Genomic DNA, 72,089 nt, shown 5'->3' with positions numbered 1-72,089 from the left:
TAACACCTTCGGAGATACCTGTAGAGCATCTTTATAGTCACCCAGTTACGTTGCGACGTTTGATACACACAAAGTATTCCTCCGGTGTCAGTGAGTTATATGATCTCATGGTCATAGGAATAAATACTTGACACGCAGAAAACAGTAGCAACAAAATGACACGATCAGCATGCTACGTCTATTAGTTTGGGTCTAGTCCATCACGTGATTCTCCTAATGACGTGGTCCAGTTATCAAGCAACAACACCTTGTTCATAATCAGAAGACACTGACTATCTTTGATCAACTGGCTAGCCAACTAGAGGCTTGCTAGGGATGGTGTTTTGTCTATGTATCCACACATGTAAATGAGTCTTCATTCAATACAATTATAGCATGGATAAAAAATGATTATCTTGATATAGGAATTATAATAATAACTATATTTATTATTGCCTCTAGGGCATAATTCCAACAGTGTCCCACTTGCACTAGAGTCAATAATCTAGTCCTCACATCATGATGTGAATTACATTGTAATAAATCTAACACCCATACAGTTCTGGTGTCGATCATGCTTTGGCCGTGGAAGAGGTTTAGTCAGCGGGTGTGCTACATTCAGATCCGTGTGCACTTTGCATATATTTACGTCCTCTTCCTCGACGTAGTCGCGGATGAGGTTGAAGCGTCGTTTGATGTGTCTGGTCTTCTTGTGAAACCGTGGTTCCTTTGCTAAGGCAATGGCACCCGTGTTGTCACAGAACAAGGTTATTGGATTCAGTGCGCTTGGCACCACTCCAAGATTCGTCATGAACTGCTTCATCCATACACCCTCCTTAGCCGCCTCCGAGGCAGCCATGTACTCCGCTTCACATGTAGAATCTGCTACGATGCTTTGCTTGGAACTGCACCAGCTTACTGCACCCCCATTAAGAATAAATACGTATCCGGTTTGCGACTTAGAGTCGTCCGGATCTGTGTCAAAGCTTGCATCGACGTAACCTTTTACGGCGAGCTCTTCGTCACCTCCATATACGAGAAACATCTCCTTAGTCCTTTTCAGGTACTTTAGGATATTCTTGACCGCTGTCCAGTGATCCACTCCTGGATTACTCTGGAACCTACCTGCCATACTTATGGCCAGGCTAACATCCGGTCTAGTGCTCAGCATCGCATACATGATAGAACCTATGGCTGAAGTGTTGGGGAACGTCGCATGGGAAACAAAAAATTTCCTACGCGCACGAAGACCTATCATGGTGATGTCCATCTACGAGAGGGGATGAGTGATCTACGTACCCTTGTAGATCGTACAGCAGAAGCGTTAGTGAACGCGGTTGATGTAGTGGAACATCCTCACGTCCCTCGATCCGCCCCGCGAACAATCCCGCGATCAGTCCCACGATCTAGTACCGAACGGACAGCACCTCCGCGTTCAGCACACGTACAGCTCGACGATGATCTCGGCCTTCTTGATCCAGCAAGAGAGACGGAGAGGTAGAAGAGTTCTCCGGCAGCGTGACGACGCTCCGGAGGTTGGTGATGACCTTGTCTCAGCAGGGCTCCGCCCGAGCTCTGCAGAAACGCGATCTAGAGGAAAAACCGTGGAGGTATGTGGTCGGGCTGCCGTGGAAAAGTCGTCTCAAATCAGCCCTAAAAACTCCGTATATATAGGTGGGAGGGAGGGGAGGAGGCAGCCTCAAAACCTAAAGGTTTGGCCGAAATTGGAGGTGGAGGAGTCCTACTCCAATCCTACTTGGAGTAGGATTCCACCTTCCCACTTGGAAACTCTTTCCACCTTGTGTTTTTTTTCCTTCTCAAACCTTATGGGCCTTAGTGGGAACTTATTCCAGCCCACTAGGGGCTGGTTTATCTCTTCCCATAGCCCATGAGACCCCTTGGGGCGTGACACCCCTCCCGATGGTCCCCGGCACCCCTCCCGGCACTCCCGGTACACTACCGATGAGCCCGAAACTTTTCCGGTAATGCACGAAAACCTTCCGGTAACCAAATGAGGTCATCCTATATATCAATCTTCGTTTCCGGACCATTCCGGAAACCCTCGTGATGTCCGTGATCTCATCCGGGACTCCGAACAACATTCGGTAACCAACCATATAACTCAAATACGCGTAAAACAACGTCGAACCTTAAGTGTGCAGACCCTGCGGGTTCGAGAACTATGTAGACATGACCCGGGAGACTCCTTGGTCAATATCCAATAGCGGGACCTGGATGCCCATATTGGATCCTACATATTCTACGAAGATCTTATCGTTTGAACCTCAGTGCCAAGGATTCATATAATCCCGTATGTCATTCCCTTCGTCCTTCGGTATGTTACTTGCCCGAGATTCGATCGTTAGTATCCGCGTACCTATTTCAATCTCGTTTACCGGCAAGTCTCTTTAATCGTTCCGTAATACAAGATCCCGCAACTTACATTAAGTTACATTGCTTGCAAGGCTTGTGTGTAATGTTGTATTACCGAGTGGGCCCCGAGATACCTCTCCGTCACACGGAGTGACAAATCCCAGTCTCGATCCATACTAACTCAACGAACACCTTCGGAGATACCTGTAGAGCATCTTTATAGTCACCCAATTACGTTGCGACGTTTCATACACACAAAGCATTCCTCCGGTGTCCGTGAGTTATATGATCTCATGGTCATAGGAATAAATACTTGACACGCAGAAAACAGTAGCAACAAAATGACACGATCAACATGCTACGTCTATTAGTTTGGGTCTAGTCCATCACATGATTCTCCTAATGATGTGATCCCGTTATCAAGTGACAACACTTGCCTATGGCCAAGAAACCTTGACCATCTTTGATCAACGAGCTAGTCAACTAGAGGCTTACTAGGGACAGTGTTTTGTCTATGTATCCACACAAGTATTGTGTTTCCAATCAATACAATTATAGCATGGATAATAAAAGATTATCATGAACTAAGAAATATAATAATAACTAATTTATTATTGCCTCTAGGGCATATTTCCAACAGTCTCCCACTTGCACTAGAGTCAATAATCTAGTTCACATCACCATGTGATTCCAACGAATCCAACACCCATATAGTTATGGGGTCTGATCACGTCTTGCTCGTGAGAGAGGTTTTAGTCAACGGTTCTGAAACTTTCAGATCCGTGCGTTCTTTACAAATATTTATGTCATCTTATAGATGCTGCTACTACGTGCTATTCGTAAATGCTCCAAATATCTACTCTACTATACGAATCCGTTTCACTACTCATAGTTATTCGGATTAGTGTCAAAGCTTGCATTGACGTAACCCTTTACGACAAACTCTTTAACCACCTCCATAATCGAGAAAAATTCCTTAGTCCATTAGTTACTAAGGATAAATTTCGACCGCTGCTAGTGATTCGATCATGGATCACTCTCTATACCTCTCAACATACTTTGAGTCAAGGCACACATCAGGTGCGGTACACAGCATGGCATACTTTAGATTCTACGGCTAAGGCATAGAAGACGACCTTCGTCTATTCTCTTTATTCTGCTGTGGTCGGGTTTTGAGTCTTACTCAAATTCACACCTCACAACGCAACCAAGAACTCCTTTGCTGATCTGTTTTGAACTCTTTAAAAAACTTGTCAAGGCATGCATCTTGTTGAAACTTCTATTAAGCGCTTTCAATCTATCTCCATAGATCTTTGATGCTCAACGTTCAAGTAGCGTAATCCAGGTACTCCTTTGAAAACTTCTTTCAAACAACCTTGTATGCTTTACAGAAATTCTACATTACTTCTGATCCACAATATGTCAACCACATATACCTATCAGAAATTCTATAGTGCTCCCACTCACTTCTTTGGAAATACAAGTTTCTCATAAACCTTGTACAAACCCAAAATCTTTGATCATCTCATCAAAGTGTATATTCCAACTCCGAGATGCTTGCACCAGTCCATTGAAGGATCACTGGAGCTTGCATACTTGCTAGTATCTTTAGGATCGACAAAACCTTCTGGTTGTATCACATACAATGTTTGCTCAAGGAAACCGTCGAGAAAACAATGTTTTGACATCCTACGTGCAATATTTCATAAATAATGCATCAACAACTAACATAATTCTAACAGACCTTTAGCATCGCTACGAGTGAGAAAGTCTCATCATAGTCAACTTTTTGATGTTGTCGAAAACATCTTTGCGACAAGTCGAGCTTTTCTTAATAGTGACTTATCACCATCATCGTCTGTCTTCTTTTAAAGATCCATTTTACTCAATAGTCCTATGACCATCAAGTAGTTCTACCAAAGTCTACACTTTGTTTTCACACATGGATCCTCTCTCGGATTTCATGGCTTCCAGCCATTTGTCGGAATCTGGGCCCACCATCGCTTTCTCCATAACTCGTAGGTTCACTGTTGCTCAACAACATGACCTCCAAGACAGGGTTACCGTACTACTCTGCAGCAGTACGCGACCTTGTTGACCTACGAGGTTTGTAGTAACTTGATTCGAAGCTCAATGATCATCATCATCAGCTTCCACTTCAATTGGTGTAGGCGCCACATGAACAACTTCCTGCGCCCTGCTACACACTGGTTGAAGTGATGGTTCAATAACCTCATCAAGTTCTACTACCCTCCCACTCAATTCTTTCGAGAGAAACCTTTCCTTGAGAAAGGATCCGTTTCTAGAAACAAACACTTTGCTTTCGGATCTGAGATAGGAGATGTACCCAACTGTTTTGGATATCCTATGAAGATGCATTTATCCGCTTTGGGTTCGAGCTTATCAGACTGAAACTTTTTCACATAAGTGTCGAAACCCCAAACTTTCAAGAAACGACAGTTTAGATTTCTCCAAACCTCAGTCTATACTGTGTCATCTCAACGGAAATACGCGGTGCCCTATTTAAAGTGAGTGCGGTTGTCTCTAACGCATAACCCATAAACGATAGTGGTAATTCGATAAGAGACATCATAGTATGCACCATACCAAATAGTGCGTGGCTATGACGTTCAGACACATCATCACACTATGATGTTCCAGGTGGCATGAACTGCGAAACAATTTCCACATTGTCTTAACTGTGTACCAAAACTCGTAACTCAGATATTCATTTCCATGATCATATCGTAGACAGTTTATCCTCTTGTTACGACGAACTTCACTCTAAAACGGAATTGAACTTTTCAACATTTTAGACTTGTGATTCATTAAGTAAATACTCCTGTATCTACTCAAATCGTCAGTGAAGTAAGAACATAATGATATCCACTCCGTGCCTTGGCACCCATTGGACTGCATACATCAAAATGTATCACTTCCAACAAGTTACTATCTTATTTCATCTCAATGAAAACAAGGCCTTGCTCATGTGGTATGATTCGCATGTCACTAGTGATTCGAAATCAGGTGAGTACAAAGATCCATCAGCATGGAGCCTCTTCATGCAATTTATACTAACATGACTCAAGCGGCAGTGCCACAAGTAAGTGGTACTATCATCATCAACTCGTATCTTTTGGCACCAATATCATGAACATGTGTAACACTACGATCGAGATTCAATAAACCATTGAAGGTGATTATTCAAGAAAATAGAGTAACCATTATTCTCTTTAAATGAATAATCGTATTGCAATAAACACAATCCAATCATGTTCATGCTTAACGCAAGCACCAAATAACAATTATTTAGGTTTAACACCAATCCCGATGGTAGAGGGAGCGTGCGACGTTTGATCATATCAATCTTGGAAACACTTCCAACACGTATCGTCACCTCGCCTTTAGCTAGTCTCCATTTATGCCGTAGCTTTCATTTCGCGTCACTGATCACTTAGCAACCGAACCGGTATCCAATACCCTCGTGCTACTAGGAGTACTAGTAAAGTACACATCAACATCATGTATATCAAATACACTTCTTTCGACTTTTGCCAGCCTTCTTATCTACCAAGTATCTTGAGTTGCTCCGCCTCAGTGATTGTTCCCCTCATTACAGAAGCACTTAGTCTCGGGTTTGGGTTTAATCTTGGGTCTCTTCATTAGTGCAGCAACTGTTTTGCCGTTTCACGAAGTATCCCTTCTAGCCCTTGCCTTTCTTGAAACTTAGTGGTTTTACAAACCATCAACTATTGATGCTCCTTCTTGATTTCTACTTTCGCAGTGTCAAACATCGCGAATCGCTCAAGGATCATTGTATGTATCCTTGATATGTTATAGTTCATCACGAAGCTCTCACAGCTTGGTGGCAGTGACTTTGGAGAACTATCACTATCTCATCTGGAAGATTAACTCCCACTTGATTCAAGCGATTGTCGTACTCAGACAATCTGAGCACATGCTCAACGATTGAGCCTTTTCTCCTGTGCTTTGTGGACAAAGAATCTTGTCGGAGGTCTCGTACCTCTTAACAAGGGCGCAAGCATGAAATCACAATTTCATCTCTTTAGAACATCACTTATGTTCCGTGACGTTTTACAACGTTTTCGGCGCCTTGCTTCTAAGCCATTAAGTATTTTTGTACTGAACTATCGTGTAGTCATCAGAAACGTGTATGTCGGATGTTCACAGCATCCACAGACGACGCTCGAGGTGCAGCCCACCGAGTGGTGCATTAAGGACATAAGCCTTCTGTGCAGCAACGAGGACAATCCTCGGTTTTACAGACTCAGTCTGCAAAGTTTGCTACTATCAACTTTCAACTAAATTTTCTCTAGGAACATATAAAATAGTAGAGCTATAGCGCAAGCTACATCGTAATTCGCAAAGACCATTAGACTATGTTCATGACAATTAGTTCAATTAATCATATTACTTAAGAACTCCCACTCAAAAAGTACATCTCTCTAGTCATTTGAGTGGTACATGATCCAAATCCACTATCTCAAGTCCGATCATCACGTGAGTCGAGAATAGTTTCAGTGGTAAGCATCTCTATGCTAATCATATCAACTATACGATTCATGCTCGACCTTTCGGTCTCATGTGTTCCGAGGCCATGTCTGCACATGCTAGGCTCGTCAAGCTTAACTCGAGTGTTCCGCGTGCGCAACTGTTTTGCACCCGTTGTATGTGAACGTTGAGTCTATCACACCCGATCATCACGTGGTGTCTCGAAACGACGAACTGTAGCAACAGTGCACAGTCGGGGAGAACACAATTTCGTCTTGAAATTTTAGTGAGAGATCACCTCATAATGCTACCGTCGTTCTAAGAAAAATAAGGTGCATAAAAGGATTAACATCACATGCAATTTATAAGTGACATGATATGGCCATCATCACGTGCTTCTTGATCTCCATCACCAAAGCACCGGCACGATCTTCTTGTCACCGGCGTCACACCATGATCTCCATCAACGTGTCGCCATCGGGGTTGTCGTGCTACTCATGCTATTACTACTAAAGCTACGTCCTAGAAAAATAGTAAACGCATCTGCAAGCACAAACGTTAGTTATAAAGACAACCCTATGGCTCCTGCCGGTTGCCGTACCATCGACGTGCAAGTCGATATTATCTATTACAACATGATCATCTCATACATCCAATATATCACATCACATCGTTGGCCATATCACATCACAAGCATACCCTGCAAAAACAAGTTAGACGTCCTCTAATTTTGTTGTTGCATGTTTTACGTGGTGACCATGGGTATCTAGTAGGATCGCATCTTACTTACGCAAACACCACAACGGAGATATATGAGTTGCTATTTAACCTCATCCAAGGACCTCCTCGGTCAAATCCGATTCAACTGAAGTTGGAGAAACCGACACTTGCCAGTCATCTTTGAGCAACGGGGTTACTCGTAGCGATGAAACCAGTCTCTCGTAAGCGTACGAGTAATGTCGGTCCAAGCCGCTTCAATCCAACAATACCGCGGAATCAAGAAAAGACTAAGGAGGGCAGCAAAGCGCACATCACCGCCCACAAAAACTTTTGTGTTCTACTTGAGAAGACATCTACGCATGAACCTAGCTCATGATGCCACTGTTGGGGAACGTCGCATGGGAAACAAAAAATTTCCTACGCGCACGAAGACCTATCATGGTGATGTCCATCTACGAGAGGGGATGAGTGATCTACGTACCCTTGTAGATCGTACAGCAGAAGCGTTAGTGAACGCGGTTGATGTAGTGGAACATCCTCACGTCCCTCGATCCGCCCCGCGAACAATCCCGCGATCAGTCCCACAATCTAGTACCGAACGGACGGCACCTCCGCGTTCAGCACACGTACAGCTCGACGATGATCTCGGCCTTCTTGATCCAGCAAGAGATACGGAGAGGTAGAAGAGTTCTTCGGCAGCATGACGGCGCTCCGGAGGTTGGTGATGACCTTGTCTCAGCAGGGCTCCGCCCGAGCTCCGCAGAAACGCGATCTAGAGGAAAAACCGTGGAGGTATGTAGTCGGGCTGCCGTGGAAAAGTCGTCTCAAATCAGCCCTAAAACCTCCGTATATATAGGTGGGAGGGAGGGGAGGAGGCAGCCTCAAAACCTAAAGGTTTGGCCGAAATTGGAGGTGGAGGAGTCCTACTCCAATCCTACTTGGAGTAAGATTCCACCTTCCCACTTGGAAACTCTTTCCACCTTGTGTTTTTTTTCCTTCTCAAACCTTATGGGCCTTAGTGGGAACTTATTCCAGCCCACTAGGGGCTGGTTTATCTCTTCCCATAGCCCATGAGACCCCTTGGGGCGTGACACCCCTCCCGATGGTCCCCGGCACCACTCCCGGCACTCCCGGTACACTACCGATGAGCCCGAAACTTTTCCGGTAATGCACGAAAACCTTCCGGTAACCAAATGAGGTCATCCTATATATCAATCTTCGTTTCCGGACCATTCCGGAAACCCTCGTGACGTCCGTGATCTCATCCGGGACTCCGAACAACATTCGGTAACCAACCATATAACTCAAATACGCATAAAACAACGTCGAACCTTAAGTGTGCAGACCCTGCGGGTTCGAGAACTATGTAGACATGACCCGGGAGACTCCTTGGTCAATATCCAATAGCGGGACCTGGATGCCCATATTGGATCCTACATATTCTACGAAGATCTTATCGTTTGAACCTCAGTGCCAAGGATTCATATAATCCCGTATGTCATTCCCTTTGTCCTTCGGTATGTTACTTGCCCGAGATTCGATCGTTAGTATCCGCGTACCTATTTCAATCTCGTTTACCGGCAAGTCTCTTTACTCGTTCCGTAATACAAGATCCCGCAACTTACATTAAGTTACATTGCTTGCAAGGCTTGTGTGTGATGTTGTATTACCGAGTGGGCCCCGAGATACCTCTCCGTCACACGGAGTGACAAATCCCAGTCTCGATCCATACTAACTCAACGAACACCTTCGGAGATACCTGTAGAGCATCTTTATAGTCACCCAATTACGTTGCGACGTTTGATACACACAAAGCATTCCTCCAGTGTCCGTGAGTTATATGATCTCATGGTCATAGGAATAAATACTTGACACGCAGAAAACAGTAGCAACAAAATGACACGATCAACATGCTACGTCTATTAGTTTGGGTCTAGTCCATCACATGATTCTCCTAATGATGTGATCCTGTTATCAAGTGACAACACTTGCCTATGGCCAGGAAACCTTGACCATCTTTGATCAACGAGCTAGTCAACTAGAGGTTTACTAGGGACAGTGTTTTGTCTATGTATCCACACAAGTATTGTGTTTCCAATCAATACAATTATAGCATGGATAATAAAAGAATATCATGAACTAAGAAATATAATAATAACTAATTTATTATTGCCTCTAGGGCATATTTCCAACATGAAGCATAGGGGACGGAGCGCATATGCTCTCTATCTTCATCAGTTGCTGGGCACTGAGTCTTACTCAATCTCGTACCTTGTAAAACTGGCAAGAACCCTTTCTTGGACTGTTCCATTTTGAACCTCTTCAAAACTTTATCAAGGTATGTGCGTTGTGAAAGTCCTATCAGGCGTTTTGATCTATCCCTATAGATCTTAATGCCTAGAATGTAAGAAGCTTCTCCTAGGTCCTTCATAGAGAAACTTTTATTCAAGTAACCTTTTATGCTCTCTAAGAACTCCACGTTGTTTCCAATCAGCAATATGTCATCCACATATAATATTAGAAACGCCACAGAGCTCCCACTCACTTTCTTGTAAATACAAGATTCTCCAACCACTTGTATAAACCCAAATGCTTTGATCACCTCATCAAAGCGTTTGTTCCAACTCCGAGATGCTTGCACCAGTCCATAAATGGATCGCTGGATCTTGCACACCTTGTTAGCATTCTTAGGATCGACAAAACCTTCGGGTTGTATCATATACAACTCTTCCTTAAGGAAACCGTTAAGGAACGCCGTTTTGACATCCATCTGCCAGATTTCATAATCGAAAAATGCAGCTATTGCTAACATGATTCTGACGGACTTAAGCATCGCTACGGGAGAGAATGTCTCATCGTAGTCAATTCCTTGAATTTGTGAAAAACCCTTTGCCACAAGTCGAGCTTTATAAACGGTCACATTGCCGTCAGCGTCCGTCTTCTTCTTAAAGATCCATTTGTTCTGAATAGCCTTGCGGCCCTCAGGTAGTACCTCCAAAGTCCACACTTTGTTCTCATACATGGATCCTATCTCGGATTTCATGGCTTCTAGCCATTTGTTGGAATCTGGGCCCACCATTGCTTCTTCATAATTTGCAGGTTCATTGTTGTCTAACAACATGATTGATAAGACGGGATTACCGTACCACTCTGGAGCAGCACGTGATCTCGTCGACCTGCGTGGTTCAAAAGAAACTTGAACTGGAGTTTCATGATCATCATCATTAACTTCCTCCTCAACCGGCGTCGCAACGACAGAGGTTTCCCCTTGTCCTGCGCCACCATCCAGAGGGATGAGAGGTTCGACAACCTCGTCAAGTTCTATCTTCCTCCCACTCAATTCTCTCGAGAGAAACTCCTTCTCGAGAAAAGCTCTGTTTTTAGCAACAAACACTTTGCCCTCGGATTTGAGATAGAAGGTGTACCCAACTGTCTCTTTTGGGTAACCTATGAAGACGCACTTTTTCGCTTTGGGTTCCAGCTTTTCAGGCTGAACTTTTTTGACATAAGCATCACATCCCCAAACTTTAAGAAACGACAACTTTGGCCTTTTGCCATACCACGGCTCGTATGGTGTCGTCTCAACGGATTTTGATGGTGCCCTATTTAAAGTGAATGCAGTTGTTTCTAATGCATAACCCCAAAACGATAACGGCAAATCAGTAAGAGACATCATAGATCGCACCATCTCTAATAAAGTACGATTACGACGTTCGGACACACCATTACGCTGTGGTGTTCCAGGCGGGGTTAACTGTGAAACAATTCCACATTGTCTTAAGTGATCACCAAACTCGAAACTCAGATATTCACCCCCACGATCAGACCGTAGGAACTTGATCTTCTTGTTACGATGATTTTCCACTTCACTCTGAAATTGCTTGAACTTTTCAAATGTTTCAGACTTGTGCTTCATCAAGTAGACATAACCATATCTACTCAAATCGTCAGTGAAGGTGAGAAAATAACGATATCCGCCGCGTGCCTCCACGCTCATCGGACCACACACATCGGTATGTATGATTTCCAATAAGTCACTTGCACGCTCCATTGTTCCCGAGAACGGAGTCTTAGTCATCTTGCCCATGAGGCATGGTTCGCACGTGTCAAGTGAATCAAAGTCAAGTGACTCTAAAAGTCCATCAGCATGGAGTTTCTTCATGCGCTTTACACCAATATGACCTAAGCGGCAGTGCCACAAAAATATGGCGCTATCATTGTTTACTCTAACCTTTTTGGTCTCAATGTTATGTATATGCGTATCGCTATCAAGATTCAATATGAACAATCCTCTCACATTCGGTGCATGACCATAAAAGATGTTACTCATAGAAATAGAACAACCATTATTCTCTGACTTAAAAGAGTAACCGTCTCGCAATAAACAAGATCCAGATATAATGTTCATGCTCAACGCAGGCACTAAATAACAATGATTTAAGTTCATCACTAATCCCGACGGTAGCTGAAGTGACACTGTGCCGACGGCGATTGCATCAACCTTGGAACCATTTCCTACGCGCATCGTCACTTCATCTTTCGCCAGCCTTCGTCTATTCCGCAGTTCCTGTTTCGAGTTGCAAATATGAGCAACAGAACCGGTATCGAATACCCAGGCACTACTACGAGAGCCGGTTAAGTACACATCAATAACATGTATATCAATATACCTGATTTTTCTTTGGCCGCCTTCTTATCTGCCAGATACTTGGGGCAATTGCGCTTCCAGTGACCCATACCCTTGCAATAGTAACACTTCGTTTCAGGCTTAGGTCCAGCTTTGGGTTTCTTCGGCGGATTGGCAACAGGCTTGCCGCTCTTCTTCGAATTGCCCTTCTTGCCTTTGTCGTTTCTCTTGAAACTAGTGGTCTTATTCACCATCAACACTTGATGCTCTTTACGGAGTTCAGACTCTGCGACTTTCAGCATCGCAAACAACTCGCCGGGAGACTTGTTCATCCCTTGCATGTTGTAGTTCAACACAAAGCCTTTATAGCTTGGCGGCAGTGATTGAAGGATTCTGTCAGTGATAGCCTCTTGCGGGAGTTCAATCCCCAGCTCAGCTAGACGGTTTGAGTACCCAGACATTTTGAGCACATGTTCACTGACAGACAAGTTTTCCTCCATCTTGCAAGCATATAATTTATCGGAGGTCTCATACCTCTCGATCCGGGCGTTCTTCTGAAAGATAAACTTCAACTCCTGGAACATCTCAAATGCTCCATGACGCTCAAAGCGACGTTGAAGTCCCGGTTCTAAGCCATACAAGACTGCACATTGAACTATTGAGTAGTCCTCCTTACGTGCTAACCAAGCGTTCTTAACATCCTGATCAGCCGTAGCGGGTGGTTCATATCCTAGCGCAGCATTAAGGACATAATCCTTCTTCCCAGCTTGTAAGATTAGCTTAAGATTACGAGCCCAGTCTACAAAGTTGCTTCCATCATCTTTCAACTTAGCTTTCTCTAGGAACGTATTAAAATTCAGGATGACTGTCGCGTGAGCCATGATCTACAACACAAATATACTCAAAGTGGACTTAGACTATGTTCAAGATAATTAGAGTTCAACTTAATCAAATTATCTGCTAAACTCCCACTCAAAAAGTACATCTCTCTAGTCATTTGAGTGGTTCATGATCCACCTGCACTATCTCAAGTCCGATCATCACGTGAGTTGAGTATAGTTTCAGTGGTAAGCATCCCTATGCAAATCACATCATCTATATGATTCATGATCGACCTTTCGGTCTCATGTGTTCCGAGGCCATGTCTGCACATGCTAGGCTCGTCAAGCTTAACCCGAGTGTTCCGCGTGCGCAACTTTTTGCACCCGTTGTATGTGAACGTTGAGTCTATCACACCCGATCATCATGTGGTGTCTCGAAACGACGAACTGTAGCAACGGTGCACAGTCGGGGAGAACACAATTTTGTCTTGAAATTTTAGTGAGAGATCACCTCATAATGCTACTATCGTTCTAAGCAAAATAAGGTGCATAAAAGGATTAACATCACATGCAATTCATAAGTGACATGATATGGCCATCATCACGTGCTTCTTGATCTCCATCACCAAAGCACCGGCATGATCTTCTTGTCACCGGCGCCACACCATGATCATCCATCAACGTGTTTCCAACGGGGTTGTCGTGCTACTCATGCTATTACTACTAAAGCAACATCCTAGCAAAATAGTAAACGCATCTGCAAGCACAAACTTTAGTATAAAGACAACCTTATGGCTCCTGCCGGTTGCCGTACCATCGACGTGCAAGTCGATATTTTCTATTACAACATGATCATCTCATACATCCAATATATCACATCACATCGTTGGCCATATCACATCACAAGCATACCGTGCAAAAACAAGTTAGACGTCCTCTAATTTTGTTGTTGCATGTTTTACGTGGTGACCAAGGGTATCTAGTAGGATCGCATCTTACTTACGCAAACACCACAACGGAGATATATGAGTTGCTATTTAACCTCATCCAAGGACCTCCTCGGTCAAATCCGATTCAACTAAAGTTGGAGAAACCGACACTTGCCAGTCATCTTTGAGCAACGGGGTTACTCGTAACGATGAAACCAGTCTCTCGTAAGCATACGACTAATGTCGGTCCAAGCCGCTTCAATCCAACAATACCGCGGAATCAAGAAAAGACTAAGGAGGGCAGCAAAACGCACATCACCGCCCACAAAAACTTTTGTGTTCTACTCGAGAAGACATCTACGCATGAACCTAGCTCATGATGCCACTGTTGGGGAACGTCGCATGGGAAACAAAAATTTTCCTACGCGCACGAAAACCTATCATGGTGATGTCCATCTACGAGAGGGGATGATTGATCTACGTACCCTCGTAGACCGCACAGCAGAAGCGTTAGAGAACGCGGTTGATGTAGTGGAACGTCCTCACGTCCCTCGATCTGCCCCGCGAACAATCCCGCGATCAGTCCCACGATCTAGTACCGAACGGACGGCACCTCCACGTTCAGCACACGTACAGCTCGACGATGATCTCGGCCTTCTTGATCCAGCAAGAGAGACGGAGAGGTAAAAGAGTTCTCCGGCAGCGTGACGGCGCTTCGGAGGTTGGTGATGACCTTGTCTCAGCAGGGCTCCGCCCGAGCTCCGCAGAAACACGATCTAGAGGAAAAACCATGGAGGTATGTGGTCGGGCTGCCGTGGAAAAGTCGTCTCAAATCAGCCCTAAAACCTCTGTATATATAGGTGGGAGGGAGGGGACCTTGCCTTGGGGCTCAAGGAGCCCCAAGGGGGTCGGCCGAGTCCAAGGGGGGAGGACTCCCCCCCCCCAAACCGAGTTGGACTTGGTTTGGTGGGAGGGAGTCCCCCTTCCTTCCCACCTCCTCCCTTTTTTTTCTTTTCTCTTTGATTTTTATCTCTATGGCGCATAGGGCACTTGTGGGCTGTCCCACCAGCCCACTAAGGGCTGGTGTGCCTCCCTCAAGGCCTATGGGCTTCCCCGGGGTGGGTTGCCCCCCCCCCCCCCCCCGGTGAACTCCCGGAACCCATTCGTCATTCCCGGTACATTCCCGGTAACTCCTAAAACCTTCCGGTAATCAAATGAGGTCATCCTATATATCAATCTTCGTTTCCGGACTATTCCGAAAACCCTCGTGACGTCCGTGATCTCATCCGGGACTCCGAACAACATTCGGTAACCAACCATATAACTCAAATACGCATAAAACAACGTGAAACCTTAAGTGTGCAGACCCTGCGGGTTCGAGAACTATGTAAACATGACCCGAGAGACTCCTCGGTCAATATCCAATAGCGGGACCTGGATGCCCATATGGGATCCTACATATTCTACGAAGATCTTTATCGTTTGAACCTCAGTGCCAAGGATTCATATAATCCCGTATGTCATTCCCTTTGTCCTTCGGTATGTTACTTGCCCGAGATTCAATCGTTAGTATCCGCATACCTATTTCAATCTCGTTTACCAGCAAGTCTCTTTACTCGTTCCGTAATACAAGATCCCGCAACTTACACTAAGTTCCATTGCTTGCAAGGCTTGTGTGTGATGTTGTATTACCGAGTGGGCCCCGAGATACCTCTCCGTCACACGGAGTGACAAATCCTAGTCTTGATCCATACTAACTCAACTAACACCTTCGGAGATACCTGTAGAGCATCTTTGTAGTCACCCAGTTATGTTGCGACGTTTGATACACACAAAGTATTCCTCCGGTGTCAGTGAGTTATATGATCTCATGGTCATAGGAATAAATACTTGACACGCAGAAAACAGTAGCAACAAAATGACACGATCAACATGCTACGTCTGTTAGTTTGGGTCTAGTCCATCACGTGATTCTCCTAATGACGTGATCCAGTTATCAAGCAACAACACGTTGTTCATAATCAGAAGACACTAACTATCTTTGATCAACTGGCTAGCCAACTAGAGGCTTGCTAGGGATGGTGTTTTGTCTATGTATCCACACATGTAAATGAGTCTTCATTCAATACAATTATAGCATGGATAATAAACGATTATCTTGATACAGGAATTATAATAATAACTATATTTATTATTGCCTCTAGGGCATAATTCCTACACCAACGGCGCCAGAAATAGGTGTGTTGACGGCACCAGGAATCCTTCTGCTAAGGCTACGCCTTAAGGGACTTCCTAGGCAAATATGCAAGGGATTTCCCCCGTGGCCTTGGAGCCTTGCGTTGGTGTTCCCACGAAGCGGAAAGGGTGATGTAGCGCAGCGGTGGTAAGTATTTCCCTCAGTTTTGAGAACCAAGGTATCGATCCAGTGAAGGAGTATCACAAGAGCCTGCACAAACACAAAAAGCTTGCTCCCAACGCTATGAAGGGGTTGTCAATCCCTTATAGATTGTTTGCCAAGTGAGAACTGAAAGCAACAAAGTAACAAAGCAAAGTAAAAGCGAGAGTGGAAACGATAGATGTGAATAGACCCGGGGGCCGTACTGTTTACTAGTGGCTTCTCTCATGAAAGCAAGTAGACGGTGGGTGAACAAATTATTATCGAGCAATTGATAGAACCGCGCAAAGTCGTGACATCATCTATGGCAATGATTATATCTATAGGCATCACATCCAAAACAAGTAGACCGATACTTTCTGCATCTACTACTATTACTCCACACGTCGACCGCTATCCAGCATGCATCTAGTGTATTAAGTCCAAAAGAACAGAGTAACGCTTTAAGCAAGATGACATGATGTAGATGGACAATATCATATCTACGACAGAGCCCGCCTTGTTACCATTGATGGCAACTACACGATGTGTGCCTTGCTGCCCCTACTGTCACTGGGAAAGGTCACCACACGGTAAGAACCCAAAACCAAGCACTTCTCCCATTGCAAGAATCATAGATCTAGTTGGCCAAACAAAACCCAAGACTCGGAGAGACTTACAAGGATATCAAATCATGCATATAAGAAATCAGCAAAGACTCAAATATATATCATAGATAATCTGATCACAAATCCACAATTCATCGGATCTCGACAAACACACCGCCAAAGAAGATTACGTCGGATAGATCTCCATGAAGATCATGGAGAACTTTGTATTGAAGATCCAAGAGAGAGAAGAAGCCATCTAGCTACTAACTACAGACCCGTAGGCCTGAAGTGAACTACTCACGAGTCATTGGAGGGGCGATGATGATGATGAAGAAGCCCTCCAACTCCAAAGTCCCCTCCGGCAGGGCACCGGGAAGGGTCTCCAGACGAGATCTCGCGAAAATGGAAGCTTGCGGCGGCGGAAAAGTATTTTCGTGGATCCCTTGATTTTTTGCTGTATTTTAGGGAATATATAGGCGAACGATCTAGGTCAGGGGGGCGCCAGGGAGTCCACAAACCTGCCCACCGTCGCCTCCCCCTGGTGGAGGAGTGGGGGCTTGAGGGCTCCCTGTATCCCTCCTGGCTTGGCCCACAAGCCCCTTGATCTTCTTCCGTTTGGGAAAAAATCATTTCGGGGATTTTATTCCATTTCGACTCCGTTCCAAAATCAGATCTGAAAAGAGCCAAAAACACAGAAAAAACAGGAACTGACACTTGGCACTGAATTAATAAGTTAGTCCCAAAAAGATATAAAAGGTACATAAAACATCCAAAGATGACAAGATAACAACATGAAACCATCAAAAATTATAGATAGATTTGAGACGTATCAAGCATCCCCAAGCTTAACTCCTGCTCGTCCTCGAGTAGGGAAGTGATAAAGAATGAATTTTTGATGTTTTCATGCTACCTAGCAAAGATGTCCTTTGTAACTCCTCTGATGTGACGTGAATACTCAGATCCATTAGATTCAAAACAATAGTTTGCTATTGACGTGGAAACAATAATAATTCAAGCAAACTAGCAAGGTAATCATGAACTTTCAAAATAACAAGGCCAAAAGAAAGTTATCCCTACAAAGGCATATAGTCTGGCTATGCTCTATCATTATTGCACAGCGAATTTAAATCCTGCACAACCCCGGTATTGGCCAAGTAATTATTTCACACCTTTAATTTCTCAAACCTTTTCAACTCTCACGCAATACATGAGCGTGAGCCATGGTTATAGCACTATAGATGGTGTGGAGTGTGGTGGAGGTTGCAAGACAAAAATAAGGACAAGATGATCACATTAACTAGGCATATCAATGAGCTGTGGAGATGCTCATCAATAGATATCAATGTGAATGAGTAGGGATTGCCATACAAATGATGCACTAGAGCTAAGAGTATGTGAAAGCTCTTAAAGAAAACTAGTGGGTGTGCATCCAACTTGCTTGCTCACGAAGACCTAAGGCAATTTTGAGGAAGCCTATCATTGGAATATACAAGCCAAGTTATATAATGAAAATTTCCCACTAGCTATATGGTGGTGACAAAACGAGAGACTCTCAATCATGAAGATCATGGTGCTTAGTATGCACGAGTGTGGAAAAGTGGTAACATTGTCCCTTCTCTCTTTTTCTCTCATTTTTTTTAATTATTTTTTTTGGTGGGCTCTTTGGCCTCTCTTTTTTATTTTTTATTTTTATTTTAGTGGGCTTCTTTGGCCTCTTTTATTTCCTCACATGGGACAATGCTCCATCAATGATGATCATCACACTTACAAATCAAAACTTAGAGCAACGATGACTCTATATGGAATGCCTTCGGTAGTGTACCGTGGCAATGATCTAGCATGGCATAGACATTAATGGAAACATCATAATGGCTATCTTACGATCATGCAATAGCAATGTAGACGTGATGGCACATGTCATGGTGGTAGTTGCATGGCAATATATCTCGGAATGACTTTGAAAAAGCCATAGTAGGTAGGTATGGTGGCTGTTTTGAGGGAGGCTAATGGTGGGTTTTGTGCACCGGCGAAAGTTGCACGGCACTAAGAAGATAGTGATGGTGGAAGGTGAAAGTGCATCTAAACCACGGACTCAACATTAGTCATGAAGAACTCATATACTTGTTGCAAAAGTTTTATTAGTAATCGAAACAAAGCATTCAACGCATACTCCTAGGGGAAGAGTTGGTAGGTATAAACCATCGCGCGATCCCGACCGCCACGCAAAGGATGACAGTCAATAGACTAATCATGCTCAGATTTCATCACATAGCGGTTCACCATACGTGCATGCTACGGGAATCACTAACTTCAACACAAGTATTTCTAGATCCACAACACCTTACTAGCATGACTTCAATATTACCATAACCACAACTCAAAACTAATTGAGATGAATCAAACTTCTCTAACTGTTCAATGCACATGAAGGTGGAAGTTTTCGTATCCCTTTGGATAACTACCCCTTTTTGAGACTACTTTCAAAGAATAGATCAACTAACAATCCATGCACCGCTGTGCTCTAAAAGATATAAGTGAAGCACATAGAGCAAAAGTATCTAGCTCAAAAGATATAAGTGAAGCACATGTGAGCTGAATTGTCTACCAAAAGATATAAGTGAAGCTCGACAAAATCATGGTGTGTGCATGTCTCTCTCTCTAGGTGTGCAGAAAGGATGATTGTGACACAACAAAAATAAAAGACTCCTACGATACAAGACGCTCCAAGCAAAAACACATAACATGTGGTGAATAAAAATATAGCCCCAAGTAACGTTACCGATGGATTGAAGACGAGAGAGGGGATGCCTTCCCGGGGCATCCCCAAGCTTAGGCTTTTACGGCATCCTTGAATCTCTTGGGGTGCCTTGGGCATCCCCAAGCTTGAGCTCTTGCCACTCTTTATCTCTTTGTCCATAAGAAATTCACCCAAAACTTGAAAACTTCACAACACGAAACTTAAACAGAAACTCATGATAACATTAGTATGAGAAAGCAAACCACCACTTCCTTAGGTACTGTATCAAACTTAAATTCTACGTATGCTGATGTTGGGTTACTGTATTTTCAATCTTCCATGGCTAATACCCCCCGATACTATCCATAGTTTCATCAAAATAAGCAACCAACTCAACAAAAACAGAATCTGTTAACAGCAGACCAGTCTGTAGAAATCTGTATATTTCGTATACTTCTGGTACTTCAAAAATTCTGAAAAATTACGACAGTCTGAAGAATTTGCGTAGCAATCAACAGCAAAAACAATCAACTCAAAATCTCTTACAGAAAAAAAATGAAAATGCTTTTCGTGAGCACAAAGTTTCTGCCTTTTCCAGCATGACCAAACGATCATCCCCAAGACTAATCATAACGGTTTTGCTTGGCACAAACGCAAAAAGAAACACAAAAACACAATCATAACAGAGTTATGAAAGTGTGGAAAACACAAAACAGAAAGAAAAAGCATAGATTCGTTGGGTTGCCTCCCAACAAGCGCTATTGTTTAACGCCCTTAGCTAGGCATTGATAGTTCAATGATGCTCACACAAAAGACAAGAATTGAAGCACAACGAGAGCATCATGAAGCATGTGAAAATCACATCTAAGTCTAACATACTTCCTATGCATAGGCATTTTATAGGAAAACAGATTGTCAAGACAACCAATAGCTGCCATCTGCAAGGAAGAAGAAAGAGACAATAGCAATCTCCACATAATGAGAGGTAATTTGGTAACATGAAAGTTTCTATCAAAATATTTTCCTCTCTCATAGCAATTACATGTGGGATCATATTCAAATGCAACTATATAGCTATCCCATAGGATATTCTTTTCATGATCCACATGCATGCAAAGTTGACGCTCTTCAAAAATAGTGGATTTATCATCAACTAAAGTCATGACTTCTCCAAACCCACTTTCAGTGTTATTGCAAATATCATATTCATCATGAGGTTTGAACAAATTTTCAAGATCATAAGAAATATCATCACCCCAATCATGATTATTGCAACAAGTAGTGGACAAAGAAAAACTAGCATCCCCAAGCTTAGGGTTTTGCATATTTTAAGCATGATTGTCACTAATAGAATTTATAGTGAAATCATTGCAATCATGCTTTTCATCCAAGGAGCCCTCGTGAATCACTTCATAAATTTATTCGTCACAATTTTCAGATTCACGCATCTCAAGCAAAAATCCATAAAGATAGTCAAGTGCACTCAACTCACTAGCAATTCGTTCCACATAAGTGGGTCTCTTAAAGAGATTAGCTAGTGGATGAGGATCCATATCAATAGATTTTCATGGATGAGGATCCATATCAATATATTTTCAGCAAGCGAAGATGCAAGCATAATGAAGGCTCATAGCACACAAGCGAACAGAAAGCAAGCAAGAGAAAAGGGCGAACGAAAAGGCAAATGTGAAGTAGGGGAGAGGAAAACGAGAGGCAACTGGCAAAAAAGTAAATGCAAGAGATGAGTTTGTGAGACCTACTTGGATAGATCTCTCCTTCCCCGGCAACGGCGCCAGAAATACTTCTGCTACTGCAACAAAAGACCTTCCAACGACGCTAGAAATAGGTGTGTTGATGGCACCAGGAATGCTTCTGCTACGTCTACGCCTTACGAGACTTCCTAGGAAAATATGCAAAGGATTTCCCCCGTGGCCTTGGAGCCTTGCGTTGGTCTTCCCTCGAAGCGGAAAGGGTGATGTAGCGCAGCGGTGGTAAGTATTTCCCTCAGTTTTGAGAACCAAGGTATCGATCCAGTGAAGGAGTATCACAAGAGCCTGCACAAACACAAAAAGCTTGCTCCCAATGCTATGAAGGGGTTGTCAATCCCTTATAGATTGTTTGCCAAGTGAGAACTGAAAGCAACAAAGTAACAAAGCAAAGTAAAAGCGAGAGTGGAAACGATAGATGTGAATAGACCCGGGGGCCGTACTGTTTACTAGTGGCTTCTCTCATGAAAGCAAGTAGACGGTGGGTGAACAAATTACTGTCGAGCAATTGATAGAACCGCGCAAAGTCGTGACATCATCTATGGCAATGATTATATCTATAGGCATCACATCCAAAACAAGTAGACCGATACTTTCTGCATCTCCTACTATTATTCCACACGTCGACCGCTATCCAGCATGCATCTAGTGTATTAAGTCCAAAAGAACAGAGTAACGCCTTAAGCAAGATGACATGATGTAGATGGACAATCTCATATCTACGATAGAGCCCACCTTGTTACCATTGATGGCAACTACACGATGTGTGCCTTGCTGCCCCTACTGTCACTTGGAAAGGTCACCACACGGTAAGAACCCAAAACCAAGCACTTCTCACATTGCAAGAATCATAGATCTAGTTGGCCAAATAAAACCCAAGACTCGGAGAGACTTACAAGGATATCAAATCATGCATATAAGAAATCAGCAAAGACTCAAATATATATATATCACAGATAATCTGATCACAAATCCACAATTTATCGGATCTCGACAAACACAACGCCAAAGAAGATTACGTCGGATAGATCTCCATGAAGATCATGGAGAACTTTGTATTGAAGATCCAAGAGAGAGAAGAATCCATCTAGCTACTAACTACGGACCCGTAGGTCTGAAGTGAACTACACACGAGCCATTGGAGGGGCGATGATGATGATGAAGAAGCCCTCCAACTCCAAAGTTCCCTCCGGAAGGGCACCGGGAAGGGTCTCCAGATGAGATCTCGCAGAAACGGAAGCTTGCGGCGGCGGAAAAGTATTTTCGTGGATCCCTTGATTTTTTGCTCTATTTTAGGGAATATGTAGGCGAAAGATCTAGGTCACGGGGCACCACGGAGGCCACAAGCCTGCCCACCGCCGCCTCCCCCCTGGTGGCGGAGTGGGAGCTTGGGGGCTCCTTGTAGCCCTCCTGGCTTGGCCCACAAGCCCCCTGATCTTCTTCCATTCAGGAAAAAATCATTTCGGGGATTTTATTCCGTTTGGATTCCATTCCAAAATCAGATCTAAAAAGAGCCAAAAAAACAGAAAAAACAGGAACTGGCACTTGGCACTGAATTAATAAGTTAGTCCCAAAAAAGATATAAAAGGTACATAAAACATCCAAAGATGACAAGATAACAGCATGAAACCATCAAAAATTGTAGATACATTTCAGACGTATCACTCCCGTTCATCAATCTAATGTAGGCATGTATTTCGTATGTAGTCATACGTGCTTAGGGAAAAGAACTTGCATGACATCTATTGTCCATCCCTCCCGTGGCAGCGGGGTCCTAATGGAAACTACGGGATATTAAGGTTCTCCTTTTAATAAAGAACTAGACCAACGCATTAACACGCGGTGAATACATGAACTCCTCATACTATGGTCATCTCCGGGAGTGGTTCCGGCTATTGTCACTCCGGGGTTGCCGGGTCATAACACATAGTAGGTGACTACAACTTGCAAGATAGGATCTAAAACACACATATATTGGCGACAACATAATAGGTTCAGATCTGAAATCATGGCACTCGGGCCCTAGTGACAAGCATTAAGCATAGCCAAGTAGTAGCAACATCAATCTAGAACATAGTGGATACTAGGGATCAATCCCCGTCAAAACTAACTCGATTACATGATAGATCTCATTGAACTCATCACCGTCCAGCAAGCCTACGATGAGATTACTAACGAACGATGAAGAGCATCATGGAATTGTCGATGGAGAAAGGTCGATGATGACGATGGCAACGATTTCCCCTCTCCGGAGCCCGAAACGGACTCCAGATCTGCCCTCAAGATGAAGAACAGGATGTGGCGGCGCCTCCGTATTGCAAAACGCGATGAAACCTTCTCTCTGATTTTTTTCCAGGTGAAACGGAAGATATAGAGCTGAGATTGGGGGTGGTGGTGCCACGTGGGCCCCACAAGCCTGCACGGCGCGGCCATAGGGGGTGGCCGCAGCCTGTGGGCTTGTGGCCCACTGGCACGCCCCCTCACGTGGAACTTTGTGCAGGTATTTTTCTTTTATTCCAGAAAAAATCTCCGTAAATTTTCAGGACATTCCGAGAACTTTTATTTATGCATAAAAACAACACCATGGCAATTCTGCTGAAAACAGCGTCAGTCCGGGTTAGTTTCGTTCAAATCATGCAAATTAGAGTCCAAAACAAGGGCAAAACAGTTCGGAAAAGTAGATACGACGGAGACGTATCAACTCCCCCAAGCTTAAAGCCTTGCTTGTCCTCAAGCAACTCGGTTGACAAACTGAGAGAGACAAAAGAAAAACTTTGACGAACTATGTTTGATCTTGTTGTTGCAACCATGTCTAACTCACAACCAGCATTTCAGCAACATCACAAGCAAACCACATAAGCAAATGACATCTAGGTCTCACGGTAAACTCATATCAATGGCATAATCAACTAGCGAGCAAATAATAATAAGCCTCAAATGTCAACACTTCAATCAAAACAACATGAAGTAGTACGAATAGATGGTATCTCGCTAGCTCTTTCTGAGACCGCAAAACATAAATGCAGAGCACCTTAAAAGACCAAGGGTTGACTAAACATTGTAATTCATGGCAATGAAGATCCAGTCATAGTCATACTCAACACAGTTAAAAGCAAAGCATAAAAATGACAGAGGTGCTCTCTAATTGGTGCTTTTGTAAGAGGAGGATGACTCAACAGGAACATAAATAGACAGGCCCTTCGTAGAGGGAAGCATTGATTTGCAGAGGTGCCAGAGCTCAAGCTTTGAAAACAGAGATAATAATTTTGGGTGGCATGCTTTCATTGTCAATGCAATGACTAAGAGTTCTCAACATCTTCCACGCTACACATGCTATAGGCGGTTCCCAAACAGAAAAGTAAAGTTTTGACTCCCCCGCCACCAATCAATCACACTCCACGGCTAGCCGAAATCTCGGGTACCGTCCATACCAACATCAATCCTGGGGGAGTTTTGTTTGCAATTATCTTTTCGATTTGAGTATGGAACTGGGAATTCCAATAACCGGCCCCTTTCTCGTGAATGATAGTGAATAAACACATATCGAGGATAACACGCCTAGCATGGAAGATACCAATAGCCCTTGTCACCACATGAGTGGTTCGGGCATGCAAAACAGATTATTTCTTGAAGATTTAGAGAGTGGCACATGCAAATTTACTTGGAACGGCAGGTAGATACCGCACATAGGTAGGTATGGTGGACTCATATGGCACAACTTTGGGTTTATGGGAGTGGATGCACAAGCAGTATTCCCGCTTAGTACAAGTGAAGGCTAGCAAAAGACTGGGAAGCGACCAACTAGAGAGCGATAACAGTCATCAAAATGCATTGAGAGTAACTAACATTGAGTGCAAGCATGAGTAGGACATAAATCACCATGAACATGAACATCATAGAGGGTATGTTGATTTTGTTTCAACTACATGCGTGAACATGCGCCAAGTCAAGCTACTTGAAACATTCAAAGGAGGATACCATCCTATCATACTACATCATACTCATCTCAACATTCATGTTGGCAACCAAGCCTGACCATTATAAGCTCCTAGCTAAATAAGCATGGCATAAGCAACTATGATCTCTAAGTTGTCATTGCAAACATGTTTCTCTCACAACAAAGCTGAATCGGGCATGATGAGCTAGTCATATTTACAAAAACAAAATAGATCGAGTTCATACCAGCTTTTCCAGGCTTAATCACTTCATCATATATCGTCATTATTGCCTTTCACTTGCACGACCGAACGATGCGAACAATAATAAGAGTGCTCGTGCATTGGACTAAATCTGGAATCTGCAGGCAAACACAAAGGAGAAGACAAAGTAATATGGCTCTTTGAAAGCTAAACAGGTATGCATGCAAAAGCCACTAAACATTGTAACCAATATCTTCTACCTTGACCCAAAGAAAAAGAAAACTATCTACACGGGAAAACTCCCAACAAGCAAAAGAAGAAAAGAAAATCTTTTTGTTTTTTCTCAAACTAGACAGACACACGAAAAGAAAATGAGAAAAAAGAAAATAAACTAGCATGGATAATACAGTGGCAAAGTGTGAACACCGGTTAACAAAGTGAAAGCATAAGCAAGAATGTAAAGTCGGTGAGAACACGTACTCCCCCAAGCTTAGGCTTTTGGCCTAACTTGGTCTACTCCCAAGGAGGGAAATATCCAGCTCCTGGATACTCCGGAGTGGACTGAGGATGCCACTGCTGTGTGAGCTCCTCTGGCTCCCACTGATAAACCGGCGTCTGGTACTCGACTGGCGGCTCGGGCACGGGCACATGAGGTTGGGCCAAGCCCCAATATGCGTAGATGTCCAAGGGCATAATAGTGTATCTGCCTGCATGAAGATTGAACAATGAAGGAGCAGGCAAAGTAATAGTCTCACGAGTACCCTGACTAAATACCAGGTTATAAATCATCCTTCCACCTATATCTCTATCCAGAAAGTCATGGCGAACCATGCTATCGTAATCTAGATATCTCTTGGGAAGAAGAATCTCTTCTTCCTCCTCCAGTCTAATAGGTATCTCAAAGTGTCTGGCAAGACGGGTACCATAGATACCTCCATAGACAACACCCTTAGAACGGTTCAAGTTCAACCGTTGAGCTACTATAGCGCCCAAGCTATAAGTTTTATCGTTATAAAGGGCTTCGCGCAAGACCGCAAGATCTGGGGAACTAAGTGACCCAGCGTTCCCACGGCCAATCAAACATTTTCCCACAAATAATGAGAAGTACCGAAGCACGGGAAAATGAATGCTAGAAGCTCTAGCGCAAGACACTCCTCTCCTCTCCTACAGCAATTGTACCAATGAAAGCTTCCAAGTCCCGTGGACGAGGTTCATGAATATCCCCAACGTAAGGCAATTTGCAAACATTGCAAAAATCCTGGAGTGACATGCGCTGGGGGATATCATAAAGTTTGAACTCAACCATAGGAGGATTCTTCCTCGGATAGAAGTTAAAGCTTTGTATGAAGATATTAGTGAGAAGGAGGTATTGTGAACACTTATCTTCAATGAAGGCGGTAAGGCCTGCGTTCTCCACCAAGTGATAAAAGTCCTCATAAATTCTAGCGGCGCGTAAGAACACGTCACTTGGCCACTCGCATGCTCGAACTTCTGCGACTCGAGGGACAAATACTTGGGCTTCTTCTCACTCACATCATCCTTGGGGTCATGGCTTGACGAGCCTCTTAAGAACCTCCTCATCTTTTCCCTTTTCTATCTCTGAAAATTTCTAAAAAAATTAGTGATTCTAAGGGAAGGTGAATAAGGCTCAACGAAACTTATAGCAACTACTCCAACAAGTGCCTAGAGACCATATTACGCATCAAAACTACTTGGGACCAGCTAGAATCAGCATACAAAGCTCAAGAACATGGTCACCAAGGCAGCAAAAATACGCGGAATATAAGGCACTAGAGCAAAAACTAATTGGACCAATGGAGGAGTCACTTACCAAGGAGTAATTTCCCCAAAACAGTTGAGAGAACGGTGATTTGAGCAAAGAGATCGAAAATCCCAGCAAGAGGATCAAGAACACGGGTTTGAGCTGCGAAACGATTTTTTATGGAGGTAGGATAAGCGGATGAGAGCAAGAATGAGTGGAGGGGGTGCCTGTGGGCCCCACAAGCCTGGGTGGCGCGGCCAGGGGGGTGCCCGCTCCCCTAGGGCTTGTGGCCCACTGGTGTGGCCCCTAGACAGACCCTTTGTCCCAGTATTTTTCAAATATTCCAGAAAAAATCATACTTGATTTTCACAGCGTTCAGAGAACTTTGATTTTCGGGGTATTTTTCTACCGGACGCTAAAACAGAAAACAGGGAAAACTAAACTAAACCTATCATTTTTCTTCTGAGCAACCTAAAGTGAAAGCTTGGAACAAAGGTTTGTGACTCCTCGATTCATCCATCTCATGGTCATCGAAAGAAATCCATCAATGGGGTTGATCAAATCCCCTTGACAAAACTTTCTCGAATCGCAAAAGAAGACAGAGAATTTTCGAATAGTCACTAGGTCACCTCAATGGGGATGTGTATCTCCCCAACAAGAAAATCATACTTCATCTTGACTCGAGGAATAGGGCATTCAAAGCTCCCAATAAGAATCGATGAAGTCTTTTCGATAGCATTGATGCAATGTACTCGATATTGTTTCTTCGGAAAGTGCACCATATGCTCATTACCATTGACATTGAAAGTGACATTGCCTTTGTTGCAATCTATAACAGCCCCTAAAGTGTTTAAAAAGGGTCTTCCAAGGATGACAGCCATGGCATCGTCCTCGGAAATATCCAAGATAACAAAGTCTGTTAAGATAGTGGTGTTAGCAACCACAACACGCACATCTCACAAATGACGATAGGGAAAGCAGTTGATTTGTCGGCCGTTTGCAGAGAGATTTCAGTGGGTGTCAACTTATCTAGTTCAAGTCTACGATAAAGAGAGAGAGGCATAACACTAACACCGGCTCCAAGGTCGCATAACGCAGTTCTAACGTAGTTGCCTTTAATGGAGCAAGGCATAGTGGGCACACGGGGATCACCTAGTTTCTTAGGAGTTCCACCTTTGAAAGTGTAATTGGCAAGCATGGCGGAGATCTCAAGATCAGGTATCCTCCTCTTATTAGTCACAATATCTTTCATGTACTTAGCATACGGAGACATCTTGAGCATATCAGTCAAACGCATCTGCAGAAAGACAGGTCTGATCATTTCAACGAATCGCTCAAAATCCTCATCATCCTTTTTCTTGGATGGTTTGGGAGGAAAGGGCATAGGTTTCTGAAACCCATGGCTCCCTTTCTTTACCGTGCTTCCTAGCAGCAAAGTCATTCTTATCGTATCTTCTATTCTTAGGCTGTGGGTTATCAAGATCAACACTAGGTTCAATCTCCACATCCTTTTCATTGCTAGGTTGAGCATCATCATGAACATCACTATTGATATTAGCATTAGGCTCATGTTCATCACCAGATTGTGTTTCAGCATCAGAGACAGAGGCATCTTTTGGACTCTCAGGTGTAGCAGCAACAGGGTTGCCAGCGTGCAGGTTCCTATCATCTTTCTTCTTCTTTCCAGGATGACTAGGTGCATCAGTGCTAACTCCTTGAGAATCTTGTTCAATTCTCTTCGGATGACCCTTAGGATACAGAGGTTCCTAGGTCATTCTACCCCCTCTAGTGGCGACTCTGACGGAATTGTTATTCAACTCATTGAGCAAGTCATTTTGAGCTTTAAGTACTTGTTCTACCTGAGTAGTAACCATAGAGGCATGTTTACTCAGAAGCTTAAGATCATTGACATTTCTGTCCACACAAGCACTTAAATGACTAAGCATACGAGCATTCTTTTCCAATTGTGTGCTAACATAATCATTGAAACTTTGTTGTTTGGCAACGAAGTTATCAAATTCATCCATGCATAAGCTAGCAGCTTTATCAAAAGGAATATCACTCTCATCAAACCTACGCAGAGAATTTACTTCTACTGCCTGTATCAGGTTATCGAGACCATGGATCTCTTCGATAGGTGGTAGATTTTTGACATCTTCAGATTTAATGCCTTTCTCTCGCATAGATTTCTTGGCTTCTTGCATATCTTCAGGACTGAGGAATAGAATACCTATTTTCTTCGGAGTTGGCTTAGGAGGTGGTTCGGGAATAGTCCAAGCATTCTCATTGCACAAGATGTTGTTCAACAGAATCTCAGCTTGTTCTACAGTTTGTTCCCTAAAAACACTACTAGCACAACTATCTAGGTGGTCTTTGGAAGCATCGGTAAGTCCATTATAGAAGATATCAAGTATTTCATTCTTCTCAAGAGGGTGATCAGGCAAAGCATTCGGTAGCTGGATAAGTCTCCCCCAAGCTTGTGGGAGACTCTCTTCTTCAGCTTTTGCAAAGTTGTATATTTCCTGCAAGGCAGCTTGCTTCTTATGGGCAGGGAAATATTTTTCAGAGAAGTAGTAGACCATATCCTGGGGGCTACGCACACAACCAGGAGCAAGAGAAGTGAACCAGGTCTTAGCATCATCCTTTAGCGAGAAAGGAAACAGCTTGAGCATGTAGTAGTGGCGGATCTTTTCCTCACTAGTGAATAGGGTGGCTATATCGTGCAGTTTGGTAAGATGGGCTACAACCGTTTCAGACTCGTAACCGTGAAAGGGATCAGATTCGACCAGAGTGATTAACTCAGGGTCGACAAAGAATTCATAATCTTTATCGGTCACAAAGATAGGCGAAGTGGCAAACTTCGGGTCGTATTTCATCCCAGCGTTCAGAGATTTTTCTTTCCACTTGCGCAGAAGTTTCTCAAGATTATAGCTATCCTTACACGCAAGAAAATCCTCAGCTATCTCTCCCTCCATAACATAGCGCGTATCAGGCATAACACGCAATTCAGGCATAGTAGCAGGTTCTACTTCAATAGTATCAGCAGTTTCAGAAGTATCATCACATCTAGCAACAACTCTAGCAATATGTGCATCAAGGGCACCAAGTGGCAAAGCAGTATCAGGCATAGCATCATCAGGCATAGTATCAAGCATAGCATCATCAGGCATAGTATCTAGCATAGCATCATCATGCATAGTATCAAGCATAGCATCATAAGCATCATGGGCAGCAGAAGTAGCATCATCAAGCACAGGCAACATATCAAGATTTCTAGCAGGAGACGAAGTCTCAAACTTACTCAAAACTGAAGGTGAATCAAGTGCAGAGCTAGATGGCAGTTCCTTACCTCTCCTCGTAGTGGAAGGCAGGATTTTAGTTCTTGGATCTTTCGGATTCCTCATAGTGATCAGCAGAAGTCAATCCCAAGTGACTCAGAGAATATAGTTGTGCCTCCCCGGCAACGGCGCTAGAAAAAGCCTTGATGTCTCACAAGCGTATGGGATCGCAGCAGTTTTCGAGGGTAGAGTATTCAACCCAAATTTATAGATTCGCTCACAAGGGGAAGCTAAAGAATATTCTCAAGTATTAGCAGCTGAGTTGTCAATTCAACCACACCTGAAAGATTAGTGTCTGCAAGCAAAGTATCAGTAGAAAGGTAGTATGATAGCAACGGCACCAGAAAAAGCTTTGATAATTCCTAGCAATGGCGCCAGAAAAGGCCCTGTTGATGGGATGTTAGCGCTAACAAAGTCTTGCAACAAGTAACAGCGGAGTAGCAAGGAACAGTAGTAGTAGCAGCAGTAAAGTAACAAGTAACAGCAGTAGCAACAGTAGTAGTGACAGCAGCAGCAAAGTGGCCCAATCCCTCTTTTAGCAAGGGACAAGCCTAGGCAAAGTAACGTAGCGAGGACCAGTAATAAAAGATCATAAAAGACTCGTAGCAGTGGATCGGTGATGGATGAGTGTGACGGATGTGATTCTCATGTAACAGCTATAACACGGAGAGATATGTGGCTAGCTCGCGTTCATCAATCTAATGTAGGCATGTATTCTGTATGTAGTCATACGTGCTTAGGGAAAAGAACTTGCATGACATCTATTGTCCATCCCTCCCGTGGCAGCGGGGTCCTAATGGAAACTACGGGATATTAAGGTTCTCCTTTTAATAAAGAACCGGACCAACGCATTAACACGCGGTGAATACATGAACTCCTCATACTATGGTCATCTCCGGGAGTGGTTCCGGCTATTGTCACTCCGGGGTTGTCGGGTCATAACACATAGTAGGTGACTACAACTTGCAAGATTGGATCTAAAACACACATATATTGGCGACAACATAATAGGTTCAGATCTGAAATCATGGCACTCGGGCCCTAGTGACAAGCATTAAGCATAGCCAAGTAGTAGCAACATCAATCTAGAACATAGTGGATACTAGGGATCAATCCCCTTCAAAACTAACTCGATTACATGATAGATCTCATCCAACTCATCACCGTCCAGCAAGCCTACAATGAGATTACTCACAAACGATGAAGAGCATCATGGAATTGTCGATGGAGAAAGGTTGATGATGACGATGGCGATGATTTCCACTCTCAGGAGCCCGAAACGGACTCCGGATCTGCCCTCTAGATGAAGAACAGGATGTGGCGGCGCCTCCGTATCGCAAAACGCGATGAAACCTTCTCTCTGATTTTTTTTCAGGCGAAACGGAAGATATAGAGTTGATATTGGGGGCGGTGGTGCCACGTGGGCCCCACAAGCCTGCACGGCGCGGCCATAGGGGGTGGTCGCGACCTGTGAGCTTGTGGCCCACTAGCACGCCCCCTCACATGGAACTTTGCGCAGGTATTTTTCTTTTATTCTAGAAAAAATCTCCGTAAATTTTCAGGACATTCCGAGAACTTTTATTTCTGCACAAAAACAACACCATGGCAATTCTGCTGAAAACAGCGCCAGTCCGGGTTAGTTCCATTCAAATCATGCAAATTAGAGTCCAAAACAAGGACAAAAGAGTTCGGAAAAGTAGATACGATGGAGACGTATCAGCGGTTCATCTCTATTATGAAATTAAGTATATCAAAAAACCATTGCAGAACATATGACCAAATTAATACAAGTTCATCATCATATTAAAACCAAAACACAGTAGTGATCAAATGTTATTATTGCAAAAATTAATTCATAAAGTTCTCTCATAAAACAACATACAACTATGTAAAACATTTAAATACAACAACAAATGCGATCAAAATCGCAACTAAGGTAATAATTGATCCAACAACATAATATACCAAGGCTCTTTATCAATGGCATATTTTCTAATATTCCTAATCTTCAAGCGCATTTCATCCATCTTCAAGCGCATTTCATCCATCTTCAACCGCATCGCACCGATCTTCCTCTTGCGATCATCGATGACATCGGCGACATGCAACTCCAGTTCCATATTCTTGTCCTTGATTATTTTCAATTTTTCCTTCAAGTATTTGTTTTCTTTTTCAACCAAATTTAGCCTCTCGACAAGAATTTCTATGTGGGTTGAATTTTCCGGTTCACATACCTCCTAGATTAAAAAATATATGTCACGTTGGTCATCATAATTGTCATAAACGCTAAATAAAACAAATAGTTATAAAAGATAATATATATATACCATATCCGAATCATAGACAGGACGAGGGCCGACGGAGGCGGATACCAAAACCATCACACTGTATAATAATTTTTTTAATGAAAGTAAGTAATTTATACAAGTATGTATCTAAATCATACAAGTAAGATTTTTTGTTCTTTTAAAAAAAGATAAGAACGAGATCGGCGCGGGGCGATCGATAACGGTGAGGACGGGCACGAGACGGCATCCTACAGATGTGCAGACTCTAAGAAGTTAATTTGACCATTTGAAATGAGCTAAACTAGCAGTGACAGATGAAAGGATGAAGTAGCTAACCTTTTAAAACACTTGTGCAGTTGGTGCACGACCAAACCTAGACAAATATTGAGGAAAATGGAGCTTCGAGGTCGAGCTTGGAGAGGAGAAAGCTTAAGTAGTGTGGCTCGGGCATTTCATCGAACACGTCATGTGCATGAACTAGAGTGGCAAGAGCATGACATGGTCACACTTCAACAGTCAAAAAACAGAGGAGAGGGTGGGCAGGGGCGAGGATTTATATAGGCAGCACTTTAGTCCCGGTTTTTGTCTAAAACCGGGACTCCTAGCCTACCCTTTAGTCTCGGTTCTTGCCACAAACCGAAACTAATGCTCCGCGCACGCCACGTGGCAGTCGCTGGATCTTTAGTCCCGGGTTTTGCCCCGAACTGAGACTAATGAGGTGAACCGAACGGGGACCAATGCCCTGGCAAACTTTTTTGCTTGAACTGGGACTAATGGTCTTTCGGCCCTTGGCCGAAAGACCCTTTTTCTACTAGTGCTCTGGAGGACAACAATGCTTCACAAAGCTCAAATCAATGATGCTCTTCTTTTTCTAGTATGCTAAGGAGTACATTGTTGTTTCAACTGTGTCACCGCTCGTGTAAAGAAAAATAGTGTCACTCGTAATTTGCTTGGTTGTCTAGAGGTAAGGGGTGATCACTGCTCGTGTACAAAAAAATAGTGTCACTCATAGTTTGCTTGGTTGTCTAGAGTTAAGGGGTGAGCCCAATTCTTGGTGCTGCTGACATACGTACTTACACGGGTTACGTCAGTGAGCGTAAGTGAGCTGAGTTCGATTAATTAACTGTCTGCATGAAAAGGCAACCATGCAATCCAAAGCTTTTCAAAGAAGATTTCATTTGAAAGGGAACTCCTCGAAATCTTCAGAATTTGACTAACCGTTGGCCAGGAGTGGTGACGGCGTCTGGAATGACGCCGCCGTCAGCCCCCATGGTAGATGAAACTCGTCGTGGTCCGTAGACCCGTCGTCTGATCTGGTCGCGCCTGCTCCAAGCTCGAGGTGAGACATGGGTCACATCGGTGGTTGGGTGATCCTTCTTCACGTGGAGTGCCACCATTGGAAGGTTGCGCGTGTTGCAGCGCTGTGACCGCCGCACTGAGATCTGCCATCCTCTTCTCCAAATCGGGTCGCCAAGAGATCAGGTCATGGAGCTTGAGGTGACAGTCGTGAGTGCCGCGCTGTTGGACTCCATCATGGAGGTCCACTTGTCAAGGTAGGCTTGAACCCCAGGAACCATGGCTTCCAAGGTCTGTCGAGCTTGGCGCAAGCTCCTCGTCTCCACGAACAACGCCAGCCTCGGATTGATCAGGAAGGATGGTGGAGTGGCATCTAATACAAGTGTTAGATACATGATATGTAGGTTCAATCGATTCCCTCTTACGCTAGCAGCAGGGTTACATGTGAGGATACATATTTTACAATGGAATGGAAAAGGGAAAACTAGGGTTCTAAGCAGTTGTCGGGTCGTTGATCCTCTGGATGTCGAGACCGTGGGTGGAGTTTTCTTACAGCATCTCCAACAACCGCGCTTCGCGCCGCATCCAAAAAAATTATTTGTCGCGCGCGCTTCGGCTGGTTTGGCGCGTCGCACAGCGCTGGCTCCAGCAGCAGCGTGCGCCGCTCCAGCAGCGCGCAAAAATGCAAACATGTGAATTTGACATATAAATGCGAACATACCCACAGGTTGATGCATAGTTCATGCCCACAAGTTCATCCAACCAAGTTCAAAATGCAAACAAGTTCAAGACATATAAATGAAAGACACAACAATCATCATCTTCCTCGTCTTCGTCCTCATCTTCCGAAGACGATTCTTCCGTCTCCGTAGATGAATCTTCCTCCCTAACCTCATCACGCACCGCATCACGTGAAGCTCCGACGGTGTTGGCAAGATCTTCAACGGCGGCCGGAGGTGCACCCATGCCTCCCATGAGAGAAGCAAAACTCATGCCTCCCATGGCGGCCATAGCGTCGGAGGGTGCTCCAAAGCCACCCATGCCTCCATGACGGCCATGTGATAGCCTGGCTTATTAGGGATGATAGACTACTCATATCAATAAGGAATTCCTTCTTTTCCGGGAGCCCATTCGGACAGAACTCCCAGGTTAAGCGTGCTTGGCTTGGAGTAGTTCTAGGATGGGTGACCGAGCCAGAGGTGCACCCAAGGCCGCCGCCACCCATGGCGCCAAGGCCACCGCCACTCACGTTCTGAGCATCAAAGTATTCTTTCATTCGCCCCCAATAAGCATCTCTACTTTGATCACCTCCAATGGATGGATCACTCGACACTTGCAACCAAGTATTGCATAGTAATTTGTCATCGTTGGTGGTGTAATTGCCCGCTCTTCCTTTCGGCGCCGCGACAATGCCCTCACCCTCCTCGTCCACCTCAAACTCATGGTCGTCCAAATGGATGTCACTGGTTTGAGACCAATGCGAATTGTTGGACCCAACACCCATAGTTGACATGTATGCATCATCGTTGAGACTACAAAGTTTTTGAACAATGCGAATATAAGCTATCTATATGATGATGCATTGAAAAAATAACAAGAAAATAAAAGTTGGATTTTTTTTCACCTTGGGGGCATTTTGTCGAACACGTGATGCGCGTCGGCCGCCAGCTCAACGAGTGAGCTCGCCGGCGCTTCGGTAGACGCCGCGCCGATCCGCCGCCCTGCAAGCTTCTTCTTCGACTTCGAGCTCCCGGAACCGTCCGCCGCCTTCTTCTTCGCGGATGTTTTTCCTTTCTTCGACCCCGCCGCATTGGGGAGCTTCGACGGTGCGGCGGCGGCATGGGACGGCGCCGGCGCGACGCCACCCGTCGGCGTGGTCATCCGCGGCGGCAAGAAGAGGCTGCGCGCGAGGCCGACGGTCGGCGGAGCTCCGGCGGTGGCGGCGCCAACGCTCGCCGCGCTAGGGTTTTCGGCGGCGGCGGGGGGCTCGCGGTTGTACAAGGGGGTAAGCGGGGTACCGGTCTGCGCCTCCATGGTGGCAGGGGCGCTGGCGCCGGCGCGCGCGGTGCGAAGGAGGAAGAAAGAGAGAGAGTTCGCGCACGCGCTCGAGTCTGCCGCGCGCGGAAGTGAGCGCTCCAAATTACCAGCACGGGATAAGGCTATGGACAGCGCGCCCAACTTGTTTTAGCGCGCGCGCGGTTTTTGCGCACCCGCTGGAGCATCCCGTCGCGTCGCACGCGCGCTAAAAAGGCATTTTTTTTGGGCGCGACGCTTGTTTTGCGCTGCTGTTGGAGATGCTCTTAAGTAGTGAAGTAGACTTGGACTTCACTGAACTCAGTCGGGCCTGGTCACTCTCGAGTTGGACTTGCGCAGCCCCTTGGGGTCTGGTGTGGCCCGGCCAGGTGTTGCTGTCTTGTGGGCCCGACATGTCAGGACTGTGACATTATTCTTGGTATGTAGTATAGGTATGGATAATATCGGCTAAGAGCATCTCCAACAGGCGCCCAAAAACTACTTCGCGCGTTAAAAGTTTTATTTTTTGGGTGCTGGACAGCTCCAATGGACGCTGCAAAATAGTGCGCGCGCTAAAAACTTTTGGGCACGCGTTTAAAAACGCTATCGCGCGCAACATATTTAGTGTGCCAGCTTGCGCGCGCGGCAAACTCTGAGCTGCTGCATGTGGGGCCGCTGGATCGGGTTGGATTGGGCGCCACGCTAGCGCACGTCTGTTGGAGATGCTTCGGTCCACGCGTTTTAAAAATGCTACAATGAAGCGCTAAAAAAATTATTAAGCGCGGATTTTTTACGCTCCGTTGGAGATGCTCTAAGCGTCGTGTTTCCAAGCCACATGAGATCTATTTGAAGACTCTAAAATTAGTTTCTTGTCCAGACTTCATACTTCTTGAATGGGAAGGTTATAAAGATCAAAAGTAAGTTCTGGGCCTCTGTTCCACCGTCCATAAAGTGCTCACGCGTATGTACCGAAATGTTCATGTATTATGGTAAGTATAGTTGAACTCGGAAACGCGTTCAAAGGCTCGTCTCCAAGACGGAGTCGAACTGCCTAGTGGTAGTCTCTTCTCCTAATAATAAATCCTAATAATAAAGCACGTAGTGCTTCTGCCGTCCGTCGCGACATTTTTACATAAAAACCCTTCTGTTTTTTCGGAATCAACCCGCAGACATGTTTTTAGTCATCTTCCCCGTCCTGCCCGCGGCGGCCGTCAGCGTGAGCGCCAGCGACGAAATCTCCCCCGCCCCGCTCGCGGCGCCCCCACCCCATTCCTTCCTTCCATCCACCGTCCGGGGAGCGAGGGAGCGAGAGCATGGCGAGCGGGGGCAGGGTGGATCTGGACGGCGGCGCCGTGCCGCCGCTCACCATCTGCATGATCGGCACCGGCGTCCTCATCGGCTCCCACCTCTGCGAGAAGCTCATGGCCGAGACCCCCCACGTCGTCCTCGCCGTCGACGTCTACTCCGACAAGATCCGCCACCTCGTCGACCCGCCGCCTCCCCACCTCGCCGGACGCATCTCCTTCCACCTCCTCAACATCAAGAACGACCCCCGCCTCGAGGGCCTCGTCAAGATGGCCGATCTGGTACTTCCCCTCCCTCCCTCCCCTCGCGGATCGAGTAGCGGCGCCGCAGCCCCTGCACCTACAGGACGGCAGCCTGGAGACCCGAGGAAGTCGGACCAGAAGACGGATCCCAAGCCGGCGGGGACGAGTCCAGAGCCGATCCAGGAGCCGCGCGTCGAGAAGGCCCGTGACTGCGGCGGTTTCGCTTTCCTCTGCGCCCTCGCTGGACACAAGGAGGTGTGTGGCTGTTTCCCCGCCCTCTGCGAAATCGCACTATCGTAACGCCGCGCTATTCCGATTGATTACTTAGATGCCATGTTTGCGTCAAATTAGCAAGCCCATTGTTACTTTGTAAATAATTTGTATAATTGTTAAGAAGTATACAAATAATTTGTAATTGGTTGGATAATCAGCAGGCGCGTTGTCTCTTTGTATAATTGTTAAGAATTTGCTTTGCTGCGAGTAATTGTTCAATCTGAAAGCTGAGAGAAAAGGCACCAGGATCATGCTATGGGGCTCTTATGGTTTTTATCGGATGCTGCAGGCCATTACTGGAATCTCTATGCCGATGGGGTCCGACAAGCTCTACTCTGGCAGTGCCGACGGCTCTATTCGCGTATGGGACGGCAAATCTGGCAAGGTAGCTGGGCTATCCGCTCTTGGCATTCCCCTCAGACTCGTTATGCTCAGTTCACCTTTGAGGTCATGTCTCTATTGATTCCTGCATTACGTGTGGCGGTTGAGTTCTGCTGCCTGTTCAATTGGGGATTAACTCTGGTTGCTTGAGGTGGTTGATGTGCCGATGGGCTCAAATTGTGCATCGTCTATGATGGTTGATGTGTGCTGACTGCTTGATCAACTGAGGAGCTCCTCTAATTCCTCAGTGCGCCTGATGTACCCGTTGGTTCAGATCAGGTTGTCATTTGGCACGCCTGGGGTTGAGGACATGTCAGATTGATTTGCTTGGAGGCTTTTCGCCTGTTTGTCGTGATCAGTGTACACCGGATCAGTTTCGGGAGGCGATCAGGCTGGTTACCTGATAGGCAAAACTCTCTGCGGTTAAAGTTGCACACTGATTGCCAGATGGCCATATGTTTAATAGCAAGAAAAAAAGAGTAAAAAAGAAAGGGAAAAATGAGAGATGAGCTTTAAGAAGAGAAGATTCTTCAGGAGAAAGGAGAAATTTAAGAAAAGATTGTTGTGTAGTAGAGAAAAAAAAAGAGCGAGAGTTTCTAATCTGCTGTGTTGCCCTTTCTATTCTTAATGTTTCTGCAATAGTGCGTTGATGTCATCAAAATGGGAGGGAAGATTGGCTGTATGATTACTCACAACAAGTGAGTATTTGTTGGAATACCAAAATCCGTGGAGGTATTCTCAATTTTACTGGGAGTGCAAGTCAATTTTGCTATATATTGAAGTGCTATTGGGTGTTGAACTATTGTTCTTCGTTGCTCCGATGGCTTCCACGCATGGAACATAAAGACAGGGATGAAGCTAAGTCTTGAGGGACCTTCTGGGCTTGTTTGTTCCATGACTATCAAGGATGTGATGTTGTTTGCTGGCACGGAGGACGGGCGCATCATGGCTTGGAAATTTCCTGCTAAGGACATCAACTCGGAACCGGTGGCAATCCTCGCTGGCCATGACAGTCATGTGATTTCACTTGCTGTCTCAGCAACAAGGCTTTACTCTGGCTCACTTGACAAGACAATCAGAGTACGAAAATGCTGCACATCCGCTGATTTCTGTTGGCTACTAAATGTTATGTTTGTGTCTGATATATTCTGGGTATTTATGAGGTATGGGACCTTAAAAATCTTCAGTGTGTCCAAACACTCTCTCAGCATAAGGCTGCTATTACTTCTGTGCTTTGTTGGGGTCAGAAGTTACTTTCTTGCTCTCTGGACAAGACTGTAAAGGTCTGGGCTGCTTCAGAATCTGGAGACCTTCAACTCATGCATACCCACTCTGATGAGCATGTAAGTTCTGCAAACTTAATTTACACGAATATTTCCATCAGCATTATTTCTGAAGACCTCATTGAAGTTTCAAACATGAAGGCTTATATTAGTTACAACTTTTTTTACCTTTTATCAGTGGTAGTATGATACTATCCTTATTTAGTCTTATTGAACAGTGTAAATTGTATATGTTGAATATTTATATGGCATATGTATTTCTTCATCTGCAGTAACTGAAATGATATCTTTACCTATTAATAAAGCACCTATTGCTTATGTGGTACGTCATTAAAATTGTTTTTAAAATTGTCTAATACCCACCCATACCACCTATAAGTTATAAAAAACGTTCTACAGGGAATCGTCGCATGGGCCTGCCCAACTATAGGGACCAGCTATACTACGCTCTACTCTCTAGAAAATAATCAGCACGCCCATTTCGGCCAGCCCATGGGCGGGTGCCTGTTTTTTAGTTTTTTACTTATTATTTATCAGTTCATTTTTATTTTCTCTAATTCAAATAAATAAATAAATAACAATTCGAAATTCAAAAAATTATATTTACATAAATTTTTGATAAAACATAAAGTGTTTGCGAATTCAAAAATTGTTCGGGATTTTTGTAAAACTGTTTGCATATTAAAAAAATCGTAATTTTCGCGAAAACAATCATGAATAAAAAAGTCCATCATTTTGAGCAATTTCTTTAATGCAATTAAGAAAATGTTTGAAAATTCAAAAAATGAATTATTCGCCAATTCACAAGAAAATACTTGAAAACAGTTCGTAATATAAAATATTGTTTGAAATTTTAAAAAATGTTTATAAATAGTAAAGAATGTTCTCGATTGTAAAAATGTTTCCAAATTTGTAAAAATGTTCACGAATGATCGAATATATGTAGTTCAACAATAATGCTTCTGAGTCTTTTTCATCATATAACTGAGTGAATTTTGAAGAATAAATTGTCGGGTGGAGCGGAATATTACAATATATTTGAAAAAACGTTTCTTAAAATTTAGAATAATTTTTTGAGTTGCCAAGTTTTTTGACAACATGATATTTTTTTAAAATTTGAACATTGTTTCAACTGTGGATTGTGAATAAAACTAAAAAATATATTTTTTGCATTTGTGAATAAATTTTCGAAATCATGTGATGAGATATGAACATAATGTGATCATCGTCATTGAAGATGGTGGTTCTTTTTCTCCCGTTGTAAAGCACGGGCCGTTTTACTAGTAGTTATATAATGATGCGTACGTACGTATGATATGTAGTACTAACTCTCATACGATCGATCAGCAGAACGAGACGAACAGCACGCCGGCCGATTCCAAGCAGCGACGTTCCCTGTTTGGTCCACCATCTCGATCGCCTTGCAACGCGGGCGGCATGGCGCTACTGAAGCGCAGCTTCACCGCAGCGCTGCTCGACGAGGTCGACGACGACTCGACGTACCCGTTCAAGATGCCGGGCAGCCTCGCGCGCACCACCGCGCCGGTGGCCAAGATGATGCGGCTGTGGAACTACAAGCAAGGCTCGGGCCTCGGCGCGCACGGCCAAGGCTCAGGCTGCAGGTGGGACTAATAGCGGGAGTCCCACCACATCCCACTTAATTCCAACACGTTTTGGTGGGTTATAGCCAACAATCCACTAAAATTTAAGTGGGTTAAGTGGGATCAAGTGGGTTCCCACTTTTTAAATGTATCATGTAATTGCATAGGAAGAAAACTGGAAATCAGCCTCACGAGTGATTAAACTGCACTTTCCTGAAACTTCATATATTATGTAATTGCATAAGGAAACTGAAAATCAGCCACTAAACTGACTTAGTATTATGAGCAGAAAAAACACTGACTTAGTATTATGAACCAGTTTCTATCCCACGAGTTGGCATTTAAAAGAAAGTATTATGAGCAGAAAAAACATTGAAGTTTCAGCCACATAGACATGACAAAAGTATTATGAGCAGAAAAAACATTGAAGTTTCAGCCACATAGACATGACAGTCTGGAAATCAGCCACTAAATGACATAAAGTATTATGAACCATTGCTGTTGGAAAACACATTGCTCCAGAACAGCAAGATCATTGGTGCCTTACGGTGTTTCTAGTTAACAGCATTTTTATCGAACCATGCAGGAGAGGAGAGCTTAGCTAACAGCATTGTCAGATAATCATAGGGGAAGATTAATAGTACTGGACAAGATGGGTTGCATCATAGGGGGAGATTAATATCAGTATAACTACAAGAAACACAATCCTGTAGAATAATATCACTATAATTAGTTGTAATACGTATCCCCATCCATCAGCTACCAGGAATCTGTAATATGTATAATTAGTTGTAATATGTAATATGTATCCCCATCCATCACTATAATCCGGGCCGCTATATGTATCCCCATCCCCTTGCTGCTGCTGCTTCCCCATCCATCAGCTACCAGGAATCTTGCTGCAAGTTCTTGCTGCTGGCAAATTAGCCCTCCAGTGGAATCTCCTACCAATCAGGCCAAGAAAGAGGCAAGCTTCATCGTGCAGGGCCTGGGTGGATGAAAGGGGAATACCTGATACCGACGACTTGGGCGCCGAGGTTCCGGTCGGGGTTGGGGCAGCAGGCAACCCGTGGGTCGGGGTTCGGGCTGCCGGCGACCCAAGGGTCGGGGTCGGCGCTGCCGGCGACCTAGGGGTCGAGGTTGGGGCTGCCGGCGACCTCGTCATCCCGTCCGGCCGGAGTAGAGGCTGCAAGCTAGGGGTCTGACTTGGAGGCGGATGAGGAAGGGATTCGCCGGCGTCGTCCGTCGAGTGGCGGCGGTGAGAGTCAACCATCGGCGGCACAGCCGCGACGCCGGGACGCCTCCTGCGAAGGCTTGTGGATGGGGTTGGTGGATAGGTGGGACTCCAGTGGGCTAATAGGGTTAGCCCACTTATTTTTTTTCTCTATCCAGTGAGAGTCCAATTAATCAATTTAAATGGGATGAACCCACTAATCCCACTTATTCCCAGATCCACCTACAGCCTGAGCCAAGACATCGTCGTCCCTGTGAAGGCCATCAATCATGGCTCAACCGCCGGCCTCGGCCACCGTGAGAAGACGTACAAGAACGGCGCGCCGGCGCCGTCATGGCCAGCCCAAGACGAGTGGCACGAGTCGGCGGCCGTCTCACGAGCCCTGCTCCTCGAACGGGAGTGCTGCGAGAATGTTGGCCCAGACCCGACCTTGTCGATGCTATTGTCGAGTACTTTCCGACAATACGCAGCAACGAGCCGCCGGGTCAACCGAAGAACGCAACGCTCTGTAGCTAATAAGCAGGCTGACAGGCAGGTGGATGGATATGCACTCGAGCTAGCTTAGATCGTACTAGCACGTACGTATCAACTAGCCGTCGACTCGATCGATTTGAATCGGCTCGAACTCACGTAAGACAAACGAGCTATGGCCACGGGAGCATGTCGCTCCCGTCAATACTTCTTATTGATTTTCCTCAATGTTCTCGTTACAAAGGATGAGGTGCACACGTATATATATTAGCTAGCCTGCTAATACTATTCCTATACGGTCATTGTTTAGAAACCTAGCCGGATACGTACATGCATGTACTGAATCCAACATGGTCACGTTCTTTCGTGTTTAATTCCAACAATCACCCCCTAAACACGACGTCATTACGTTATGTACAGTCCGACGTTGATCTTTCTTCGTATCGCCATGATCTTCTCTCGATCCAAAGCCTTCATTAGGATGTCCGCCAGCTGATCATTGGTATGATCGTAGTTGACCTCCGTCTTCTCTTCTTCCACGCAGTCCTTCATGTAGTGATACATCGTATCAATGTGCTTGCTTCTATCATGCCGCACTGCATTCTCACGTAGAGAAAATATAGACTCGTTGTCAACATTGAACACCACTTGTTCCGGATCTCGATTCATGAGATCACCGTGTAGCCTTCCTATCCACACACCTTGACACTTTGCTTCACTTGAAGTCGATGCCACCATTTTCTGCTTTCGTGATAGCCGGCTTACTACGCTTCCACCAAGGAAATGTGCCACGTCCGAGGTACTTTTAGGGTTGTCAGCAATTCATTCCTATTCACTATCACGGTAGCCGAGTAGTTTCACCATCTTGCTCAGCTCAAGACGAGGTTCCGTTGAAGCATCAATTGGATTGCGATCTTGCATGCCACAAATTTCAAGTACCCTTCTTGCATATGCCTCATGGTATAGTGTGATCCCTTCCGCCTTTTGATATACCTCTGGTCCGAGGTAGCAACTCAAAAAACCTAGATCATCCATCTTGAAAAGCTCCTTCATTTGTAGCTTGAACTTTGCAATCACCTCTTCATCTGCTCCAGTAATCAATAGATCATCGTCGTAGATGCCAACTAATAGACGATCCCTTCCATCACCTCTCTTGTACATTGTATGCTCTAGTGGGGCTTTCTCAAATCCAAGAGAAATCATAGTCTGGTCAAGTTTGATGTTCCATGCCCGAAGGTCTTGTCGTCGCCCATACAAGACTTTGTGTGGCTTTGATAACTTGTGCTCTTCTCCCTCTTCGATGAAGCTCAGTCGATGATTCACGTACACATCTCCTTCCATCTCACTGTGCAAGAACGTGGATTTTACATCCATGTGATGTATCTTCCATGATTCTTGAGCCGCGAGAGCGATGCGTAATCTCACCGTTTTCATCCGTGCAATGGGAACGAACACTTCTTGGAAGCCCACACCTTCATCTTGCATGTCCTCTTTGACCACTAGCTTCGCCTTGTGCTTCACACAATTTCCTTCAACTTCTTTCTTGATCGTAAATTCCCACTTGAGCTCCATGATTTTTTCATTGCTGGGAAGATCCACAAGCTCCCATGCATTGTTGTCGTGGATCGACCCCAACTCTTCTTTTATAGCATGACGCCAACACTCCTTCATATTTGCGTCTTCAAAATCTTCCGGTTTCTCGGCAATTGCTAGACACCTTCGCCCACTTCCTTTGATCTTTATCGGATCAATGGTCCGAAGAGTATCCTCCGAATATGGATGAAACACGGGCTGTAGCTTTATGGATATAGGTGGTGGCGTCCTTTCCTCCATTACTGTCGAAGGTGACATGAAAATTTCTGATGCGCACGTTTCTTTTGGCGAAACAAAAAATCCAGCCCGAACTAAGCTTCCTAGTATCCCTGACCCTTCATTTGGATCATTTGATGCGTTGCATGTGCTCCCTCCAGCCATATGAACTACTTGTAGAGCTTCTTCATGTGATGGAACAAATCCACCACGTCCTGCTCCATGCCCTATTGCTGAAGACGTACTGTTACTACTACGTAGGATACTACAACCTAGTCCACCTCCTTTGCTGCTGATCGGGACAGCCAGCTTCGGGTCTTCTGGCCGAGCAACCGTAGAAGACCGGACGGCTGCTCGTCCGTGAATTTGCGGTCCAAAATCTGGAATCTCCACAGCCACAGCCGGGAGTGGACCTTTTTCCCTCGCTTTGCCATCCTCTGACACGGCGCGATTCTCATCAGGTCCGAGCGGCATAGCTCATTGTGTGCTATGGTTTTCCGGCACCATCACAAGTGCGTAGTGTACTTCTGACACCATGTCTCCGTCTGTTACTGGACAACATGACAAGGCTGGTGCGCACATGCCTACTTTTGCATCATCATACTTTGATTCGTGGTCTTCAGGCACCACGTACGCCGAAGTGACATTCGTGTCCGTAGCATCGACACAAATTTCAGACTTATGCATCGCATCAGTAGCTTCGACACGAATTTTGAAATCACCCCTCATGTTTGTAACAAGGCCGCTTCTCCAGGACGAGCACATGCAATGAATGCTTCCTTCGCTCCAGCAAAGATAGCACTTACACCCGTAGCATTGGTGTAAGTTTCGGATTCACCCCCCGCATCCGTAGCATCGATACGGGTTTCCGAACCATGATGTTGAGAACAAACTTTTTCTTCATGGTGTGCGGCAATTTCTTTAGCCGACACTTGAAGAACTGGATCCTCCTCCTCCACGAGTTCACACATCAACATCATATCACCTTCATCTCCTTGCTGGGCCATGAGCGCCTTCTCCTTCGGGGGATTCTTGCACTCCGACTTGAAGTGCCCCATTATGCCACAGTTGTGACACTTGATCTTGCGCTTGTCGAACTTCTTCTTCTTCTTCGGAACGCCATCGCTGGCATTCTTCTGACTTTGTTCGTTTGGCACATGATCTTGGCGAGCGTAACTGCTAGAGCCCTCACCTTCTCTCCTTGAGTCCAGCGCCTGCCACTGAGCCCGCGTGAGCATGACAAGCTCATCGTTCCTCCCGTCCCCGAGACTGTACCGCATACGCTCGTCGTGAGCCTTGTAGCGTCCGACGAGATCATCCATGGAGAGGGTCGCAAGATCGACGCACTGCTCGATCGCCGTGACAATTTGCAGGTACCGGGGAGGAGCCGCACGCAAGAACCGACGGACAACCGAGGCCTCCGTGAGGTTTTCTCCAAGTGCGCGGATCCGATTGACGAGAGTAGCAACGCGTGAAGCGAACGCGTCCACGGACTCATTGTCGCCCATGACCAAAGTCTCATAGTTCCTTAAGAGAGTTTGGAGATTGGCTTGCTTGACGCGGTCATGTCCCTCGAACATGAGCTTCAAGGTATCCCATGCCTCCTTCGTCGTTTCTTTGACGATCAAGTGTTGGAGGACATCCATCGACATCACCGAGTAAATCGCCGATGCCGCCTGCCGATCCTTCGAGTGCTCGGCTCCCCCCTTCTTGAAAGCGTCGCCTCCTGGATCGACTGCGTCCCACAACACGTTGGCGCGGAGACCACACTCCATCAATGCCTTCCAGACCCCGAAGTTCTCACGGTTAAATCGTGGGTATGACAAACTCGCCGGAGCAGCAAATACTTTAGCCGCACCGGAATACGTCGCCAGCTGCTTGGTCTTGTCGTCCTCCGACATGATCTTCCGTTACTAGAAGATCAACCTCGCTCTAGATATCAATTGTTGGCCCAGACCCGACCTTGTCGATGCTATTGTCGAGTACTTTCCGACAATACGCAGCAACGAGCCACCGGGTCAACCGAAGAACGCAACGCTCTGTAGCTAATAAGCAGGCTGACAGGCAGGTGGATGGATATGCACTCGAGCTAGCTTAGATCGTACTAGCACGTACGTATCAACTAGCCGTCGACTCGATCGATTTGAATCGGCTCGAACTCACGTAAGACAAACGAGCTATGGCCACGGGAGGATGTCGCTCCCGTCAATACTTCTTATTGATTTTCCTCAATGTTCTCGTTACAAGGGATGAGGTGCACACGTATATATATTAGCTAGCCTGCTAATACTATTCCTATACGGTCATTGTTTAGAAACCTAGCCGGATACGTACATGCATGTATTGAATCCGACATGGCCGCGTTCTTTCGTGTTTAATTCCAACAGAGAAGACCCTCGCGTTGCTGCGTGACGTGAATGTTGAGTAAATAGGCAATTTTCCGAGTAGATTAATCCATGAAAAAATTACTAACATGGCATTGACTAGGTTCATGACATACTGATCACGGAGTATACTAGCAAGTATTACGCGTATAGCAGAAACATCTACGCATATAGGCAATACTACTAGTGCAGACAGAAACAAGAGAGAGATAAACATATCATACCCTCCGATCGGTCAATTGGCCGTAGCAGCAGCGGTGGCGGTGGCAGTATCCTCTGCCGCCTTCTTCTCGGCTTCGGCCTTCTCGCGGACGAGAAGGTCAGCTTCGCTTGGTGAAGACATGGCGATGACGAGGGCGACGCGGACGTAGACGAAGCAGACGGACGGAGGCGAGCAGTCGCGTGATCGCTCCCCAAAAACCTAATCGCCCCTCTCCCGTACAGGAACCGGAGAGGCGAGGTTTCGGAGGCATGCTCTCCCGTCGACCGTGTACGCGGTAAACGGGACGGAGTCGCCGGCGGCAGCAGCAGTCAAGGAACGAACGCATGAGGCAGATGTGATCTGGTTCTCGTGACGGCTAGGGTAGGCAATAGTGTGCTTATAAAGGCGGCTGGGTGGAGAGACGTGGGCCGAACCCACGTCCGAGTCGGTAACAGCCCACGATCCGACGTCTCGGATCGTGCCGTGTCCGTTACGTATTCTCCGTTCTTGACCGGCAAAAATAAGCGCGTAGGTATGAGCTCGGCTCGGCTCATTCCCGCAACCCGCGCCGCGTCGTGACGAGGCGAGGCGAGGCGAGACGTGGCGTGGCGAGGGAGACGGCGGAGGAGGAGTGCGCGAGGGTACCTTCTCTTCTGACTCTCCAATAGCATGTGGAAGAGAGACCCTTATAAAGGGGTCCAACTTCTCCTCCACTAGCAGGGTGGGACTAAACTTCCCACCACCTTGTCATGCCACCACCTACATGGACCCTTGGAGATTTTTCTGAAATTTGTCTTATGGGACTAAGGCCCATCTCTAATTTCAACAATCCCCCACCAGATCTCAAGGGCACATCGTGTTCCCTCGTTCCAATCACTATTTTAATATACCAGCATTTCAGTGAAGACATGTTAAGGTTGAGCTTCACCTAGAGCAAGTAGCTACACCCCTTTACAACTGAACAATGGACTATGCCTTGAATTGTCTGTTTGGCGTAAAGGAACTTCACCACAAGTCTTACTAGTACTAGACTGCCGAAGGTGACCCCTCGGGTGGAGCATATTAGTCACACTCCTGGCCTATTCATGAGTTTACTAGAGATCACCCAAATCTCATAGACTGTGACCAGCAGTCAAGCTCATATAGGTGTGTTCCTCCAAAGATCGCTATGTAGGACAGCATCTTGCTTACATATAAGCCTTAGAACACATTAAGACAGTAGTCATCCTACCATACAGTATCCGAGAGTATTGCATCTCCAACGGAGTGGGTTAGTAAAATTACTCTCCTCAGTTCACCACTAGCTTGTTTTCCCAGGTCCTACTTCACGGGATATCCAATCATATAGGTTGGGTTACTACCATGGCAACTCATGTGGGTCTCATACCCATCTCCCTCGATGCACTATCTATCACAACACGTGATAGCCCTTTAGTAAAGGGATCTGCCAGATTCTTAGCTGTTTGGATGTAATCCAACGCTATCACTCCGGAGTTTCTCAAACGTCTGACAGACTTCAATCTCATTTTTATATGTTTGTTGGACTTCATATTGTCCTTTGAACTCTTCACTTTAACAATAACTGTTTGATTATCGCAGTTCATAAGGATAGCCGGAACTGGCTTCTCAACCACAGGTAAGTCCATCAAAAGATCTCGAAGAAATTCTGCTTCGACACCAGATGTGTCTAATGCTATTAATTTTGCTTCCATTGTCGATCTCGTTAAGATCGTTTGCTTGCAAGACTTCCAGGAAACATCACCACCCCCAAGAGTAAACATATACCCAGTGGTGGCCTTCATCTCATCACCATCAGAGATCCAATTCGCATCACTATACCCTTCAAGTACCGATGGGAATCTCGTATAGTGAAGCCCGTGGTTGACAGTACCCTTCAAGTAGCGCATAATTCTTTCAACAGCACGCCAATGAACATCGCCCGGGTTTGCAACAAACCGGCTAAGTTTTCTCACAGCAAACGCGATGTCAGGCCTCGTTGCGCTAGCTAGGTACATAAGCGAACCGATAATTTGAGAGAATCTCAATTGATCTATAGTTGTGCCTTTAAACTTTCTAATAAGCACACTAGGATCATATGGTGTTTGAGAAATTTTGCAGTCTGAATATCCAAAGCGACTCAAAATCTTCTCAACATAGTGGGATTGCACAAGTGTAATCCCACCCTCATCATCTCTCAACAACTTGATGTTCAAGATAACATCAACCACCCCAAGGTCCTTCATCTCAAAGTTTTGAGACAGAAAAGACTTGACCTCCTCAATTACTTTGAGGTTGGTTCCAAATATCAGTATGTCATCAACAGACAAGCACAATATAACTCCTTCGCCCCCACCATGGCGATAGTATACACATTTGTCAGCTTCATTAACAACGAAGCCAACAGATGTGAGAGTTGTATTAAACTTCTCATGCCATTGCTTAGGTGCTTGTCTCAGACCATATAAAGATTTCAGCAAATTACACACCTTTCCTTCCTGACCTTCTATCACAAAGCCATCTGGCTGTTGCATATAGATTTTCCTCATTTAGCTCTCCATTCAGGAAAGCCGTCTTAACGTCCATTTGATGAACGAGAAGACCATGAGAGGCCGCCAATGAGAGTAGTACTCGAATGGTCGTCAATTTAGCCACAGGTGAATAAGTATCGAAGAAATCTTCTTCTTCTTTCTGGGCATAGCCCTTGGCCACAAGCCTAGCCTTGTACTTTTCAATCGTACCATCGGGCCTAAGCTTCTTTTTGAACACCCACTTGCATCCCAATGGTTTGCAACCATAGGGACGATCAGTGATTTCCCATGTCCCGTTAGCCATGATGGAATCCATCTCGCTATGGACCACAGCTTTCCAGTAATCAGCATCTGGAGAAGCATACGCTTCTGAAATAGAAGTGGGATTATCATCCACGAGGTATACGAAGAAATCATCACCAAAGGTCTTCGCAGTCCTTTGTCTCTTGCCCCTACCACGGGCTTCCTCGTCATCCTCCTCAGGATTTTCATCATGTGTTTGTTCATAGTATTCCATAGGAATGGCAGGCTCAGGAGTTATCTCAGGTTCCTATCTAGAAGTGCTTTGCATATGTCTCATGGGAAATATATCCTCAAAGAATGTAGCATCCCTCGACTCCATTATTGTACCGACCTTCACGTCAGGTACCTCAGATTTCACTACTAGAAATCTATAGCCTACGCTATTCTTAGCGTATCCCAAATTAACGCAGTCCACAGTCTTTGGTCCAAGCTTACGCTTCTTGGGGATCGGTACATTGACTTTCTCCAAGCAGCCCCAAGTACGTAAGTACGAGAGCGTCGTCCTTCTCTTCGATCACTCCTCGTAGGGAGTGACCTCATTATCTTTTGTAGGAACTTTATTCAGGACATGACACGCGGTCAATATAGCCTCCCCCACCATGCCTTGGATAAACCCGATGTATCTAACATGGCTTTAACCAAATCAGTTAGAGTAAGGTTTTTCTGCTCGGCAACCCCATTTGACTGGGGTGAATAGGGAGGCGTCCTCTCATGAATAATGTCGTGTTCCGCACAAAATGAATCAAATTCATTTGAGAAGTACTCTCCACCACGATTAGACCGGACTCGTTTAATTTTCTTTTCAAGTTGATTCTTGACTTCTGTCTTATAGATTTTAAAGTAGTGTAGAGCCTCATCTTTAGTATTTAACAGATACACATAGCAATATCTAGTGGAATCATCTATCAATGTCATGAAATATTTCTTTCCACCTTTAGTCAACACACCATTCATCTCACAAAGATCAGAATGTATGAGTTCTAATGGTGCCAAGTGTCTCTCCTCTGCAGCCTTGTGAGGCTTGCGAGGTTGCTTTGCTTGCACACACGAATGGCACTTAGAACCTTTGGCTAAAGTGAAAGTTGGGATTAAATTCAGTTTTGCTAGCCGCGACATAACACCGAAACTTATGTGACAAAGACGTGAATGCCAAACTTCAGATTCATTAACACTCGAATGAATATTGTTCACGGCTTTATTATAAAAATCTGCAAGAAAAAGGCGGAACAGACCTCCACATTCATAACCTTTTCCAACGAAAAGTCCATATTTCGTAACTACTACTTTATTAGACTCGAATACCAACGTAAACCCTTCTCTACACAGAAGGGAACCACTAACGAGATTCTTCTTGATGGCGGAGACATGCTGCACGTTCTTCAGTTGTACGATCCTTACCGAAGTAAACTTCAGATCGACCGTGCCAACACCAAGAACAGAAGCACTCGCGCCATTCCCCATCAATACGGACCCGCGACCGGTGGCCTGATAAGAAAAGAACAATGATAAGTCAGCACACACGTGAATATTTGCACCCGTGTCCACCCACCAATCGGTGGACTGACAAACTGTAAATACAGTAAGTAAATTACCGTACCCAGATGCACCACTTTGATTGTTGCCCACAATCATATTGGCAGACTTGGAGTCCTGCGCCGGCTTCTTGTACTTGTTTGGGCACTTGTTCGTCCAATGTTCCTCTGAACCACAAGTATAGCAGCCATCTCCCTTCTTATTCTTCTTGAAGGGCTTCTTTCCCTTCTTCTTGAAGTCGGTATTCTGTTGGACAGAATTCTTTCCCTTGGGCTTGTGGGAATTGAAGTTCCTCTGATGTACCATATTGGCAGCAGAAGAGCTTTCCACCGCTTTTCCATTGGAGTCCTTCGCTCTCGAGTTCTGCTCAACACTCAGATGGCCGATGATGTCCTCTACCGAGAACTCACGCCTCTGATGTTTCAGAGTAGTAGCAAAGTTCCTCCAGGAATTAGGGAGCTTAGCAATTATACAGCCCGCGACAAACTTGCCCGGCAAATTGCACTTAAGAACCTCAAGTTCTTTAGCTATGCATATTATCTCATGAGCCTGTTCCAATAGAGAACGGTTGTCAACCATCTTGTAATCGTGGAACTGCTCCATAACATACATCTCACTCCCAGCATCGGTGGCCCCGAATTTAGATTCGAGCGCTTCCCACAAGTCCTTGGCAACATGCATATGTAAATATGCATCAACCAGCTTACCTCCGATCACGCTAATGACTGCTCCAAGGAATAGGACGGTGGCCTCCTTAAACATCTTCTCCTGTTCAGGAGTGATAGTTTCCGTAGGAGTGACACCGGATACCCAGAACACGTTTATAGCCGTGAGCCATAAGGTGGTTCTCGTTTGCCAACGCTTGAAAAAAGTACCGGTAAATTTATCCGGTTTCAGTGCAGCAGCAAAACCATTACTTGGACCCGACGCATTGGGAGACCTTCTCCCGGCGTCACATCCTGCCCAGGCTCACAGGATGGCTGCAACAACTGAGGATCACGCCGCCGAAGCAGATCGACGTCAAGTTCCGCGAGGTGATGTCGTGGACGCCTGTCGTGCGCACCGAGGACATGGTGTCAATCCTAGAACAAGAGTTTTTCGGCAAATGGGAGAGCGCGCTGCGCCACTGGCTGCTGTCCGCGAGGCCATCGTCGGGGGAGGCCGCGGGGTGGTGCGCCGGCTGGAAGAACCTCTTCGCCCTGGAGCTGCTCGACGACGAACGCGTGCTCGCATGGCTGGAGTCTGGCGTTGCCATGGTGGATCGAGAAGCGGAAGACCTCAGCCGCCTTGTTTGTCATACATAGTGATAGTAGTTGATACTGCTCTGCTACAACAGCTTGAAAGGTTGTACTAGTAGTCACTTATGATTAGCAATGTAATGGTTCTATTCACTTATGATTAATAACAATATGACGAGAGAAAACCACATGGTTTTGATCGGATAACGAAAGTATACAAAAATGTATGCACTTTCAGGCCCTCCCCCTATGCCATATTTCACACTCAAAATCAATACACCATATGCTTGAATGAAAATTTCAAAATACCAAAGGAGTCCAAATTCCGATTTGCAAGTTTGCGTGAATTTTCGCAGTTCTCCATTGTAGATTTTGTGACAGTGTAAAACAAGGCATAACCTATCTTCCATGTTTCGACACTGGTTTGCAAAGATCTCTGCCTGGATGTAGAAGAAGCTGCCTAAACCCTAACCCTATACTTATCCTATTCCTACGTTTTCAAAATCCTATGAATCAAAGAGGCCCTTACATGGTGAGGCAATGACATCCTAGGAAACGGAGATGGATAAAAGACAAGCAACCCAATGCTATAGTTGTTGAGGAGATCGATATGTATTATGTTCTTATTGGCTGAAAGCCTGAAACACCTTCTGAAGATAGAAAGTCTTGTTTCTCTAAAGTGTATGTTGCCTTTGTCAATTGATCAAACCAAACATTTTGTATAACAGTACATTTTTTCCTGAGATATCCAAACTCTGTAGATGAACATATGATAAACTCATATGACTTATGCATTGTCAAATATGTGCTCAACCAGAATTTGCTACTTCTAATTGATGTGGAGTGTATGAAAAATGCTTAACCAGGCTTTGCATCATTGAGAATGCGGTTCATCCAGTGCAGCAGTTTTATTGATGGGCTCTTGTTTGTGATGCTCCAGGGGGGCATACTGGGTGTGCTAGTGCCACCAAAAAACGCATTTGAAAGTTGCGAAAATTCTGAAAAGAACCCATCTTAAGAAATTTAAGAAGGGGTAAATTCTGCTCTAGGTTTGAATCGGATACTATTCAGAACCACTTCTTTGGCACAATAATGTGCAGCCAAGATGGATACAAAGAGAAGGAATCCAATGAACTGAAAGCTGCTACTGAGCTCTTGATTCTGACGAAAATAAAGAAATAATAGGTGATTAGTTCACTAGAAGACATATTACAGCCCGATAGTCTTCATAGACATTGAACTTGCAACACAGGCGATCCGATTCTAACACAGGTCTTAAGAACTTGTTACTGCATCTTGCAATTCAACAAGGCATAGACATGACATCTTAAATAATGGGACCGAGGGAGTATAACTCTTAAATTTCATGCATGCACCACAAGCAGTTCTAGTAAATACTTCCTCTGTTCCTAAATACTTGTTGTTGGGGAGAACTAGACTTGTTCTCTCCAACAAGTATTGTGATACGGAGGGAGTATGTTGTTTCAGCATGTACCATGACTTGTTCACATAATAAAGCTTTGCTACATCTGTCAGACTGACACAACTGAATAACTAAGAGTTACAGTACATCAGAAATACACAATCGACCAAGTGACCTTCAGAAGCATCTTGTAGTCCCCGCAGGTGATATTCTCATCAGTGTAACCATTGCGCCTTGGAGTAAACTCAATAGTGCAGACAGATAACACATCATCACCGACAACAAAAGCAACAGTCAACACCAGCATCTCATCCACAGAGACTCCTACTACGCGCCGCGCCATTTGTAGGACCCCACTGTCACCTGCAGTTAGCGCACCGCTCACTTTGCTATCATGTAGCACAATGTCGCATGGAATGCTGGTAGTGGAAGCGACAATCTTCCCATGGAATTCATCAGGTCCCTCAAGGATCTTGATCTCAACAGTGCCCTCGACCGCCCTCCTAATGAATGTATAGTTCAAATCCAATATGCTGTGCATGCTGACAAGTGTTTCCGTATCAACCACATATCTGGGAGTAAATTCCAGCCTGCGGATAGCATCCACCTCGATCAGTCCTTTACTGAGTCTATCATCATTGACAGCCCTCCCATGCACATCCTTCACCTTCAGACTGATTTCAAAGAATATATCATCGCATACCATGAATCCTCTCTTTGGGCCAGTCAAAATCAATGAATCATCCTGCAAGACCAATTTGAATAGATAAATTCCAGGAGCTTGCTTCTGGGATTGATTGGATTACCCTTGCTTTGGGGTTCATTTGTAGCTATGTTCTGAATGACGAAACAAGGTAATTAGACTCAGAAAAAGTATGCTACATCTGTGGTCAGGTATTTTGTGTACTTCCTTTTCTTATTGTGCAGATTTCTGTAGTGCCATAAGCTGAGGCACACAAGTGATAAACCCCTGGCTCCTATCGTTAAAATCAACATTAGATGGAACAGGTACAAAACCAGATCCGTTATCCAAGTATAACATACAAAACCCAGATATGGATTACTGATATTAAACATTCAGAAATAATCATTTATAGAAATTGTCAAAAATTCTCTGTCAGGAAATCACCATTTTTTTGTAAATCAGAGGACTGAAATGAGAAAGTACCAGTACAAGAAAATACACATTGATATATTGTTTGTGCCTGTAGCTATGAGGCAAATGGCAGTAATACCTTTGAGCTGATGAGCTGGCAATCATCCTGGTCGCGCCGGAATATATAGACACATTTTTGATCCAGACTGTCCCTTGCTATGATGGTACCGTAGACATTGAGTGGGTAGCCATAGTCGGAGGAAACAATCTTGATGGAGACAACATTGACCGAGTTTTTGAGCCGGAACCCCTCTTTGAAGATTTTACCAGTATGTCGCATGGGACCAACAGGTGCTGTCAAATGAGAAGAAAATGCATATCAATCAATCAAGGAGAGTAACAAGGCGAGTATTTATGTAGGTGTAAATTGGTTGGAACAGACGCACTGAAAACCAAACCAGGCAGGCTGTGATCTCATCTTTTGCGTGGTAATATATACTATCACCTCTGTTCTGAATTAAAGACTGTTTTTGATATTTCAATACGGCCTACATACGGACTAAAATGTGTGAACAAACACACTAAAACGCATCTATATAGTGTATACATCCGATTCAGAAAAAGGTTAGAACATGTTATAGTTTGGAACGGAGGGAGTAGTGATTAAAACTAGTGTGCGTCCAAACCGAGCCTAATTGATGGATGAATTTGAAAGTTGCAGCCTTTGCTTCTGAATAAATCTAGTAGGAGGTGAAATTAACCTTCAGATTGATTTTGAGGAATGAAGTGATACTGACTGACCTGCTTGGGGATTTGTGAGTGGACTGGGGAGGGTTAAATCCGCTGATGCATATTAAGGGGGATTGGGTTGGATTGGATAGGAACGTACACTCCTCGTCGAGGTCGAGTTTGTCGCCGTCGAAGAAGTAGCGGACGTATATGAAACAGCCCTGCTTGGGGTCGTACTCGCTGAATCGCGGGTCCAAGGAATCCTCGTCCGGCGTCTCGAACCGATACTCTTCGTGGTCCCACTTTCTCGCCGCCACGGGAGAAGAATCGCCGCCGGCCATGGAAGGACGAGTCGGGGAGAAAGAGAAAAAGGAGCCATATCACATCACAACTTGGGCCTTTTAGGCGCGTGGCACACAGGTCAGAAGCCAAGGCCCATTCACTGTGTCGGGCATCTATCCGTTGTGAATCCATGGGCACACGATCTCATCACGGACGAATCTTATTTAGCGCCACAAACGCCGGTTTATAGGCAGAGCTCGGTCCATGTTCTCTTTTCTTAGACAAAAAAGGATCCACGTTATTGTAATTCGAACCCACAACCTATCGGTCAATAGTGCGATGGCGTAACCAATACATACGCGATCTCATCACCGATGAATCTTATTTAGCGCCACACGCGCCGGTTTATAGGCAGGGCTCGGCTCATGTTCTCCTTTCTTAAACGAAAAAGGACCAGCGTTATCGTAATTCGAACCCACAATCTATCGATCAATAGTGCGATGGCGTAACCAATACATACGCGATCTCATCACCGGCGAATCCTATTTAGCGCCACAGGCGCCGGTTTATAGGCAGGGCTCGGCTCATGTTCTCCTTTCTTAGACAAAAAAGGACCCCGTTATTGTAATACGAACCCACAACCTATCGGTCAATAGTGAGATGGCGTAACCAATACAGCACCGTAATGCTTCGTGGCCTATTTCTTCTTTGCTCTTACTTCCTTTCCTTCTTTTTTTCTTTTTTCACTTTTCACTTTTGTATATTATTTTTTTCCGTTTTTAATTTTATTCGTCTTTGTTTTCAATTGCACGAACATTTTATCAAATTTGGTGAACTTTTAAAAATTATGAAGAACTTTTTTTTTTGATAAATTATGATGAACTTTAAAAAAAATGGATGAATTTTTACAAGTTTAATGAACTTTTTTATAAAAGTCAATGATTTTTTCAAAAGTAACGATGATTTTTTTTTCAAAATCAATGAATTGTTTTTGAAAATTTGTGAACTTTTTTCAAATTCAATGAATTTTTTTTAAAAAAATGATTTTTTATAAATTTAGATGAACTCTTTTTCAAAATTGATGAACGTTTTTAAAATTCGATGAACTTAAAAAAAATTATTAACATTTTTCAAATTTGATGAACTTTTCTTCAAATCAGTGAACTTTTTTTAATCCGATTGACTTTATAAAAAAAATATGAACTTTTTTAAAATCTCATTTTTTATTTTTTATTTCTTCTTCTTTCTCATTGAAGTTAAAGGTTATTGGGCCGGCCTAGTATGGGGCGCTGACGCGCCACGAGCGGGAATGGGCGCTTGCAGCGCCGTATAGGACCACCCCTCACCATCTCATATTTTGCTAGTCTCTTCGGTACCGTGTCTTGCCCATTCACACCTCGAAGATCGATGCAAAATTCGTCGGTGCATCCAACCCCGTGACATGATACGCACTGTCACACATAATCCTCCTTATATCTTCCTCAAAAGAGCCACCATACCTACCTAATATGGCATTTTCATAGTCATTTCGAGATATATTGTCATGCAAATTTCACCATCACGTCATATGACTAGTTCATTCATCATCATATTCCTTTGAATGATCGTATATAGCTGACATAGTATTTTTGGCAAAGCCACCGTTCATCATATTTTTGATACGTGTCACGCTAGATCATTGCACAACCCGGTACACTGCCAAAGGCATTCATATTGAGTCATATTATTTCATGTGTTTTCATATTAATTTGTAAGTACATAAAAGTGTGATGATCATCATTATTAGAGCATTGTCTCAGCGAGGAAATAAAAATGAGGGAGGCCAAATGATCCCACCATAAAAAATAAAAAAATGAGAGAAAAAGAGAGAAAGGACTTTGCTACTATCCTTTACCACACTTGTGTCTCAAAGTGGCACCTTGATCTTCACATAGAGAGTCTCATGTTATGTCATTTTCATATTCTAGAGGGAATCACTTTTCCATTATTATAAACTTGGCATGTATATTCCTATGACGAGCATCCTCAAATGACCGAGGTCTTCATGAGCAAGCAAGTTGGATACTGATGACCCACAAGTGTAGGGGATCTATCGCAGCCTTTTCGATAAGTAAAAGTGTCGAACCCAATGAGGAACAGAAGGTATTGACAAGTGATCTTGAGCAAGGAATAACTACAAGTACTGAAAGGTAACTTAATATGGGTTTTCTAGTATAAGCAACAAGGAAATAAATGCAAGTAAAGTAAATCGTGTCGATGTGCAGCAAGTGGCCCAATCCTTTTAAACACAAAGGATAAGCCGAGGGGCTAGACTTATAGAGACTAAGGCGTTCCTGAGGACACACGGGAGAGATAGTCAAGTGCTTTCGCCATACTCTGTCTAGTGCTATGTTTTGTATTAATAAGTGTTATATGGGTGGATCTTAACTAGTGCACCGTATTGGCTAAGACAAGTACACTCTTATGATTAATACTTCTTGCAAGCATGCGCAAATACAAGAGAGAAATTAAGCCTAAGCCTAACCATAGCAATAAGCTTTAGGATCCAATACTCCCTCATGCAAAAGTATGTGAACTGGGGTTCAGGTTTCTGTCACTCAAGCAACCCACCATAAGCATTCTTTATACACGACGCATTCCCCTAGGTCCTTAAAAAGTCGAAGTGCTATGTAGTCGACGTTCACATAACACCACTAGAAGAATAACACCATAACTTAAATATCAATCAACACATATTACTTCAACATCATATGACTACTAGCATCTAGACTTTTCCCATGTCCTCAAGAACTAATGGAACTACTCACAAGTCATAAAAGAGATCATGATCAGAGGTGATGAAAATATGATTAACAATCTGGTCATAACAATAATCATCCAACAAAACTCAATAGCATTCACCACAAAAGAGTAATCAACACCGGTAGAGTAGAGGGGATGAAAGTGCAAGGTACAACTCCGATTGCAATAGTTAAGTAGATGGGATGAAGGTGGAGATGGTGCTGGTGTTGGTGATGATGGTGATGATGATCTTGATGATGCCCGTGACAATGGTGATGACGATGAGGACGATCTCCCCTTCCGGGAGGAGTTCTCCCCGGCGGAATCTGCCCGCTGGAAAGGTCTTTTCCTCCCTCTAGGTTTCCGCCGTAGAGCGGCGGCGGAATCGCGAAAAAACTTTTGTCCGCGGAACTTTTAGGTCAAGAGGAACATATAGGCCAAAGGAGAGCACCGGAGGCGGGTCCCATCACCCAGGCGGCCTCCTGGCGCGGCCTAGGGGGGTCGTGCCAGCAGGTCGCCTGAGTGACCTGTGGCCCCCCTCCGGTCCTTCTTTGGCCTGTCTTCGGGGCCTGTTCGGAAACTTCTTCCCTCAAAATTTCAGCGCAATTGGAGATGTTGTGATATTGCAACTCTTCGTGCTTTTTTCTCCGCTGAATCATGTGTGTGCTGTTTCAGCACCGGAAAGTTGTAAACTGTGTAAAATAAGCCAAAACACTATAAGTACACCATCATAAAGTGAAATATATCAATGAATAGAGACAAATTATGATACAAAATAGTGATGCATTTTGGACGTATCAACTCCCCCGAGCTTAGACCTCGGTTGTCCACAAGTTTAGAGAGTGAAGTGTCGATAAATAAGAATATGGACAAGAAGCATCATAATTTCTCTACGAAACTCAACCATCCTCAGCAGCAATCTCAACTCATAAGGCCCTTATGAAAGAGTGATATCAATTACAATCAAAAGTAGAGCTAAGAAAACTCATCAAACCATAGAAACATGTCCTTGGTCAAAGAGCAACTAATAACTTTTAACTTTTGCTCTTCCTCTTATATTTTGATGAGATCAATTGAATATTTTTGAAAGAACGTGTTATTAGTCAAGAAGTGAAAATGCTAACACAAAGGAAGATGTTTGCTTTAGCTAGGCTTAACAAACAACTCACTTATCTTAATGATATTGTCAACAAAGGTGTGATATGGCAATTCTCAATGAAACAATATAAATGCATGCATCTTTGTCAACTTAAAGTGTCTCCTCTTTTCAGGATAGAAAGAAGTAGGTTTACTGACTCAACATAAAAGTAAAAGATTGGCCCTTCGCAGAGGAAAGTAGGGAAAACTCTTGTGCTAGAGACTTCTACAGATTTTGAAATCAACAAGATTGTAAAACAAGCTTTTGAGAGGTGCATGATTTGTCAACGAATGCTAGTAGATAGCCCAATACTTCTCATGTTGGACAAGTTTTGAGGAACGGCTCCCAAAGTGGGGACGATCACATCCCCTTAGTCTCCTTTGTTTATCACTACCAAAGTTTTCTGATTTCTCATCAAAAAAGCGTGAAGGAGGTTTTGTTTGTTGTTATTATCTTTTGCGAGTTGGTTGCGCTCATGCAAGTCCCTTCTGGTACTAGGGGTTTGCAGATTGAACATGCAAACCTAGGATAAACTTGTCTAGTATGAGAAGATAATTAATTACCTAATACTTCCTCATGAGCTAAAGCAGAGGCACAAAACAGGGAGTAATATTTGAAGGTTTAAAGATAGCACATGAGTAATATACTTTAGGAGTGGCGGTGAAATACCACATATAGAGAAGATATGGTGGACTCTTGAGAAGGTTGAGGTTTCAGGGTATGGATGCACAAGTATTATTCCCGCTTAGTGCAAGGTTTGGATAGCAAAGGCTTTTAAGAGAAGACAAATAATGTTGACTTGGATGCAAAACAATATAAAGTTTAACATAAAAAAATTGGCATAAAACATCAAGTTGTCTTCCTTGTCAGCATAACACTTCAAGCATAAGAACTTAAAGGTTTTGGCTAAGTCGCTACTAGAAAAACTCATGCCTGTTGTTATGACCAATGCTATATTTGCCAATATTAAATAAAGTTTTAAAAGCCATACCTGATTTGTAAGATCAATACTCCCATAAGAATCAACATATAAGATCGATTGCATGAAGAGGATACCAAATGCAGCAAAGAAACCAATAGACTTCTCATTAATATTCCATGATAGACACTGCACGCTCACGGATACAAACTCTCGACAAAGGAGTGATAGACCTCAATGCAAACACCTATTTCATAAGATAACTTCCCTAGACATGATACGACACTAAACTTGACCATAAAAAGTAAAGGATAAAAAATAAAGATACCGGGCACTCCCCCAAGCTTGGAACAAGCTAAGAGAATGCCATTACCCATGAAGATTTCACTCTTCATCCTTGTTCTTGTTCCTCGGGTAATCCTTAGTGAAACGCTTCCATGGCAGAGGTCCTCCCTCCACACAGGATTCTTCACTCTCCAGGATCCTGCTTTCGGCGGATAAGCCCATGCGCAAAAACTTAAGTTCATACTCACAGTTCTGGTTTTGAAGGTCATAGATGTGTCCTTGAAGCTCGAACACTTTGGTTTCTAGTGCGGATATGATTGATCGCACTTCCTTCATCTCCTCCTCATGTTCCCTCTTCAGCTCAGCAATGATATCACAGTTGGCCTCGACACCATGCTCGATCATCAACTTGTACTTGAAGACTTCTTGCTCCACTTCTTCCAGTCTGGCCCTGGTGATCCCCTCCTTGACAGGTCCCTTCAAATCTTCTTTGTGGAGGACACCATCCTCCACCCAAAGTGTTTGTGGGTGTCTCTTTACCTCCGCAAGGTAAGGGTTGATGATGTTGACGATGAACTTGTCCTTGGGAGATTTTGGGGAAGCCATGGCACCTAAGTTTGTCGAAAAATTTCCTGGCACAAACATATCAAAAAGGAAACGCATGGAATTGCAAGATACAAAGCCAGGACGATCCGGGAAATATCTAGGAAAAAATTTTGCACCAAAAGGAAGCTAACAAGCCAAAGTAGGGTCGGAGACGAACTCCGGGTGGTCCAGGTGGCCTCCTGGCACGGCCAGGGGCTAGCACGCGCCAGCAGGTGGCCTGGGCGACCTTGATCTCCTCTCCAGCTCTGCTTCGGCTCGGAATTTTCCTAATTTTGCAAAAAAACATAATACGAGTAACCGTCTCGCAATAAACAAGATCCAGATATAATGTTCATGCTTAACGCGGGCACTAAATAAAAATTATTGAAGTTCATAACTAATCCTGATGGTAACTGAAGTGAAACTGTGCCGACGGCGATTGCATCAACCTTGGAACCATTTCCCACGCGCATCGTCACTTCATCCTTCGCCAGCCTTTGCTTATTCCGCAGTTCTTGTTTCGAGTTGCAAATATGAGCAACAGAACCGGTATCGAATACCCAGGCACTACTACGAGAGCTGGTTAAGTACACATCAATAACATGTATATCGAATATACCTGATTTTTCTTTGGCCGCCTTCTTATCAGCCAGATACTTGGGGCAGTTGTGCTTCCAGTGACCCATACCCTTACAATAATAACACTCTGTTTCAGGCTTAGGTCCAGCTTTGGGTTTCTTCGTCGGATTGGCAACAGGCTTGCCGCTCTTCTTTGAATTACCCTTCTTTCCTTTGTCGTTTCTCTTGAAACTAGTGGTCTTATTCACCATCAACACTTGATGCTCTTTACGGAGTTCTGACTCTGCGACTTTCAACATCGCGCATAACTCGCCGGGTGACTTGTCCATCCCTTGCATGTTATAGTTCAACACAAAGCTCTTGTAGCTTGGTGGCAGTGATTGAAGAATTCTATCGGTGATAGCCTTTTGCGGGAGTTCAATCCCCAGCTCAGCTAGACGGTTTGAGTACCCAAACATTTTGAGCACATGTTCACTGACACACGAATTCTCCTCCATCTTGCAAGCATAGAATTTATCGGAGGTCTCATACCTCTCGATCCGGGCGTTCTTCTGAAAGATAATCTTCAACTCCTGGAACATCTCATATGCTCGATGACGCTCAAAGCGACATTGTAGTCCCGGCTCTAAGTCGTACAAGACTGCACATTGAACTACTGAGTAGTCCTCCTTGCGTGCTAACCAAGCGTTCTTAACATCTTGGTCAGCCGCGGCGGGTGGTTCATCTCCTAGCGCAGCATTAAGGACATAATCCTTCTTCCTAGCTTGCAGAAGCAACTTAAGATTACGAGCCCAGCCTACAAAGTTGCTTCCATCATCTTTCAACTTAGCTTTCTCTAGGAACGTATTAAAATTCAGGGTGACTGTCGCGTGAGCCATTGATCTACAACACAAATATTTTCAAAGTGGACTTAGACTATGTTCAAGATAATTAGAGTTTAACTAATCAAATTACTTGCTAAACTCCCAATCAAAAAGTACATCTCTCTAGTCATTTGAGTGGTACGTGATCCAAATTCACTAACTCAAGTCCGATCATCACGTGAGTTGAGAGTAGTTTCAGTGGTAAGCATCGCTATGCTAATCATATCAACTATACGATTCATGCTCGACCTTTTGGTCTCATGTGTTTTGAGGTCATGTCTGCACATGCTAGGCTCGTCAAGCTTAACCCGAGTGTTCCGCGTGTGCAACTGTTTTGCACCCGTTGTATGTGAACGTTGAGTCTATTACACCCGATCATCACGTGGTGTCTCGAAATGACAAACTGTAGCAATAGTGCACAGTCATGGAGAACACAATTTCGTCTTGAAGTTTTAGTGAGAGATCACCTCATAATGCTACCGTCGTTCTAAACAAAATAAGGTGCATAAAAGGATTAACATCACATGCAATTCATAAGTGACATGATATGGCCATCATCATGTGCTTGTTGATCTCCATCACCAAAGCACCGGCACGATCTTCTAGTCACCGGCACCACACCATGATCTCCATCATCATGATCTCCATCTACGTGTCGCCATCGGGGTTGTCGTGCTACTTATGCTATTACTACTAAAGCTACGTCCTAGCAATATAGTAAACACATCTGCAAACACAAACGTTGGTATAAAGATAACCCTATGGCTCCTGTCGGTCGCCGTACCATCGACGTGCAAGTCGATATTAACTATTACAAGATGATCATCTCATACATCCAATATATCACATCACGTCATTGGCCATATCATATCACAAGCATACCCTGCAAAAACAAGTTAGACATCCTCTAATTTGTTGTTGCATGTTTTACGTGGCTGCTATGGGTATCTAGTAGATCGCATCTTACTTACGCAAAAACCACAATGGAGATGTGCAAATTGCTATTTAACCTCTCCAAGGACCGCCTTGGTCAAAACCAATTCAACTAAAGTTGAAGAAACCGACACCCGCCAGTCATCTTTATGCAACGAGGATGCATGTCAAGCGATGAAACCAGTCTTTCGTAAGCGTACGAATAATGTCGGTCCGGGCCGCTTCAATCCAACAATACCAACCCTTTGTGTTCTACTCGAGATTACATGTACGCATGATCCTAGCTCATGATGCCACTGTTGGGGAATGTTGCATGGGAAACAAAAAAATTCCTACGCATACGAAGACCTATCATGGTGATGTCCATCTACGAGAGGAGATTTGGATCTACGTACCCTTGTAGATCGCACAGCAGGAAGCGTTAAGAAATGCAGTTGATGTAGTGGAACGTCTTCACGTCCCTCGATCAGCCCCATGAACCGTCCCATGAACCGTCCCGCGATCCGTCCCACGATTTGTTCCGATCTAGTGCCGAACGGACGACACCTCTGCGTTCAGCACACGTACAGCTCGACGATGATCTCGGCCTTCTTGATCCATCAAGCAAGACAGAGAAGTAGATGAGTTCTCCGGCAGCGTGACAACGCTCCGGTGGTGGTGAGGATCAACTCTTGCAGGGCTCCGCCCGAGCTCCGCAAAAATACGATCTAGAGGTAAAACTATGGTGTCTAGATCTGAGTTGCACGTGGAAAAAGTTGTCTCAAATCAGCCCTAAATCACCACTATATATAGGAGGGGGGAGGAGGCTTGCCTTGAGGGCAAAGACCTCAAGGGTGCGTCGGCTAGGGAGGAGGAGGAGTGCTACTCCAATCCTAGTCCAACTAGGATTGGAAAGTGGAGTCCTTCTCTTCCTTCCCACCTTTTTTTTCTTTGGTTTTTCTTTCCTTGGCGCATAGGTCCTCTTGGGCTGTCCCACCATCCCACTAAGGGTTGGTGTGCCACCCCTAGGGACTTTGGTCTTCCCTCGGGTGGGTTGCCCCCCTCCCGGTGAACATCCGGAACCCATTCGTCACTCCCGGTACATTCCCGGTAATGCCCGAAAACCTTCCGGTAACCAAATGAAGTCATCCTATATATCAATCTTCGTCTCCGGACCATTCTGGAAACCCTCTTGACGTCCATGATCTCATGAGGGACTCCGAACAACATTCGGTAACCACGCATATAACTCAACTATACTAAAACATCGCCGAACCGTAAGTGTGCAGACCCTGCGGGTTCGAGAATTATGTAGACATTCCCCGAGGTACTCCTCGATCAATATAAAATAGCGGGACCTAGATGCCCATATTGGATCCGACATATTTTCCGAAGATCTTATCGGTTGAACCTCAGTGTCAAGGATTCATATAATCTTGTATGTTATTCCCTTTGTCCTTCGGTATGTTACTTGCCCGAGATTTGATCGTCGGTATCCGCATACCTATTTCAATCTCGTTACCGGCAAGTCTCTTTACTCATTCTGTAATACAAGATCATGCGACTTACACTTAGTCACATTGCTTGCAAGGCTTGTGTGTGATGTTGTATTACCAAGTGGGTCCCGAGATACCTCTCCGTCACACGGAGTGACAAATCCCAATCTTGATCCATACTAACTCAACGGACACCTTCGGAGATACCTGTAGAGCACCTTTATAGCCACCCAGTTACGTTGTGACGTTTGATACACACAAGGTATTCCTCCGGTGCCAGTGAGTTATATGATCTCATGGTCATAGGAACAAATACTTGACACGCTGAAAACTATAGCAATAAAACGACACGATCAATATGCTACGTTCATAGTTTGGGTCTAGTCCATCACATGATACTCCTAATGATGTGATCCAGTTATCAAGTGACAACACTTGCTCATAGACAGAAAACCTTGACTATCATTGATCAACTGGCTAGCCAACTAGAGGCTTGCTAGGGACATTGTTTTGTCTATGTATCCACACATGCATCTATGTTTTCATTCAATACAATTATAGCATGGATAATAAACGATTATCTTTAAACAGGAAATATAATAATAAGTATTTATCATTGCCTCTAGGGCATATTTCCAACACTCCAGCACGGCGGCAAGGTGGTGGTGGTGGTGGAGCTATTCCAGCAGGGCTTCACCTAAGCACCGCTCAAACTAGACTAGAGGAGAAACAGATCTAGAGAGAGGGCAACACGTGGCTGTTTTTCTATTTCTCAAAGACCCTCAATACCTCTAATATATATAGGAGGGAGGGAGGGGATGAGGCAGCCTCAAACCCTCAAGGTTTGGCCGAAACTGGAGGTGGATGAGTCCTACTCCAATCCTACTAGGAGTAGGATTCCTCCTTTCCACTTGGAAACCCTTTCCACATTTTTCCACCTTTGGGTTTTTTGCCTCTCAAACCTCATGGTCCTTAGTGGGAGCTTATGTCAGCCCACTAGGGGATGGTTTGTATCCTCCAACAGCCCATAAGGCCCCTCGGGGCGTGACACCCCTCCCGATGGTCCCCGGTACCCTCCCGGCACTCCTCGTACACAACCGATGAGCCCGAAACTTTTCCGGTGACAAAAACAGGACTTCATATATATATCAATCTTTACCTACGGACCATTCCGGAGCTCCGCGTGACGCCCAGGATCTCATCCGGGACTCCGAACAAATTTTGGTTACCAACACCTATAACTCAACTATACTGAAACGTCATCGAACCTTAAGTGTAGACCCTGCGGGTTCGAAAACTATGCAGACATGACCTGAGACACTCCCTGGTCAATAACCAATAGCGAGACCTGGATGTCCATATTGGCTCCTACATATTCTACGAATATCTCTATCGGTTGAACCTCTATGTCAAGGATTCAGTTAATCCCGTATGTTATTCCCTTCATCCTTCGGTATGTTACTTGCCCGAGATTCGATCGTCGGTATCTCTATACCTAGTTCAATCTCGTTATCAGCAAGTCTCTTTACTCGTTCTGTAATACAAGATCTCGTGACTAACTCCTTAATCACATTGCTTGCAAGGCTTATTGTGATGTTGTATTACCGAAATACCTCTCCGTCACACGGAGTGACAAATCTCAGTCTTAATCCATGCCAACCCAACAGACACCTTTGGAGATACCTGTAGAGCACCTTTATAGTCACCCAGTAACGTTGCAACGTTTGATACACACAAGGTATTCCTTCGGTCTCCGGGAGTTGCATGATCTCATGGTCATAGGAACAGATACATTGACATGCAGAAAATAGTAGCAATAAACTGACACGATCATATGCTACGTTTATAGTTTGGGTCTTGTCCATCACATCATTCTCCTAATGATGTGATCCCGTTATCAAGTGACAACACTTGCCTATGGCCAAGAAACCTTGATCATCTTTGATCAACGAGCTAGTCAACTAGAGGCTCACTGGGGATAGTGTGTTGTGCATGTATCCACACATGTATTTGAGATTCAATCAATACAATTCTAGCATGGATAATAAACGATTATCATGAACAAGGAAATATAATAATAACCAATTTATTATTGCCTATAGGTCATATTTCCAATAAGCACATCCCCTCGTCTCATGTTTTTGTCACTCAAGCTAGACATCACGGGGCATGAACCCACAATCATGCATAACGCTCCCTCTTGGAGTTACAATTTACTACTCGTCCAAAGCAATAAAGAGCAATGGAGAACATGCATGAATCACTAAGGAACATAATATAAAAGGATAATCAAATATATAACTCATAACAATCTGAACGTAATCTCATAATCCATCGGATCCCAACAAACCGAGCATAGCAATAGCAAGAGAATTACATAGATGCATTGATCATGTAGGGCAGCTCACAAGGGCTAATCATGGAAGCACAAGATTGGAGAGAAGACATCACATAGCTACTGGTCATTGACTCATGGTCCAAGGAGGACTACTCACGGCACGTCCGGGAAGCGTCCATGGTGGTGGAGAAGCTCCCGGAGGCCAATCCTCCCTCCGGCAGGGTGCCGGGAAGAGGTCTCCTAACGCTCTCGATCTCGGAAGCGTTGCAGCGGCGGAACGATGGAGAAATTCGCGATTCTGGATGTGATGGAAGGGTTTCCTCGCGGGGGAGTAAATATAGGCAAAAGGAGGGCACCAGAGGACGTGGGACCCACCCAGGCGACCTCTTGGCGTGGCCTAGGGGTGGGCCGCGCCCACAGGTCGCCTGGGCAGCCCGTGGCACCCCTCTGGTCCCCTTTCGTGCTTCGTGAACCTTCTGGTGCCCTGATTTTTATATATTTTTCTCGGGATTTTTGGGGCTCCGGAAAATTGGGTAAAAGCCCCTGCAAAAAAGACATCAGCAGACAGAAACTGGCACTAGGTGGACTGAGTTAGTAGGTTAGTCCAAATATGTGTAAAAAGATATAAAAGTGTAGCTAAACATATAACAATGTCACCCAAAAGATCATGGAACAAGCAGAAATTATAGGTACGTTCGGGGCGTATCAAACATGTGGGAGCCAATATGGGTATCCAGATCCCGCTATTGTTTATTGGTTGGAGAGGTGTGTTGGTCATGTCTGCATGGTTCCCGAACCCGTAGGGTCTACACACTTAAGGTTCGGTGACGCTTGAGTTGTAATGGCAATTGTATGTTGTTATCGAAAGTTGTTCGAAGTCCCGGATGAGATCCCGAACGTCATGAGGAGTTCCAGAATAGTCCTTAGGTGAATATTTATATATGGGAAGTCCTGTTTCAGTCACCGGAAAAGTTTCAGGGTTTATCGGTATTGTACCGGGATTATCGAAAGGGTTCCGGGTGTCCACCGGGAGGGGCCACCTGTCCCGGAGGACCACGTGGGCTGAATATGGTGGGAACCAGCTCCCTAGTGGGCTGGTGCCCCCCCCCCCAAGGTCCCAAGGCGCCTAGGGTTGGGAACCCTAGGGCGTGGGGGCTCCTCCCACCGACTTGGGAGGCAAGCCTCCCCACTTGGCCGCTGCCGCCCCCTCTACAGGCATCTAGGGTGGCCGGCCCCCTCTCTCCTCCCCCTATAAATGAGGGGTGAGAGGGATGCGACACACCTGAAACCCTTGCCCCTAGCGGATCCCTACCCGTCCTACACCTCCTTCTTCATAGTGCTTAGCGAAGCTCTGTCGGAGAACCACGAGCTCCACCGCCACCACGACATCATGTTGCCGGAGCTCTCCCTCAACTTATCCTTCCCCCTTGCTGGATCAAGAAGGAGGAGACGTCCCGGGGCTGTACGTGTGTTGAACGCGGAGGAGCCGTTCGGTCGGCGCTTGGATCGGATCTTCCGCGATATGAATCGCCGCGAGTACGACTCCATCAACCGCGTTCTTTGCAATGCTTCCGCTTAGCGATCTTCAACGGTATGAAGATGCACTCTCTATCTCGTTGCTAGGATCTCCTAGATTGATCTTGGTGACACGTAGGAATTTTTTTGAATTATTACTATGTTTCCCAATAGTAGCATCATGAGCTAGGTCTATGCGTAGATTCTATGCACGAGTAGAACACAAGTAGTTGTGGGCGATGGTTTGGTCAATTTTCTTACCGTTACTAGTCCTATCTTGATTCGGCGGCATTGTGGGATGAAGCGTCTCGGACCGACTTTACACGTATGCTTACGTGAGACGGGTTCCATCGCCTGACATGCACTTGTTGCATAAGGTGGCTAGTGGGTGTCTGTCTCTCCCACTTTAGTCGGATTAGATTCGATGAAGAGGGTCCTTATGAAGGGTAAATAGCAATTGGCATATCACCGTTGTGACTGTTGCATAGGTGAGAAACGTTCTTGCTAGAAACCCATAGCACCCATGTAAAACTTGCAACAACAATTAGAGGACGTCTAACTTGTTTTTGCAGGGTATGCTACGTGATGTGATATGGCCAAAAGGATGTGACGAAATATATGTGATGTATGAGATTGATCATGTTCTTGTAATAGGAATCACGACTTGCATGTCGATGAGTATGACAACCAGCAGGAGCCATAGGAGTCGTCTTAATTTATTGTATGATCTGCGTGTCAATCAAAAATGCCATATAATTACTTTACTTTATTGCAAACTGTTAGCCATATTAGTAGAAGTAATAGTTGGAGAGACAACTTCATGAAGACACGATGATGGAGATCATGGTGTCGTGTCGGTGACGATGGTGATCATGCCGCGCCCCAAAGATGGAGATCAAAGGCACAACATGATATTGGCCATTTCATGTCACTCTATGATTTGCATGTGATGTTTATCACGTTTTTACATATTATTTCCTTAGAATGACATTAGCATAAATGAGATGATCCCTCACTAAAATTTTAAGAAATGTGTTCCCCCTAAGTGTGCACCGTTGCAAGCCATCGTTGTTTCGAAGCACCACGTGATGATCGGATATGATAGATTCTAACGTTCGCATACAATGGGTGTAAGCCAGATTTACACACGCGAAACACTTAGGTTGACTTGATGAGCCTAGCATGTAAAAACATGGCCTCGGAACACGAGAGACCGAAAGTTCGAACATGAGTCGCATAGTAGATGCGATCAACATGGAGATGTTCACCATTGATGACTAGTCCGTCTCACGTGATGATCGGACATGGCCTAGTCGATGTGGATCATGTATCACTTAGATGACTAGAGGGATGTCTATCTGAGTGGGAGTTCATTAAATAATTTGATTAGATGAACTTAATTATCATGAAGTTAGTCAAATGTCTTTAAAATCTATATTGTAGATCCAATGGCCCACACTAATGTTGCCCTCCTAGAGAAAACCAAGTTGAAAGACGATGGAAGCAACTATACGGACTGGGTCCATAACTTGAGGCTCATCCCCATAGCTTCCAAGAAAACATATGTCCTTGATGCACCGCTAGGTGACGCACCCGTTTTCTGAGCAACTCAAGACGTTATGAACGCCTGGCAGTCGCATAGTGATGATTACTCCCTGGTTTAGTGCGGCATGCTTTACAACTTGGAACTGGGGCTCCAAAAGCATTTTGAGCAACACAGAGCATATGAGATGTTCCAAGAGCTGAGACTGGTTTTCCAAGGTCATGCCTGTGTCGAGAGATATGAAGTCTCCGACAAGTTCTTCAGCTGTAAGATGGAGGAAAATAATTTTGTCAACGAGCACATAGTCAAAATGTCTGGGTAGCACAACCATGACTCGGTTATTGATAGAATCCTCCAGTCACTTCCACCTAGCTACAAGAGCTTTGTGATGAACTACAATATGCAAGGGATGGAGAAGTCCCTTCATGAGTTATATTCGATGCTGAAATCAGCGAAGGTGGAGATCAAAAAGGAACATCAAGTGTTGATGGTGAATAAGACTACCAGGTTCAAGAAAGGCAAGGGTAAGAAGA

The 72,089-nt window shown here is 44.6% G+C and overlaps 4 protein-coding genes across 4 annotated transcripts; 3 read left to right on the top strand and 1 right to left on the bottom strand.

Annotated features, from left to right (window-relative positions):
* The first annotated feature begins 37,445 nt into the window (after positions 1-37,445).
* LOC123425296 (zinc finger CCCH domain-containing protein 17-like) lies at positions 37,446-40,044 on the top strand. Its single transcript, XM_045108981.1, has 2 exons — positions 37,446-38,087; positions 38,395-40,044. The coding sequence occupies exons 1-2, from the start codon at positions 37,599-37,601 to the stop codon at positions 38,566-38,568; spliced, it is 663 nt and encodes a 220-aa protein (XP_044964916.1). The 5' UTR covers positions 37,446-37,598; the 3' UTR covers positions 38,569-40,044.
* On the top strand, positions 39,285-40,373 carry LOC123396948 (zinc finger CCCH domain-containing protein 17-like; the record flags this gene model as incomplete). The annotated part of the gene is made up of 3 exons (XM_045091703.1): positions 39,285-39,566; positions 39,650-39,829; positions 40,169-40,373. Coding segments are annotated over 3 exons (633 nt in total), but the record flags the coding sequence as incomplete, so codon positions are not given.
* A 756-nt stretch (positions 40,374-41,129) lies between these two features.
* On the top strand, positions 41,130-53,138 carry LOC123396937. Its single transcript, XM_045091697.1, has 4 exons — positions 41,130-41,378; positions 42,844-43,016; positions 47,277-47,297; positions 52,737-53,138. The coding sequence occupies exons 1-4, from the start codon at positions 41,207-41,209 to the stop codon at positions 53,136-53,138; spliced, it is 768 nt and encodes a 255-aa protein (XP_044947632.1). The 5' UTR covers positions 41,130-41,206.
* A 1,259-nt stretch (positions 53,139-54,397) lies between these two features.
* LOC123407470 lies at positions 54,398-56,694 on the bottom strand. Its single transcript, XM_045100607.1, has 3 exons — positions 56,481-56,694; positions 55,731-55,945; positions 54,398-55,240 (listed from the first exon to the last, which is right to left on the bottom strand). The coding sequence occupies exons 1-3, from the start codon at positions 56,659-56,661 to the stop codon at positions 54,644-54,646; spliced, it is 993 nt and encodes a 330-aa protein (XP_044956542.1). The 5' UTR covers positions 56,662-56,694; the 3' UTR covers positions 54,398-54,643.
* Positions 56,695-72,089: the final 15,395 nt, after the last annotated feature.

The sequence above is a fragment of the Hordeum vulgare genome, chromosome 1H, assembly GCF_904849725.1.
Source record: "Hordeum vulgare subsp. vulgare chromosome 1H, MorexV3_pseudomolecules_assembly, whole genome shotgun sequence".
NCBI classification, from domain to species: domain Eukaryota; kingdom Viridiplantae; phylum Streptophyta; class Magnoliopsida; order Poales; family Poaceae; genus Hordeum; species Hordeum vulgare.
The sequence above is the reverse complement of the archived record's forward strand: the minus strand, read 5'-3'. Positions and strand labels throughout refer to the sequence as shown.

Bases quoted from the DNA above. Each gene is read 5' to 3' on its own strand.
- LOC123425296 (XM_045108981.1), top strand. From the start codon at position 37,599: ATGGCGAGCGGGGGCAGGGTGGATCTGGACGGCGGCGCCGTGCCGCCG. The intron at 38,088-38,394 runs GTGTGTGGCTGT...CGGATGCTGCAG, and splicing joins CCCTCGCTGGACACAAGGAG to GCCATTACTGGAATCTCTAT.
- LOC123396937 (XM_045091697.1), top strand. From the start codon at position 41,207: ATGGCGCTACTGAAGCGCAGCTTCACCGCAGCGCTGCTCGACGAGGTC. The intron at 41,379-42,843 runs GCTCAGGCTGCA...GCCTGAGCCAAG, and splicing joins CCTCGGCGCGCACGGCCAAG to ACATCGTCGTCCCTGTGAAG. The intron at 47,298-52,736 runs GTGAATGTTGAG...GTTTCAGTGCAG, and splicing joins CCCTCGCGTTGCTGCGTGAC to CAGCAAAACCATTACTTGGA.
- LOC123407470 (XM_045100607.1), bottom strand. From the start codon at position 56,661: ATGGCCGGCGGCGATTCTTCTCCCGTGGCGGCGAGAAAGTGGGACCAC. The intron at 55,946-56,480 runs GTACGTTCCTAT...CTCATTTGACAG, and splicing joins ACTCGACCTCGACGAGGAGT to CACCTGTTGGTCCCATGCGA. The intron at 55,241-55,730 runs GTATTACTGCCA...TTGGTCTTGCAG, and splicing joins GCCAGCTCATCAGCTCAAAG to GATGATTCATTGATTTTGAC.